General features: G+C 37.9%; 3 protein-coding genes across 7 annotated transcripts in view; all 3 read left to right on the top strand.

Annotated features, from left to right (window-relative positions):
- LOC124216852 (tenascin-like) overlaps positions 1 to 6652 on the top strand; it is a 10189-nt gene extending 3537 nt beyond the window's left edge. For both annotated transcript variants that reach the window (XM_046621898.1, XM_046621899.1), the window contains exons 3-6: positions 570 to 2206; positions 5625 to 5797; positions 5966 to 6124; positions 6321 to 6652. In XM_046621898.1, the coding sequence (XP_046477854.1) occupies positions 570 to 2206; positions 5625 to 5797; positions 5966 to 6124; positions 6321 to 6376 (2025 nt within the window). In that variant the 3' untranslated portion in view covers positions 6377 to 6652. The remainder of the gene's footprint in view (positions 1 to 569; positions 2207 to 5624; positions 5798 to 5965; positions 6125 to 6320) is intronic.
- Positions 6653 to 18470: 11818 nt separating this feature from the next.
- On the top strand, positions 18471 to 34482 carry LOC124216654 (vascular endothelial growth factor receptor 1-like). 2 transcript variants are annotated; one of them, XM_046621450.2, is made up of 23 exons: positions 18471 to 18617; positions 21082 to 21209; positions 21329 to 21515; positions 23124 to 23248; positions 23622 to 23775; positions 23997 to 24142; positions 24429 to 24609; positions 24779 to 24908; positions 26075 to 26280; positions 26372 to 26538; positions 26667 to 26808; positions 29191 to 29325; positions 29448 to 29615; positions 29704 to 29843; positions 30015 to 30174; positions 30260 to 30357; positions 30427 to 30577; positions 30722 to 30949; positions 31056 to 31224; positions 31480 to 31756; positions 31934 to 32265; positions 32355 to 32460; positions 32604 to 34482. In XM_046621450.2, the coding sequence occupies exons 1-23, from the start codon at positions 18560 to 18562 to the stop codon at positions 33255 to 33257; spliced, it is 4242 nt and encodes a 1413-aa protein (XP_046477406.1). In that variant the 5' UTR covers positions 18471 to 18559; the 3' UTR covers positions 33258 to 34482. The 2 variants fall into 2 exon arrangements, with proteins under 2 accessions (XP_046477406.1, XP_046477408.1); XM_046621452.2 differs by lacking the exons at positions 18471 to 18617; positions 21082 to 21209; positions 21329 to 21515; positions 23124 to 23248; positions 23997 to 24142 and having other exon boundaries at positions 23663 to 23775.
- Positions 34483 to 37557: 3075 nt separating this feature from the next.
- LOC124216677 (multiple epidermal growth factor-like domains protein 11) lies at positions 37558 to 42580 on the top strand. 3 transcript variants are annotated; one of them, XM_046621484.1, is made up of 6 exons: positions 37558 to 37709; positions 38344 to 38437; positions 38530 to 40922; positions 41786 to 41955; positions 42082 to 42222; positions 42416 to 42580. In XM_046621484.1, exons 1-6 carry the CDS (start codon positions 37603 to 37605, stop codon positions 42472 to 42474), a joined length of 2964 nt encoding a protein of 987 aa, XP_046477440.1. In that variant the 5' UTR covers positions 37558 to 37602; the 3' UTR covers positions 42475 to 42580. The 3 variants fall into 3 exon arrangements, with proteins under 3 accessions (XP_046477440.1, XP_046477439.1, XP_046477438.1); XM_046621483.1 differs by having other exon boundaries at positions 42082 to 42234; XM_046621482.1 differs by having other exon boundaries at positions 42082 to 42234; positions 42396 to 42580.
- The last annotated feature ends 29509 nt before the right edge of the window (positions 42581 to 72089 follow it).

Here is a 72089-nt window from a genome sequence, read left to right as displayed (position 1 = left end):
GTTTGCCAGTTTGAAAAAATATGAAACGATTTCATGGACATCCATTTTGCTCACCCCTCTCCTATATATTGCCCTACATTGACGTAAGATATTTATGCCACGTACACTTAAAATTTATAGAAAATGTAGGCAGCAAATATATAATAATTAACTTGCATTAGGTTTCCGGTTTTCAAACATACCCATTCACATATTTATAACATATATAAATTTATTTCAACATATGCTCATTTTGCACGAAAATTCAGATATTTCTTTATATTGAGCACGGAACGCGGTTATTATTACAAAATAAAGCTGACATGACAGGGACAAGTGAATCACGTTACAGTCGTCAACACTCCAGTGAATCGTGAAAAACATGGAATTGACGCGAACTACCACGATTACAAGCGGGTATATTTCGACATTTTTTTCACCATCTTTCACGTTTTCCAAAGAATACCATTCTTTAAAATGTTGTAGAAATTCATTAGCTTGGGATGACCATTGTGGGAAATTTGTGACAGAATCACCCGTAATATTCAGCAAATTTTACTTTGACCACAGATTTATGTGTTTTGTTTTAGACTTACACCGCGTACAGAACGGAGGAAGTTTGCTGTACGGGTTATACGAAAAACGACGGTCTCTGTATGCCGATATGTAATACAAAATGCACCAATGGTTATTGTGCAAGTCCGGACACCTGCAAATGCGATCGTGGCTACGAGCTGCTGGACAAGACATGTATTCCGATTTGCGAAAAGCCTTGCGTGCATGGAAAGTGCGTTCGTCCGAATATCTGCAATTGTGATTCCGGCTATGCATTGAAGACAGACGGATATACGTGCGAGCCAAAGTGTTCCTCTGGATGCGAAAATGGATGGTGTGAGAAGCCAAACATCTGCGCGTGCCATCTCGGCTACGATAGGACCAATGACAACGAGTGTGTACCAGTATGCAAAAACAATTGCATCAACGGACGATGCGTGCGCCCAGATGTCTGTGCTTGCAACAACGGCTATCAGCGGTCCCAGAATGATTCCTTCCTCTGTGAACCAAAGTGCAATAAGACCTGCGCTTTTGGGAAATGTACTTCACCTGAAACGTGCACCTGTAATGATGGCTATGAACTAAACGCGGACGGACACACGTGTGACCCAGTATGCTCTTCCGCTTGTGAACATGGATGGTGTCAAGCACCAAATATATGTGGATGTCATCCTGGTTACGAAAGAAACGAAGAAAATGAATGTTTGCCAGTGTGTAGTAAGGATTGTGTCAATGGGTACTGCATAAGTCCAAATATCTGCGCCTGCAACAGCGGTTTCGAGCTCTCGGAAAACGACACGTTTATCTGTGATCCCGAGTGCAGTGAGCCTTGCGTGTTTGGAACTTGCACTGCGCCTGAGATATGCACGTGCAATGAAGGCTATAAATTAGGTTCAAATATTTCCACGTGTGAACCTGTATGCCTATCGTCTTGTGACCACGGTTGGTGTCTTGAGCCAAACGTATGCGGATGCGATACTGACTACGAGAGAAGTGAAGATAACGAATGCCTTCCAGTGTGCAGGCAATCTTGCAAGAACGGGAAATGCATCGAGCCCGATATCTGCGCCTGCGACGATGGATTCGAAGTATTTCCGAACGATACTTTCACCTGCGAACCTAGATGCAGTGAGCCTTGCAAGTTTGGAGTTTGCACAGCCCCAGAGGTTTGCACCTGCCATAATGGTTACCGATTGGACGCAGATAATTACACGTGCGAACCAGTGTGTACCGCACCTTGTGAGAACGGATACTGTACTCAGCCTGACGTGTGCGGGTGTAACTTCGGCTACCGGATGTCTGACACGAAGAAGTGTGATCCGGTCTGCGAAAGACCATGCCTAAACGGAACGTGCGCTGGTCCCGATATCTGTGCCTGTGACGAAGGCTTTCAGCCATCCCAAGACGACGACTTCACTTGTGATCCTGTCTGCAACAACTGCGTCAACGGAACTTGCGTTGCACCGAACGAGTGTGCATGCGATGATGATTTTGTCAATGACAAATCGGACATCGGAACATGCATCCCTATTTGCGACCCGAAGTGCATTCACGGTGTGTGTGTTGTTGAGGGTTGCAACTGTTCTCACGGTTGGAAAGGAGATTCCTGTGATCAGCCGTTGTTATGCATCCTTAATGAGCCCCGTTCAGCCACTTCTACTGAGGTGATCAGGTGAGTACTATAGTCACAAGTGCCTTGTTCGTTCTATGTCTTCAAGGATTGATTGACTCCTGTTTCAAAAACTGGTAGATAGAGAAAATTAAAGTTCAATAAAGGATTTTCAAAGCTAATCAATTATACCCACTTTAGTTTTTTTGGTAATGACAAATTATTATGGATTGAAATAACTCGGATAAATGAAAGGATTTGAGCATTTCGAACGTCACGATATGCCCTTCCGTGGTTGACATCAGACATCTCTCGGTACGGCGTTCTGGATTTAGACCTGATCGGTTGAGGATCAGGTGGACTCTGCAGGATGAAAAATGAGCCGAATTGAAGTCTGATTAGTTAGGGCACGCTTCACCATCGCATGCTTGGTGTGTATCACTTGATATTCAAATTCCAGAAAGTACTTTGTTATCGCTCGTGGCATTTTTCGGTAGCAGAGCCGAAAGTATATCTGCGAAAGGAGCTAGAATCAAATTGTTCTTGCAGGATCCGGAAATCAAGGGTCGAGATTTTATTCATCGTGGAAATACAAATTCATGTCGATGCTTCAAGACGTTGCCTGCTCTTTTTGATTTCAAACCTATGCTCCTTGGGTGGGGGTGGAGCGTTAGTCGAATTAAATTTCATGTTGTTTAACGCAAAACTAAACCCAACTCTGGTAAGGGGAAACGCTATTATAGATCCTGCATTGGACGATTGGCTAAAAACCATTCGCGGTAGTGACCGTTGGCTCCGCTGCAAAGTATTCAGTTCCACATTTGGCGATCAGATGTTTTATGGCCGAGACTTTCCAAAAGTTCGACGGGGTTTTTCGTACCATAAAAAAATTCGGCGTGCAAATATGGGGACTCACGTCGTGGCTTACCTGGCTGCTGCACATTTGTCCCAACTCGACGAGTCTACAATTTTTTACCTCAATTATCTCACGTCCACTTAGTCAGTTTGATACCTTTGCAAAGTATCACGGATGAGCAAATTCCACAACGGTAGGTTAGTAAAATGGGACTCCCGTCTGACTCGGTGAACGCCGCGGACGGCCATGCTCTCGTAATTCGAGACACGAGACACCTTCGGTGGCGTCATCGACTTCATGAAGCATCAACTTGGTGTCATGTATGTGTCATTTTTGTGACTTTCCGGAGCTACCCCCCACCCTTATTCTAGTCCGGGGTTACCTGCTTCATTCTGCTTAGACTAGTAAGAGAGGGCCGAGTAACTTCCTCCTATCGTCTATTTTTTGGATTCCAATCCTGCTTCGAGTTTGCTTTAGAACTGCAGCTTTTCGATTCTATTCATTGTATTTCTGCTCTTTTATTTTTCGGGTAACGAGTCCTTGATCTACTCGATCGTTGTGACTTCCCTTCACTTCTACATGCAGATTTATATGAAAAAATTGTAAATATTCTTTGAAATTTTTTCTTGCTTTTGGTTGCTTGAAATTTGTCGTGCGTGGCTGGCAGCGATCGAAATCTTCAAATAACCAAATGGCTTCTGTCAATAAGCTGATCGTATCGGTCACAGGAAGACGTATATCACGGATGTCTACAGTAGCGTCGGTTGCGATGACGACGTTTTCTCCCGTATTGTTTCTTCAGATACTCTACTTACGTCGGGTGAAGTACAAACATGCGAAAGGCCAAAAAGTCGACAAGACGAATTCCCGAAAGTCAAATTACCAACAGTTGAAAACGTAGAGACCGGAAATACGAAAAGTCGTTTTGTAAACGACAAAAATGTATAAATAAATAGCTATCGAATTTTTTTTTTTCGAGTCAGCAAGAATACGACGGGCAAAATATTGAATTACAAAAATTACCGAACAGTCATTAAATCGACTTTTCAAATTTCAGACTCGTGCCTTTTTTGAGAATTTACGAATCCGAATTTATCTATAAGGACTGACCAAAGACTCGAAAGGATGAAATCCAGTGAGACAAAATAGATAAAATACCAAAAGGTTGCAAAACGTCAGAAGCACGTTGCTTTTTTCTAACGTCATTAGTGGCAGCTAATAAATGTTGTTACGCATGTGAAGTGACATCAGGGCGTGTACGTGAATGTGGAACACGATTTAATCGACTAGGGAACCCCCTTAAATAAATTGAACGTAGTCGACTTTTTGGTCTTTCGGGATTTTAACCACCATCCTTATCCTCCAGATTCCTTCACTGGATGACCTACTTGTCTTTTTCCTTCGTTGTTGATGCACCGTCGGTGATCAGCTCCTTGATTTTCCCATTACTTTACGCAGATGGTTTACTTTTTCCTTGAGGTTTCAGTCGCATAAGGAAACAAAATCACGATTGCAGAGCGGAACATACGCAGGAGACAATGAAGAAATTGTGTTGTCTTTTCAGAGTACATTTACAGAGTAAGCAGTGCGATAAAACCGCACATGGTCGCGCTACTATCATTATGATCTATTCGGTCGGGGCGATGCAATATAATGATCATTGAATCTTAAAAAATTCTACTCGAAATGATCATCGGTAAACTTCAATTCGAGGTTCAAATTTCTTTTCAATTGCTGTAAAATGAAAAATTAACAATATTCTAACGAACTTTGGAACGATCCATCGGGTTTCTCCAGAAGTTGTCACAACATAATTCTAAACGAGAAATTGTAGGTAATGCTTATATGACTTTCACAATGAGGCCAAAAAAAAATCATCTCCTGCATATATGGAAACAAAATCAAATACGTGCGACTTGAATCTGAAACCATGCTACCAGAAAGACGTAACCACGTCAATTTTCTGCCAGTGAGAAACATGTACTGTCAGACTACTTTAGACTACTTCATCTTTTCCACAAATCAAACAGAATTGAAGAATTGCACATTTACGATTGATGATTATGTTCCAAATTCTCATAATTTATATTTGACGGTTTCATTGGGAAAAGGCACGTGGCTCACAACTCCCTGGCAAGATATACTTTTGGAATTTCGGCTATTTATCCGAGCTTGTTTAGCTCAGGCTTACATTCTGATGGCAAAGAGCTTTCAAAACAAATGAACACTGACTACGATCTATTCTCGTTCTGCAAATAAATCCATGACATCTGTTTATCAAGACAATATGGCTCACATCATGGAAAAGATTAGGCTGTATTGCAAGATCATGGAAAACTCTGCATCCAAACTCTGCTACCCGTGTGACATTCAACAATCTGACGTAACAATGGACGGAAACCAGTTGTATTATCATGAGTTGTGGTAGCTGGCAAGTGCGATGTTCAAAGTATCCCGGCAGATACTGAGTTGTACGTTAAAAAAAATCGCGGTATCCGGTTCCGTTTTGTAATCTTCTGCCTGTTGACCTGTACGCTATACTTAGATTTACATTACACATTATCGCATTTTATTATTCATCTATCCAATAAGTGTAAGAGTGTTTTTCTTACTTTGATTGTGCAGCAATACTGACAATGAATTTCCTGAGTTTGGCTGGAACGATTACGTGACTAAAAACTTTACAATAAAATGGAACTGGCCCGTATGCAGCTCAGAATGTCTTGACCAACTCAACACAACAATCGTCAACTTTACGCAGTTTTCTGCTGATGCGATCCATCATTTTATCCCTATTGGTGAGTGAATTCTCAGAACTCCTCACCGCTGGATTCACTGCTGATCACATTGCGATTACATTTCATAATTTGCGGAACTGATTTTTCCGCATAATTTTTTTGGTAACAAGTAACTCCTGTTTATAATTGAATCAAACAAACAAAACCTAACGTCTTTTATATATTCAGATACCCCGTGCAACATGGTGACGGGACACATATTACTGGACTTCGCTAAAAAAAACGCAACGCTAATAATCACCGGATCAGGGATAGGGTTGTTCTTGATTATCATACTTGTTGGTTACATCGTGATGCGAAGGATGAAGAGGAGAAGTCATATAAATGGTGAGATATCCCTAGCTCTTGATCAGTTGGAATGTAGTTCGATATAGAAAAACTTTTGAGAAGGTTATCAGTGTTAAGTTCTGTGCAGGTAGCCTTAAAAATTTTAGAGCAAAGCATTTTTTCAAATTCTTAAAGGTACCACCTTACAATATTTTCTCATAATCTATCAATTTACTCCGAACTTTTGTGTGTTCAGGTGAACCATCACTACACCACTTTAAGACCTCCCAGAACAACGAATACTCGTTATAATCGTTACTTTAAAGTCTTTTATTTTTATACAAAGGTACTTCAAATATCTGTCTAAAAACCGTGTAAATGCTCAATTTTATTTATAATTATGAATACGCTCAAGTTGATAATGTTAGTAACTTACAATACGCAACACGCGGAGTTTTTCTTTCGAGAAGCAAATCCATCCCCACCCAGTTCTGTTTGTACGTTTCTTCAAATCTTTCTCTATATTTTTAAACCGATCTCGGTAAATCCACGAAATTAGCTGTTTCAAGTAAAATAAAGTAAGTTTTATTAGCCATGGAAATTGTGTTTTTTTTTAACGCTTGCAACAAAAGCTATCACACCATGCCTACCATGCACCTCATCTCCTGGCCAATCGGATGCGGCGGAAGCTTGAAGTTGGAGGTTCTTAATCAACAAGCCATCAAAATTGAGGCGCAATTTACGCAGCGGCGTAGCTCTTAGTGTATGTTTTGGAAACCGACGGGGGGTTAGGGTTAAAAAAACATCACTGACTGTTCTGTGCAAGTCGTGACACTTCTACGCCGCCAAAATTAGTAAGGGTAGGTCTTTTATTGGGCTGGTATTCTTAAGTTCAGAGTACGACGTGAATGCAGCGCAACTGTCGCGTCACTGTACGATCAATTAAGAAACGGAGAGTGTTCTGCTCAGTAGAAAAAGAAGCTTACATCCTTGTTCGACAAAAATTCAAAAAACCAAATTATTATCAGTCTTACTTATTATGTCCATAAGTTGGCAGTATGTTTGAATTTTCCCCTGTCATCAATGATGAACAATACACACTTGAATATGCTCATCAATCGACGACTCGATCCGAAATATAAGGTGCAATAGATTTGACTGAATCATTCCCGCAGTTTAATGGAAAATAAAATAACAAGGAGTTTGATCAAATGGAGGAACTATTAAAAGAATCAACAAAAATATAAAATAAAAGAATGGAATAATAATACGAAAGGAAAATTAAGCAAAAATAAAAGTCGTCGCCTTGAGTAGGCAGAAATCAACTTGCTTTCTAATGCTCGTACTAATATTGCAATTGTAGTTATGTAATGCTAGTGGGTGGAATTTACTTTCCGATATTCCGTAGATTGACTGTGTACCTCATTGGAAATCTAACGTATGATCATGAAGCAGAATTGAATCTATCTGGTAGAAGGATAGATATAGCGTGCAAAAGTTCCAGTACTTTTGATTTTTGGATATGTTTTGAAGTTTGGGGCCCCAATGAAAATTTATCTGCTATCTTGGAAAAATGGCGCTTAAACTCGATTTTTCCACGATATCTTCTTCACGGTGAGTCCTAGGATAAACATAATTACTTGAATCTTATAGAGGATGAAATTTGATAAAACTTTTGTAGAAATTTTTTTTCCGTACTTGTCATGAGTGCTGAGCTTGTAGCGATGCAAGGTTAAGAAAAATTATGATAATACCCGGGCGACTCTTTCTCAGCAGATTTTTTATCATTAGCGATTATTAATTACGGATTCACTGTTATTATACGAACTATTTATTATTCAGGCATGGTCAACTCATTTCCACATTACCACGTGGTAGGTCTTTTTTATGGTATCTCCAGTAGGCCTAACCCGCATCTGTTATGTCACGATTTTACTTTTTTGTCTATTGTTCGTTTATTTCGGTTATCGGTTAATTTGCAATTCGTTATCTTCACTCAACTCAGTCGTAAAAATCTTCTCAATATTGCAGAAACTTCCGGCCTTGTCTTCACTTTCTACCAGAATACCTTGCATGTTTTAACAGGATTTTCTAATACAAAGTCAACAAATAATGGATCAACACTTCAATTCCGTTTTTCAGCAAACTTGCACGATATGCAATGCTTGACGAACTGGATTCTCCGTAGTAAGATCTTCGTACAGTATTGTCACATTTAAAGTCAAATATACTGAGTTGCGTCGTGCTTTATCACTGATGAGGTCAAAGCTAAGGACCTGAGAACGACTTTCGACTACTTGGTGCAGTCTCACTCGTCCTTCACTTCTGTTTGAAACACATCTGCGTTTCAGGGTCGATCGTAATAATGAAATATTCGTAATCACCGAAAGGCCGATGTGGATTTGTTCCAGTCGAGTAAATGAATATTTTTGACAAAGTAATCATTATTTCCATCTTCTTGTAAGTTATTCACCGAATTTTCTTCTTGGGGTAACTTGAAAATGCATTGTAATCTATGTGAATATTGTAAGCGGGTGCAACTAGGTAAAAGATGGCATGTGTGTGAGTGCGCGTTTGCGTGTGTAGAGGAACGTGAGTGAACTATGCGCAGAGGCAAGCAGTAATCACTAAGCTGCGAGGCACGCAACATGACACGGGCATGAAGCTCCAAGTCTATTAAAACTACTATTCTATTATCTACAACCACATCAGTCGCATGGAATTATTATACAGTCTCCGTGTCTCCAAATATTCGAGTGCACGTAAGTGACGAGCTTACGTTTCATTGGCAACGAGGATAAATCAACCAACAGAAAAATATACCAACTGGAGGAATCGGAAAGCGACCGACGTCATTAGGCAAAGTCGAATAAAGCGAGAGCGAAGCGCAAATTTACGCGAGAAAAGCTGGGTGTAGTTGTATATGTACACGTATGAGTATGCAAAACAGGCAGATTAGACGTCGTGCAAATACACAGCCAGGTCCAGTTATTCGTAAGAAATCAGTACATGGATTTGATCGACCCATTTGCAAGTCATATTCAACTTCTAAGGAAAGAGAAATTCGTTGAACTTTTTCTCAAATTCACGCCGGGTACAATTTAGTCAAGGTACTAGCAGGAGACGATTTAAGAGCAGTTTTACGCAAATTGTGAGAGTTACAAGTAAGAATAGAATTGGGAGAAAATCGATCAATCGGAGGCGGATCCAGAATCAAAGTAAAGAATGATAGGATTCAACTTGAGTGAGGCTGCATCATCTTCTTTAACTCGAAGTGAAAGTCAAGCAAAGTTAGAAGTAACTGACAAAGCCATCACACGAGACAAATAGGAAATTGAAAATGAAGTAACAACCAAAAGAGATTCAGAGCTAGAGGACGATATAGGCATACAATAATCAAAAATACATTATTACGAAGACCTTCACACATGGAAGGAATACGTTATGAAATGGGAACTTCATTTTGTCGTCAAAAATATTCCCAAAAACCCGACAAACAGCATTGTTCCTGACAATGGCAGGAAATCGCATATTTAAATTAGCAATTGATCTCTGTGCACCAGACAAACCCAGCGAAAAATCATTTGATGCATTAACTGAGGTAACGATACCACATCATCATTGAAACAAGTGATGATATAGATCGATGCCTCATTGATATAGGACGGTAATGACGCAACAAACAGATGAGTGATGTCTAGGACAGGATGAGAGTCGATAATATTTGGCCTGGTCGATTTCAACGTTGTCACGTGTATCTCCAAATGTCGAAGTCTACATCTACTAAAACGCGAAAAAGGGCTGCACAGCCCCATTTTATACACAATTCTGAAGAAAAACACTCCAACAAATTTTAATTTGTCACAGAAATAAAGAAATGGCATGAATTCTACGCTTTGACTATTGGGATTTCGACCAGGACGACCTGAATTTCAATTTCAAGATTTTGAACAACGCAATATCCCAGAAATTTGATTCCAGCATAATGGACCCCGACCGATAGCCAGCATTCTTGAGCGAAGGAGAGCTAACATTTCTAAAGCCATGGATATCGCCCTCAAACCAAACGCAATCAAGATACAGAAGCAACCAATCAACAACTTGTTTGCACACGTGTCGACGCAGCCGCAGCGTGGTATGAAGAATACAACTCCACATGCAACCGACGCTCAGCCTTCATCTTAAAAAAATATCAAATCCTAATAAATACTGCTATTGCTCGGGGTTACAAAAACACATCACCAAAAATTACGTGGTAAAAGTGAATGCGGTAAGCAACTTCTGTGAGAAAAGGATCACTTGGAAAAAACCTGTATGAATAAAAACGGAAAAAAATCTATATCAAGTAACAATGTAAAGAAATTCAATTAGTATGAAAGGAAATGATAAGAGTATGCATTTAGCTAGAGATGGAGACAGTGACCAAGCTTCTCAAGCAGACTCAGATTGCTGCTGCAAACACAGTTGTGATACTAAAATTGAATTAATCAGTCATTCAGACGATGACGCAGATTTTTACTCAACAGATGAAAAAATCAAAGCAACAACTTATCATGTAACAAAATTAAAGCAGAAATAATGTTTGTGAACTTATAAGTAAATAAGCAAGTACGTAATGTAGAAATTGATACTGGAACATATGTCACTGCCATTTTAGAAAATGATTGACCCGAATTTTTCTCAAAATCTTCTCTCGAAAAAGTTTACTTTCTTACAGCAAGTTATGGTGGTAATACTATACTTCAGCCTCTAGGCAAGCTTAAATCTTTAAAAGCACATTTGAATAACAAGGAGAAATACTTTGATGCTTACGTAATTAAAAGTAAAGGCCCAGTGCTATTGGATAGGCAATGAAATAGTTGCTAGATTAGACAGAGCAGGTCTCAGAGTCAATTTAGAAGAATGCGATTTCTTTGAAATCAAAATAGGAATCTTAGGATTTGTTATTGATGATAACTTGATTTAAAACCAAGTGCATCTAAAATTGGAGCCACAGGCGGTGCACCAACTCCTAAGAATTTCAGAGAGTTAAAAGCGTTACTAGATTTCGCAAATTTCTACGAAATATTCGTAAAAAAACAGAGCTGAACACATACAGTCACTTTATGAACTATGCACAAGTATAAATTTTGTATGGATCAATGAATGCCAAAAGTCATTCGAATGGATTAATTGAATGTTAAATAACTTTTAAGAATATACTTACATTGTTCGATCCTAATCAACAATTAGTTTTAGCATGTGACGCTAGTACGTCACATCCTCGATTCCTATTGCCCCTAAATACTAGATATACCATTTATTGTTGTATTTTATATATCTACAAGGTTCCAAATATCGTTTCGTATTTCGTTTGAAGCCGTTCTTATATTTTCACGCCAAAATTTCATACGCATAATTCTTTATTGTAATTTTCGTTTCCGCTTTCGGAAGAGTTTGCTATTTTATTTTTTTCAATAGTTTACTTATTTTCTAACCCTAGGATACAATATTCTTACACATGCTTACATGCACGTGTGCACCGAATAGGATCCTGCCGGACAACGGATGATCTCCTTTTTGGCCTTATATATGTATAAATATTTTCACAAAATAAACAATATGCCCGAAAACATCTTACCATAGTTTCGAGGATGCAGGATCTGCTGCGTACGTGCACCTTAATAAAACCATCCATCAAACTGTATCTGTTTTGGGTAGGATGACAAAGGACCAAGGAGGAATCAGACACTTCAAAAAGATCCTTTTACTGAGTCACTTCAAAATAATCCTGCTCTCAGATCAGTTCTAAAAAATTTAATTATGCGACAGTTAATCATGTCTACGAGACGTTTTGAATACTTATTTAAAATCTTCTTAGAAAAGACGTTCTAAGTCTTGACTTCTTAGTGAGGCTTTTCTTAATTGAAAACTCAAAGTGCGCAAAAAAAATAATTTCATATTCGCAATTACCATCTTTATCTTTTAGTAATTAATGCATTCTAAAAGAGTTACGTTAGATTTTTATTTCTTAACATATATTCTGAATTAACTCTAATTATTTTAAATAAATCTTTTGTCTTTGTGTTGAATTTTAAATCAATTACAAGCCCTCAATTATCGTCCATCGTTTCAATGACATCGTATCAGAAAAGACTTTATCAAGTAGTTCAGTTCGCGTCCAGTCACCGCCGAGCACGCAAAGCAGCCCAGAAGTCGACTCATTAAGATCAACGACAAGTAAGTGGCACCCTTTTATTAAAAAAATCATTTCCTCTCGATACGAGCTTAACCAAAAAAGAAAAATTCAGCATTCATTTCAGGTAAATCGTATTTAGGAACTTTGTCTTAAAACGAGCGTTAAATTATAGTGGCGGGTTGGTTCTCATGTAAACAAACAATCGTCAAACACAATGCGTCACAAGTATCTACGGCTCATCAGAAATATTATCGCATCGTTATTCTAACGGTGAAGAACGTCCGTTAGAAATCGCGTCAATCATCATACCAAAATCTGAACGTCATTCGCGGTAATAAAATCAATAAAACTCATATTTGGTAACAAAAACATGTCGACTGTGTTACACCGTCGTTTACAAAGATGGGCACATTTTCTGTCAGGTTACGGCAAACGATATAGAAATAGTAAAATCAAAGTCAAACGGAAACTTTTATGGAAATATATACAGAAATGATTTTAGCGGAACGTCACCAAACTCTCCTACAACTTTGGCCGAAGATGTTCTTTGTAAATGGAATTCGGTCTGGTGCTACAGCAGTGTAGTGTGCGATATAAACTATTCGATGTGTATAAGTAGATATAAGGGGGGGTTCTGGCTTAATCTGCCTTACCGACCGAGTACTCAGTACTCAGTACTCGGTGCTCATTCGGTAAAGTAGATTAATCTAGGATCCCCGTGCCGAGTACTGAGTACCCGGTCAGTAAAGCAGATTTAGCCAGAATCTCTCTTATACTAAGAGAATATCTCGAAAGTTAACGCTCGGTCACCGCCGACTCGGCACCACTCACGTTTTTCGTCTATTTTTCGCAGGCTGGCCATCCCATATTTAATTTTAAACTGCGAAAGGCCGAAAAACGATTGCATCGACGACGAACATGAACATCAATCGCTTAAAAAATTTTATCACGAATGATTGCACGATTTCTAACCAAGTGTAACTGTTTTTTAGTAGCAATCGTTTGGAGGTATTTTTTTTTTTCCATATTAATTGCAAATTAAGCATTTTCTCCTACATGTTGCAGTTTTTACAATTTCCATCATTTGAAAAATCAATCCAATCGTTCTACACTTTTACAATCACACTGGGGCTATAATTTTCATTACTTTTATTTTACTTATTATTATTTTTTTGATTGCTTCAGTTTTTGAAACCTATCCAAATCGAGATTAGCAAAGCAAATTGAAGGCACAGAACAGTATTTTCTACATTTTAACCGCGTAGCTTCGCTTTTAATTGAGGAGCAACGAGGAAATAATTTTTTTACAGTTCCAAGAACGTTATCGCTGACGTTTTAAAAGAGAACTTTATGGATCGTTACGTAACTGGAGAGTCCCTAACGGAACGGGGAATAATCTTTCATAAGTTACCGTAAGCGATGTCTCAATCGACTCGGAAGTCGCACTATAAATCAGGTCTCAATCGATCATTTGCGGGTGCGATCTGTCAATGTTTTTCAAACGCTAATCGAAATTTGATTGTCTTCTCATAGGTATACAATCCTAAATATCCGGGCGAATTTCGCGACTGTTTTTTTTCGACTATAAAATACCCGTACATAAGTATAAATGTATACCGAAACAATCGATACCTTCAAAAATGTACGATATATGGAGGTCTTATTTTTTGCGGAATGATAAGGAAACCTTGAACCTTGTTCATTGTTCTCACGGTACGTCGATAGCCTCAAATCTGTAGCGAGCAGCTACAAAATAAAACGTCTGAAAGAATATAATTTTTGCTCTTTCTGCCGCTTTGATATCTGTATACTTTCACAATCGACAGGTCAATCAGCTATTTCCTTATCTTGCGGCGGCCCGACAAGACCACACACACTCAGATGGTAAAACGCATGTTCATTGGATTTACCAAGCTGGACCGAAGAACCGTAGCCATACTCTCAAAACGGTTTGTTGCTTATTACTCAAGAATTACGCAAACATAATTAATACGATCGTTATATTTTTACGAAGAATACGTGAAAAATTCAAATTAGTAGTTGCGTATGGATTATAAAAATTCAATGGTGAATAAATTTACCTGCATAAAAAGTATTTTAAAAAATAGCGAAACCACTGCCGATCAATCTGTGTACTTACAGACAGAACCAGTAATATGAACAATGTTTTTTGGCTTTGTAGTTTCTGAATAACACCAGACGTAATGCATCCGGAAACGTGTAGGTATATATGGGGAGTTCCATACGAAATGTGCAATTGATTGTCCACACCCCTTCCGATTTGTCTCAAACTTGGTCTAGTCTATTAATGGATTGTAAAAAAAATTCCCCCAGATAATAAAAATTGTACCTTATACAAGTTGCGAGTTACACCAAATCCAAAATTTGTAATTATTTTTTAGTTTTCGCAGTCGCATACATGAAAGAAACCTTTAAACCTTTAGATATAAAAAAACCTTCATATCTTTTTAACCAGTTGAGTCCCGTGATTTTTTTTTTACGAAAATTTGCGGAAAAAATAACCGCATTTTATGATGAAACTTTGAGCCGAAAAAAAGTTGGGGAACGAGCTTAGAATCACGTTTCTCAGATTTTTTTTACCTGGAACTCGAAATAGACTTTGTCCCACAAACCCATCGAAATGTACATAAAATTACACAACTTTTGTCCTCGCTAACTTTTTGGCCCGGACGTACAGTTTGGGAGCTACAGTGATGTGAAAAAAATAATTACAAATTTTGGATTTGGTGTAACTCGCAACTTGTAAAAGGTACAATTTTTATCATCTAGGGGAATTTTTTTTACAACCCATTAATTGACTCGACCAAGTTTGAGACAAATCGGAAGGGGTGTGGACAATCAATTGCACATTACGTATGGAACTCCCCATATACGAGAACACTTTTAGACTGTTAGATATTTGTAAACGTTGCCGGGTGTGATAAGGTCATATCAACCGAAGACTCGGCAGTTCACGTATTCATATTTAGTCGTAAGCATATCCTGAAGTTGTTAAGTGCGATAAAGATCCCGAAAACTCAGGCCTAAATTATTTTATGTACAATAACAGCGTGTGTTGAGACGAGAGTGTAAGAATTTTAGCAGCGTGATTAAAAAAATCTCTACTTTCATGGAATACAGACTTTACCGCAGGATTGTATTTTTATGTATGTTAAAATACAAGTTCAATTTTGCAACTCTTTAAAAATTCGTTCGACAATTTTCCTCACCTAACGTAATTAATTTAATTGCCGTTTTATAAATCAAGTATGCGTGACAAGAAATTGCGAAGTGAATTAACAACGAAAGAATGTGTGTGTGTAGAAAATTTATTCAAACCGTTCTTCGTTGTTTTCTAAATACGAAATGATTACCTCAAAGACATACACGTAGATACGCACCAATTGAAATGACTATACATTCATGATATGGCTTGGATTGTTATTTCGACAGCGGAAGTAGCATGAGCTTGAAAAGTTTCGTATGAGATCATCAGCTTCACCAAGGACTCAATTTTCCTGATCAAATTTAATCCGAATCGCTTACATCGTTATTCCGGAATTCAAGCCACAAAATCCAGTACGTGAATACACGCATTGAAATATGCTGGAAAGTGATTCGGTGAATGGCTGAATAAATTTCAAATTTCGCAATTTTTATTGAAATCCAACGTTTTCCACGACGGCAAATCTGATAAGTATTTCGCTTTGACGGTAGATGCTCGATGAAAAAGTAAATGTATTAACGTGAAATTGGAATGACGCGATTGAGGGGCGTCAGCTTGCAATTGAATCATAGAACAAAACGTGAGCCGACAAACTTTGAACTTTCTGAAATGATTATTTTTTCATGTGGAGTTATAAGCGCTGTCAATACCACTCGCATATTACGTTACAATCGACCAGATGTTGTTATCGAATCGGAAGAATGTCACATGATGCCAGTTATTGTATGGTTTAAACATTTTTATAATATGTATGAAGAGGCGTGAGAGGAAGGGATAGAGTGGAAAGGGGTTGGCAAAATATGATAAATCCTGAGTAGATATTTGGTCGGGGTCCATTCCAGGCTTTGGACAGTTTAATTAGGATGCTGATAAGGCAAATTGGCCAAACTTTTTATCTACCGGCAGTGTCAACTCTATGAAAATCCTACCAGTAAACCTTTTTGCAGTCCCATTTAGAAACGAATATTTGTAAAGAAAATAAAAACGATCGAAACCGATTTTCAAAGTAACACGCAAACTTCTCTATTGATGAAATAGTTTATCGACTTTTTCGGTAGTTGGCTCGAAATTTGGATTTCAGAGTCACTGCGGTTACTAATTCAGTATGCTATCGACTCGGCCCCGAGACTTGTTAGTTTCTAAGTAAAAATGAGGTTCATAAAGAACAGATAACACAGGCCGACGCGAATTTTGACTTTGATAAGAGGGTATGAAATTTCGATAGATTTATTGACAGTTGGATGAAAAATATATATATATATGCCCTGAAAAAGTTTGCTTTTCTATCCAGGAGAACGGTTGAAGCGTATTTTAGAAAATCCATAGTTGAAATTTTTATTTATTGATAGCTCGAAATAAATATATTTATATGTAATTTTTATCAACTTTTAATATCATATCAAATTAAAAAATAGTGGAAAAGAGTTTAAAAGTGAATCCCAATACTTTTTCTTTCATGTTCGAAAGTACTTTCTCTTGTTTGTAAGACTTTTTTGAAAATTAAACATTAGGCGAAATCAATATTAAAAATCTTTTACAAAGTATGAATAGTAGAGTGAGATTTTAATTCATTTATAAATGTATCAAAAATGAGCCGTCATTAGGTTTAAGATTCATTCATTCATCCATTCCACAATTCATTCATTCCATGTGTATATTGTTTAAAATAGTGTATATTGTTAAAACTGGCGGATATTGTTGAAATTATAAATAATTGTCAATAACTGTCTTCCGTCGAGGCACTATATTTTTTGATTTCACTTTTTATTGTTTCTTCGTTTTATATCGTCTCTCTTTAAAATTTGGCTTGGCTTTTCGAGTGTTTAATTATTAATTTGAAATGTTTGTCCTAGTAGTTTAGATTTACTTTATTATTCTCAGTTCGTCGATTTTCGATCAGTTACGATTTCGTTTCAGAGAGGGGAACCTCCGCACCTCCTTCCTCCTGGAGAGACGTAGACCAAGCAACCTTCCTTCTCAAATTTGTGACCAGGTGCCCCACTCCCTGGGTCTAACCTAATCCGCTCGTGCCGTGTTCATTGCGCGGTTATATTTGAATCATTACACACTAAGCCCCAAATGTAGTCCCCGTCATATTTTCGTTGTATTGGCCCTGATAACGTTGTTCGAAGTTCATAATATCTTGATGAAAACGTTCTCCTTGTTCTTCTGAGTACGCCTCCGTGTTGTTTTCAACTTTATCTAAATGAGTATGCAGCATATGTACTTTTAGAGACATTCTGCAACCCATGGTTATAAAGTTTTTTAACATATTTTCAACTAGATCTTGGTAATTTTCATCTTTGTTATTCCCTAAAAATCCAGAGACTACTGCTTTAAAACTATTCCAACCTTTTTTTTTTTGGCGGTATTTTTAAATGTACCAGAACTATTTAATATTTCCACGATAACAGAAAATAATGTATTATTATCAAAACTACTACAAGAGCAAACTTTATATGGAATATGGGTACTTTTCCTTTATTTTGGAGCATATTGAAAAGAAAAATCATAAAATAAATTTTAGGAAACGGACGAAAATTTTTCATGTAGAGTTGTGTAATAATTCTTGCACTCACAATCAACGGGAAATAGAGATTCAGCTAACGAATTATTAAATTCCGTACTACTTCTTTGTCAATTACTAAAAATTAACAAAAAAAAAATATCTTGATGTTTTATTATTTTTGCTCTCGCGCTTGATCTACTACACGCATACACACAAAAACCTGAATCTGTCTAACCCATACATAGGAAAAGAGAAGGTATTCAAAAATTTTATAAAAAAGTAAAAAGTCCGAGTAACAAAATTCAGGCCAAAATATTGAAAGTCATAATTTTCATTTTCATGGCAAGCCTGTCCGAGAATATTCTTCACTGACAAGGAAAATTTTCTAGCGAATGTTTGCTTGAGAAGTTATCGCTACGGTGGGGATTTATCAAAATCATGTCATTCGCTTATTCCTCTACGACGATCGTTGGGTTGTGCTGTCAGTTTCGAATCGAAATCACGCTGTCGACACATTGCCTCGGCAGAAAGCGAAATGACTCATGATTTTGTAATCTTGTGAAACGTAAACAGTGCATCAACATGGATTGGATCAGTTTGACGTGCGTTGTTGTTTTCATCGTCTTAGGACAGCGTGAAGGTAAATTCATAAACCACACTGCAAAAGCTGATATACATTTTTGTGATTCTTGTGTCTTGAATGCTTGTTACCTAACGTACGAAGGGAATTAGCAAGTACATCTGTTTAGTCGTCGTGCCGGACTGGCAACACTGGTGGGATAAAATATCTGACGTATTTAATAAAAAAAAGTCTCAATATATTGTAAAAAGACTGTCAAATTCTGAAAAAGATTATTTTCAGATATCAACGTGAGATTTCACGAAAGTGTCAAACTCGGAACGTTTTTAACGTTTCTAACCATATTCCAGGATAACTCTTACAATTTTTCTGCAATCTGCCATTTTGTTGGTAATGAAAATGTTGTTTTTTTTTTTTTTTCATCTCACGTTAATTTTTAGTCCAGGTGTCCCGTGAGGACAGTTTCGCAGGCATGAAACACCAAGTTTTTTTTATCGATTATGTACTGTTCAGTAAAAAAAAATCTTTATTGAAACGAAAAAACCACAAGATATCTTTTTTGTTAAGAATAATCTACAAAAAAGGTATCTTCGTAAAAATGTGGTTTCTTCGTAAAATATATATTTACACTGGCAATTATGATCTTATCTAAATTTTACGAAAACAAAACCTTAAATAAATACATAAAATCGACTTGCGCTACCTCTAAATCATGAGTAAGAAATTTTTCCGCGTGCAGGCATTATTTTATCGTAATTTCGAATCGTTTTTTCACTACCACTTTTTTTCCAAAAATATTATGATATTTTTGAATCACCTTAATAAATATACAATATAAAACAACAAAACGGAGTATTTTATTGATCCCCTCTTATCAAAATAAATCGATAGTTTGACGAACAAAATATTCGACTGATCAAGTTTAATTGAAATTTCGATCGTATTCTATAAATAAACCTACTTTTACAGTTATTAAAAAGGTTCATTACATCAAGATCATTTGAGATTCTTCTTCAGACTACCGAGTATTGATATCAATGTTTAATTTGATCATCATTTAGTATCGAATAATAGGTTTTCAATAATACTACGTTTTTAGAAAGAAACAAAAATAGCACAGAGGTTTCATTTTTTATTTTTCTGCTAATCCATTAGTAGAGTGGAAATATCTAGGATGAGGTGAGAAAAAATTCTTTCTTTTTTTCGAATAAATACTCTGATGATTGAGATCAATCCATCTGGATTTGTTGCAATAACATAAGCTGTGTTTCCAAATCCAAAGTCTGAGTTTTTGGTTTCGCATTGATCCATCATGCCGAAATTTTGAATAGTTGAATTTTTTGAGGTGAACGCACAATTATTGTTGGACGTAACGAAATTAGGAGCATGAACTTACATGATGAATAAACTACTTTCAAAATGTGAAATCTAATTACGAGTGCGCAGATGACGCCGGAATCTCACCACAAAATTTTTCATATCAGCTTATAATCACAGGACGTAAGATGACTCAAGTTTACTGTTTCGTTATTCCACATCATAAGTTTTCCCGTTCAATGTGGTCGAGAAACCACCGTGGATTTCCTTTCCGTATTACCATAAGTGATAAGACGTGCTATGACGCCAATACGAGCTGTGTGTTACTTGCATCATTTGGAGCGAAAAGACTTAGCTGAGCTTTTGGATAACTTTGTAGAAAATACAAATACAAACTGTGTGTCGCTCTCCTTGTCAAAGACACGCCGTGTGGTTTAACCTTTCCGACCAAAGAGAAAACCAACTAAACATCCGCCGGATATTATGTATGCCATTTTCTTCGTGACAAACGCGTTTTGGCCGTTCCGAATGTACAAAGTTTGCAAATAGCAACATCGGAAAGTTATGTTTATTGTGAGATTCCTGCATTGGCGTAGAATTTTTCGTCCATACTTGTTTCTCACAATAATTGAATTGTGTGATTTCCAGTTTTCAGTTTTTTTGATCAGTCGTTCAATAATCGGTTTGCATATTATATCTTATGTGAAACGTTATGATTGATTCGATGAAATCGGATTCCTCAAAAACTCTTTAAATCGATTTAAGTTTCACACAAGCATATGAGACATTTAGAATCAATTCACTCAATTTGGATGACGATTGCAGAGAAGTATAAGTATGAAAGACTTTTTGCACGTATACTACTATTACCTCGAAAACTATTATCACCTGTATTACCTTAAAAATGTAGCACTCGCGTTATTTATTGATGGTTGAAAAATATTTTGAACACATTTTCAGTCTGCGAATATGTTCTTGTTTCTTAATGCTCGGCGATAGTTGGAAACAAGGGCAAGCGATGTCAATTACTTAGAATTAGACATAAGTGATCACCTGATTAATGAAAAACACTTTTGAAGATACGTTATACATAGCGAAATGCTGATAATACACGTCGGTCCTGTGAATGTTAACTTTTTTACTGACGGAACTACCATGCTTATATTATACAAGTCTAATCATTCCGTATCTACGTGTACTCATGTAGGCGTTGCAGCACGGAAACCAACGATACGTTCCAACGCGAAAGATGGCATGATCCAAGAAGGAAATGAGCTGAGAATATTCTGTGAGGGTGACGGCAAGCTCCATTTTTCAGTAATGCACGTTCCATCGGCAAGTATCAATTCTAACCAACTTGCCTATACGCGCGCTGATATTTCGATAACGCTGTAGAAAAACTACAAGTATCTATCTGCCACTAATAACTTTACTCTTACCTTTACACCTTACAGGATGAAGATTCGTGCAATCATACTATAAATTACGGTCCGAATAACGCCTCCTTCGTTTGCCATAATGCAACTAGAAGCGACACGAGATGGTATGCCTGTGCGGAGGAGGGTATCGTAATCCGTAACACCGACCAAACTATCGAACACCCTGACGAAGACATCGCTTGGATTCATATCTACGTAAATTGTAAGCAAGATTTTTTCCGTTTAAATATTACACTTTTGCGCGCTTAGTTGATGAAACAAGTAAAACTGCACAGAAAGATTAACGTGTCCAATTTTTACATGTCGTGCTTGGAAACCAGTATGGCCAGCTATAATCTGAAATAACACATATTGCGGTATAATTTAACGACTTATGCTTGATCTAAAATTGCGTGTCTCTACCAGTCATGTGATCTGTTTTTTTTTTTCATGCGCTTATTTGCAAACTGCATATAGTTATAAATTTAATACCTTTGAGAATCCGAAACGCATATTCGTTTTACCGACGTAATTTCCATCGATTATTTGCAGAAAGTAGACACCCTATTTCGATCGCATCGAGAACTTCAAAGCGGAGAGTATCGATGCAAAATTCGTGAATGCCATCTATTTTTGGCCATCGTCACAAAGTTCTGTACTCGCTGATTTGAAATTTTCATTTCCCTAATTACTCGTTTCGTGACTAAAATCTGACTTTGAGCAAGTTTCGAACAGAAGTTTTTAATACTTGGTAAACTTTCAAACATATTTTCGGGTTTGGTGGAAGTGTGTTTTGTTGGGGGCTTGATGGGGTGTGAAAATAATCAAATAATGGAATAATTGAAGGTGAAAACTGATTAACGAAGACTCGTTTAATATGCGAGGGAACTCGTGGGCTATTTGAGAGATGCTTACAGATATTCATTACTGGCAGGGTTCTGTCTTATTTGAGGGGTCCAAGGGCCCAGCAATGTTCCCCACCTCGAGTGGGAGAGCCGCCTTCCAAGGCACCCAGAAGGGCTTCGTCTCGGGGTATTGCTGGCGCCGCGCCCACGTACTTAGCCCGGCGATTTGGCCAGGCCATCAGAGGATTGCAAGATTTACGATCCCTGAGGTTTCGATGCCCGATCGCTTCCTGGCAGGGTTGAAAATAACGCACTCCTTTTTTCTAATGCACCACAGTTTTTATTAGTTATCAATTTCTAATTTTTAATGCAAAACATATCCCTCAGCAGGTAAATTTTAATTTTCGATGGAAAATAACTCCCATTAACCCTTGGCCAGCACTGTGGAGTATCAAACGCTCTACTCTTGCTCGCACTTAATTCAATTTTCAATAGTAAATAATTTCCTATAATCATTCAATTTTCAAGAATAAATGATTACCAATAATCATACGATTTCAGTTTTAATGGGAAAAAATTTGCAAGAACCATGAAGTTTCAATTTCTAATATACATTACTTCCATTACAGAATGACCGGCTGATGCATTACTTTTTTATTCGAAATTTTACAACGCAGCTTCCCAGACTATTTGAGGAGCATTTCTCAGGTCCTTGGAACCCATTTCTAATGACATTTCCTACCCTGGCTTATTCTACTCAATTACAAATTTTTTTGCGGCCCAAGTGCCAAAGAAACGCGTCGATCGAATTGATTGTTTTAATAACTCTACTTAATTAGTCTTCACACAGATTAACACACCTCTGTATGGGCTGTAGCTATAACATCAAATTGTACGTAACAAAGATGGTCACAACGCGATAGCAGAATGGCCACAACTGCTACTCAGGTGGAAAAAAATTGATAAAGTTACCCTATTTATTCTAGCTACGGAACCGTTTGCCCAAATGGCCATAGGCAGAGAGTTACCAGAAACGAAAACAGACTCAGTAGTTTTTCCATGTCGGACAACGTCACCTCATTGGGAAGTGCTTCTTCATACAACAAACGAAGTAAGTAAATATGCATTCAAAATCAACAGTGCAATTTTCATTGTTGCACTGAAAGAAATCCGTAAACAAAATAACAGTATTCTGAAAGTACTTAGATAGTATATATTTTCTTAGTGTGCAAGCAAAATTAAGAACGTTGAAGCCAGAAAATAGTTGACATAACTATGAAACATAGAGTAACGAACTACACAAACCGTTAAAATTTACACCATTTTGAGTATCAAGGCTTGCGATATCACTTTTCTCAACGAAAACCTAGAAAACTAACAGTCAATTTGACATAAAATAGGCGGTATCAATATTTTGAAAATTTAAAATTACAAATTAATAATATGAGCGTAACAATTTTTAAACATTTGTATCAAATTCGAAGAACTTGACGGGACGCTTCGATCCAAAAATCGGGTTCATTGCGACGGAAGGTGTAAATTACCTGTTTGATCAGGAAATTAATTGTTCCGTAATCAACGAACCCAGGGCATTACGCGATATGAAGTCAGTTTCGTATCGTCTCACCAATGAGGAAGGTAAGCCAAACTTTTCATTATCTCAGACCTCATTATGTGGAGAGGTTGTGCTGAAATATATTAACGGTATTTCTAATAAAGCATTTCAAACATTCTTTGTCTCACACTCATTTACGATCAAATTGTATCCGTATAATTTGGACCACGGTATTTAAGGAGTAAACAAGTTAGGTTACTGCAAGTGGTTGGTTGTTGCAACAATAATTTTTTGTCGTATGCAGATGATATTTTGATTCCCAAACCAGAGATTGATAAAATCGCGTTACACCACATGGTCTGGGGAAGGGATCAAAATATAAATTGCACAATCACCGTACCTTCTTCTCAAAATTTTACACTTCAATGGAAAGCCCCAGAATCAGTCCATGTAAGTACTCAACAACGCTGTTACAGTAATGAACCCCATGCATATTTGTAAAATTCCGGCCGTATATTTATTCAGTGGAAGAATTCGAGGTTTATTGTAACTGAGGAACAATACGAATTATACTACCTAATATTGTACGCCGCTGACACAATATCTATAAAGAGAAATATATCTTCGTGATAATGGCACTCCATTTAATTTCAAGTGTAGCTGTACATGCACATAATTGTTGCATAGATTCATTCAGTGTGCTGATCAGAAAAATGTGATAACAATGACATTCCAGCATCAGCGGCTAATCACAACCCAGTTCACAACGGATACAGCAGATCCTATGTATATATCTCATATTTCCAAGCTGACAATTAAGAATGTGACGGAAAATGATGGCGGTAGCTACACTTGTTTCATACAAGAATTTTCCGATGATGATGAAGCAGCAGACACGTGTGATATTAAGTTTTGGGGTAAGCATCACAATCGTCAACGCTGGCTGTACATACTACAAAGTGAGACGGATATCGTATTGTCAGGTCTTTAGGTATGGTGTAGTGTTTCGATCGGTCTGCACAGAAGAGATCGTTTACATATTCTACAGAATAATGCATTAATGCATGCCTAATTTTTCAATCGCAGATCCGAACCACTTTTTTGTCGACGTAAGCATGGCTGAAGGTGACTCTATTCGATCAATTGTAGGAAAAGAGGGAGAGACTTACAGATGGAATATTAGAATTGACGCATATCCCGAATACTCGCTGCACTGGTGAGCGTTCATTCTATATAATTGAACAGTTCCGTACTTGGCTGCTCTAGTAAATCGAGAGAATCGATCAGAAAAATTATAGTTTTTGTCAAATTATATTGTGAGAGTAAATAAAAAGATATTACGGATAATTATTCCACGTCAAAGCGCGTACTTGTGGGGAAAACATTCCCATCGATATTTCCAAATTTCACAAGAGTTAGTGAATGTGTTGCCACCGAGAGATTTCCTCCATTTTTTTAAAAATTTTAATGTCAGTATTTTTGGAGTTACACCTGATCGGAAATTTGTAGAAAAAGAAAAAAAAATAAATAAGCACCTGAGCACTGAAAATCTATTTCCTTTCATTGTGAAGATATCTTTTTTTATTGGTATGAATAGTCGGATGGATTTTTTACCATAATCTGCATAAACACAAGTTTTTAAAAAAATATACAAACACTTTTTTCATTTAATATCCACTGATGAAGAAATAATGCGGTATTCGTCATAAATAGTGTTTGAAAACGGTCCATTTCGTACTGTCGCTTCTAGGTTTAAGGCACGCTAACTAATATTCGGGTTCCGCGTTTTTTTTCGCATGCACTCCGTTACCTCTTCATCATAAACGGTCTAGTTTTTATTGGAAATCGAACAAGGAACGAGCTGGTATTTTTAAAAAAATTTTAAATCGCGTAGATCAGGGTGAAATATCGATTTTAATATTTTTACCAATTGAAAAACATGTTCGATTCCAAGAAAAGCGTAGTTAATTACCAGGTTCTGGAGTGAAGTTTTATTGAACTTAAAAGGAGACCTCCGTCAGGACGCTCTAGGATAAATAGGTCCGGAGATATTAGCTGGTTTGAAGATCACCGTGCATGACTGTTGGGAAGGTTTTTTTTACAGACTTGGATCACGCGTAACTCCAAAAACACTCACGCTGGAATAATAAAAAAAAAAAAACAGAAATTAGAGAAGTTCTCTGAGGTCAAATACAATATATTCACGAACTTTGATAGAATTTTAAGAACTGACCGTTTCGAGAGTGTGTTCTTCGACTCATATGTAGAATATATGTCTATTACACGGGTCTTGTTCGTATGAACGTTGCTTAACATAATGCAGGATGAAAACTTTACGTAGTTAGATACTGAAACGGAAAATTTTGCGTTGCTTTTATACAGGTACAAGATCGATCATCAAGAACTTAAGGAAATCAATTTCAACAATGACAGCAAATACTCGGTCAGCGACACCTTCCGGACCGACGGGAGGCTAAACCACCTTTTTGAAATACATAACTCGGACGTGTACGATAATGGCGACTACCTCGTTCGCGTGGGAACGAAATATAACACGAGTGACCTGCATCTTAACTTGACAATTAATGGTAAGATATTTTCTATCGTACATTTTCAATCATGCAATTCAGTATGTTTGTTCATGTCACCGCTGTACTAATGATTTCTCATATTTCCTAGTACAACCGATTCCCAACATCACTCCTCACGTGGAGTACGTTGCACCGGGCCAGTCGATGAATTTTTTCTGCACAACAGTCAGTCATCCGTTAGCAAACGTGACATGGAGGTATATGGAACAGCCTAACTATCCATCATTAGATGGAAATAGATCTGTAACTCTTTCGGTAAGTACTTATAAATCTCCCTGGTTAATTTCAGGTTTCAGCGAGATTTATATCTACTCACAAATAATCGGATACTTGTTCGAATGCGTTTGAGGTACATAATACTTAAATACCTATTCCCTACTTAGGATTATAAGGAACTTTCAAACATCGATGCGGTAACCTTGAAGTCACAATTGAAGATAAAGATTAACGACACAGGACATCTAATATGCAGAAGCTGCAACTATATAAACTGTGTTGAAGTTTCCAAGTTGATCTACGTTTCTGGTATGTTCCTCCGTTTAACTATAGACAGATAGTATCATGATTTTGGTTTAATGCGACCATCTGGGATACAGACATTCACCAATTTCTTCGTTTTTCAATAGGAATTAAAAGTGCCGTGTAGTAATTTAGAATTTACTGCAGTTGAATTGGTGGAAACTATATCCAACGATAAAAAATTTTTGAAATAATGAGCGGAAAAAAAATTTTCTCGCAAGGCTTTTTATTATTTTCACAATTGATTGAAAAGAACAACTTTAACCGATTAAATATAACACTCTTCTTTCCCCTGTATAACCGCTTAGCGAAAATTGGAACACTTTTTGAATAATTTTCACACATTTTTATCATGATCGGCTACTTTGTACCACTTGCGAATGATGATCTAACGGAGATATTGGAAACGCTGTTTTAACGTGCAGTCGCTTCTTCCACGGTTCGCATCTCACAGTCAATGGCTTTAGGAGAAATGTTCAAGTGTTGATTGCGATTGCTGTTTTCACGTGACTTTGAGTCATTGTACCGAGACTTCTTTCGAATCGTAATGTTGTTCGATAAAACTGTGTCCAACTGATATTTGTTTTCCCAGTATTTCGCTTATTTCAAGAAATCGTATAATAATTTAATTCCCAAAAAAGGTAAATGACATCCTACTTACCCTAATCACATCTTGATTGGGAATTCAAGGTTATTTTTTGTTCGTGGAGAATGAATAAAAAATTTAATGACGAAGTTTGATTCCAGCTCTCGTATTTGATGAATATTCATTAGGGTGGGTCAAAAAAATCAAGTATTTTTTTTTTTGGATTCGACACACGAAAACTAGTTCCTAGCTACCTCTAGAAAGTACTTACCAAATCTAAGCTCTTAATATTAACGGGAAGATTATGCTCATCATAGTTTTCCATTTTCAATTTAGTCTTATATAAAAATGGCCATATCTTATCACCAATAGATTGTTAAATTAGTTGCATCGTCAATATTTATAGGAAATTGAACGCTCTACAAAAATGGTCTCTTATACTTTTTTCATTAATCTAACCATTTAAAAGATATTCAAGGTGAAAGGTTGAAGTATTTTAAGGAAAATAACTTTTTGTTTTGAATTTTCGAAAAATTCCCCAAACAAAAAATATTCAATTATAACTTTTTTGGAAAAAAGAAATTTGAATGACATTTTAAATAAACCCGTTGAAAAATATCAAATTACGATCCTCAATTGTGATAAAAGTTATAAAAAGAAAATATCGTTAAAAAATTGATTCGAAAGAAATATATTCTCAAACAAAAGATAAGACATAACTTGCAAACTGTCATTCTTTCGAAATAAACTCAGATTCTCATGAATATTGTAAAAATTCATAAATTGAATGGATAAATTGGAAATAATTATTTAAAAACTATTAAAATCAACAGGCATTGGGATTCTACTGCGAATATCTTCTAAATGGTTACAGTAATCGATTAACCACAAGAAACCTTTTTTGTAGAGCGTTCAATTTCCTATGAAAATATCTGAAACTCATTTGACAATAATTATTTTTTAGTAAGTTACAAAATTCAAAACAAAAAGTTATTTTCCTTAAAATACTTCAACCTTTCACCTTGAATATCTTTTAAATGGTTAGATTAATGAAAAAAGTATAAGAGACCATTTTTGTAGAGCGTTCAATTTCCTATAAATATTGACGATGCAACTAATTTAACAATCTATTGGTGATAAGATATGGCCATTTTTATATAAGACTAAATTGAAAATGGAAAACTATGATGAGCATAATCTTCCCGTTAATATTAAGAGCTTAGATTTGGTAGGTACTTTCTAGAGGTAGCTAGGAACTAGTTTTCGTGTGTCGAATCCAAAAAAAAAAATACTTGATTTTTTTGACCCACCCTAATATTCATGCATATGATTATTTGCGAATGTAAAGCAAAATAACTATTTAATTCACTGTAGCGTCGTTCATTTCATTTTGAAGCACAAAATGCGAGAATCACTCGACCGACTAATTTTCTCAAGACTTGAAATGTTTCAAATTGAATATGAGTGGAATCTGACTTCTGGAAAAAAAGATAGTATAAGTACATAAAAAACGGTCTAGAGAACAAACAAACAAGAGGATCAAAACCGTATATTGCTCGATGAATGTTCATTGATTAATGCTTCAGCAAATCTGGCCCCACTTTCAGAATAAAAAATATAATTTTGGTATTATAGAGTCTCGACCAGAAAATTTCGTCATGTAGCTCAGGACCCTAGTTTTGAATCCGAATTGGAAACATTTTAGCCGCTAAAATGATAAAATACTGAAGTGTGTTATTGTCGGAAAACAATAAAAATTTCATCATCAATTTTTCTTTAATTTTCATTTGTGGCTGTTTCAGATGTCAATGCGCGGTTTGCTATAAAACCTCTCGAATCCGTCGTTGAAGGTGATAACATCAATATCACGTGTGGTGCTTCAGTTTATCTTAATTTTAGTAGCGATGAGATTCTTAAATGGAACGTTAATCGTTCGGGTAAATATGACTTTGTTTGATTTTTCATCATAATATTTAGTCAAGCCTGCTTCTTCGAATGAAGTCAGTAACAGTACGAATATCAACATGAATCCGTGAAGTACATAAACATATTTTTGTAGATCTTGAAACAGGAAGAATGAGAGTTTTGAAAGAGAAAACAAAATTTACGCATCTTTCAATACTTCAAATAAGCAGAGTGACTCAATCGGACGATGGGATTTACATTTGTGATGTTCTCGACAAGAGTAAGGGCATCAAACCCCAGGCGTATAACTTGTCGGTGGCGGGTATGTAAAGTTACTTTGATCATAGCTTGAAAAGAATTTATACTCGAATTGACTTAAATGAAATATTTCTGTTTTTTGACTGTTTCAGCTGGGCGTAAACCAAAAATATACGAATGGAATATGAATACTTCTCAGTTAGTAATTGACACGGATAAAAAACGAAAAGACGGTGTGACTCTCAAATGCTTGAGTGACGGAATGCCAAAACCAGAAACCACCTGGTTGAAGGTAACGTATTGCCAAGTGCATTTCAAACTTGTCGATTCGTAGACATTTCACGTTGAAGTTTTGCAAAATATTATTTCGTGAAAACGTGCTCTATTGGACTCTACTAAAGTATTACGATAGTCTTTGTAAACCACCATGCGGAGTGTATGATCTTTTTATGTCAAAATATAGAATAACAAACCACTGCCAGAAGCCCATAGTTACCACATTTCGAAAAGCAAATCTGAGTTCCGCATATATTCGTTTATCGAGCAAGATAGTGGACTATACACGTGTCAAATGGTGAATCGTTTTGGGATTGATCAAAGATCCGTGGATATTGTAGTTCGAGGTAAACTTATGCAATACCTATTACGAATAGGGTGTATTTAATCTTCGATGATTATTTCGACCTATAACGATTGTGGCATTTTCAGGGCAAAGTTACACACTTTGGATTAGTTTGATCTGCGTGCTTTTCATAATCATTGCCGTAATTGTTATTTATTTGGTAATTGAAGTGACTCGTCGGAGGGTAAGTATTAAGAAGTCAAATCACGCCACTGTTGCGTGGATAAATATTAATCTTGTGCATATTTCATAGCGCTTGAAAAGAGAGCTCCACGCGGCAGGATTGACCCATTTTGCGGAAGGGGCGATCGAATGCCTGAACCCCGATTTGAACATCGATGATCAAGCCGAGTTATTACCTTACGATAAGAAATGGGAATTTCCCTGGGAACGCTTGAAACTCGGTACGTATTCGATTGGCTCAACTGGAGCGGCACATATACGGTTTACTGGCGAATATGGTGTGGCGAACGCCATGACCACAACCACATTGTAAGAAAGCAATTCCACGTGGCATGTACTCGTGATATCTTATCACTAATTAACAGGTAAGCAACTGGGAAGTGGTGCATTCGGTGTGGTTATGAAAGCCGAGGCACAAGGAATTTGTGCCGAAGGAGAAGTGACCACCGTTGCTGTGAAAATGGTTCGACGATCTGCAGATCCAAGTTACATGAAAGCCCTTGCCAGCGAACTCAAGATCATGGCGCACCTCGGCCAACATTTGAACGTCGTTAACCTTCTTGGAGCTTGCACTAAAAACATTATCACCAAGCGTGAGTCCTCCAATTTTTACTTCAGAAGTACTGTAATTCCACCGGAAATGAATTAATTCATAAAAATTATTATCAATACTAAAGACTAGTTAACGGTTTTCCGTAGGTGAACTATACGTAATTGTGGAGTACTGCCGCTTCGGAAATTTGCATAACTATTTGCAGCGTCACAGAGATAGTTTTATTAACCAGATTGATCCTTCTACTAAAAAAATCGATGCAAGCATCGGTATAGAACTTTTAGCTAGACGTGATAGTGTCATTGAACAGAAAAGGTATGCATTATACTACGTTCATAATCCTGCGATTGTTGATTTGTTGAGTGAACTACCATGTCAGAATGTAAAGCATCAAGTCATCTTGTGTAGCCTTTATTTAATTCCATACAGTCTGGACTGTAACGGCACACCTGCATAAAAGTAAAATATACCTCAAATGTCCGTTGCTATTCACAAGACATGATTAACTTCATTTCATCCGTTTATTCGAAATTACCTTGGAATATTTTTTCATTGATTACGCGGTTCAAGACGGCTGTCAAGAACATTTTCTCGCAGTGTCAGCATCAGATCAACTGAAACCAATAGTGGAGCCGAACTGATAGACTACCATGAAAACACGGATTTCGCAGACATAAACATGTCTCCAGACGGCGGTATTTTGAGTAACAATTCTGTACAGCCCGGGTGGCGATCCAATTATCGAGGTGATTACAAGGATCAGAACTTGAAACCGATTTGCACCCACGACTTACTCTGTTGGGCGTGGCAGGTTTCACGGGGCATGGAATATCTCAGTCGTAGAAACGTGAGTAAATCTTATGAAACCAACGGATTTTCTTTTTCCTTCCAGAAGTTTTTCTAGCACACGATTAGATACCATCCATGCGGTGAAATGGCAATCGAGCTGTTGACCGTTTCTACGTCTTCATAATGTACTAACGGTCACCATCTTGGCATTTGTACATTACGTTACTTGTTTTAGGTTTTACACGGTGATTTAGCGGCAAGAAATATTCTGCTCACAGACGATAATTTAGTAAAAATCTGCGACTTTGGATTAGCTAAAAATATGTACAAGGATGATAATTATCAAAAGAAAGGAGACAGTCCTCTGCCGATTAAATGGATGGCCATTGAATCGATCAGAGATAGATTATTTTCAACGCAATCGGATATCTGGTCCTTTGGGATAGTTTTATGGGAGTTTTTTACGCTAGCACAGACGCCGTATCCCGGGATGGATGCTGAAAAACAGTATCACAGACTTATCGAAGGGTATCGCATGGATAAACCAGAATATGCAACCAGCGAGATGTGAGTTTGGTGAAAGTACGATTGAGCACAAAAAATTGAGCATTTCTTCTTGCTCCCATTTGACTCGTCATTATTCGTACATTTTTCAGATACGATTTTATGCAAGAATGCTGGAACGCCAAGCCGTCTTTGCGTCCTACGTTTTCCGAGCTCGTGAACAAGCTTGGTGATCTGTTGAATGAAAGTATTAGAATGGTAAGTTTCGAACTAATGAATTATTGGGATGAGTAGACTGTCATGTGCAGAGTCTGATGATCGATAACGAGTTGTTGTCATGCAGTTCCAACAAGCTGAAGTAAGTCGAGAAAACCCAGGGTGACTTTTTTCATGTGTTTCAGCATTACAGCGAGCAGGACGATGTTTATATTGAGATGAACAAAAGAAATCTGAAAGATGGCCAAAGCGATTACCTGACTATGATGTCTCCGTCAAATCGAGACGGTCACGATTTAGCTGTTCAAATGATGGAGCCACCGCCAAGTTCGGATTATCTGCCCATGAGCCCAATGAAGACCACCAAAGAACCTGACATTTTCAGTCCGCGTACAAAAGACAGTGAATCTCACTTTGATTTTCCTCCTACCAGCAACACGGCTCCGATTAATTCGAATTCGGAAGATTCTACTGAGTCGACTCCAACCCAGTTAAGCGAGAATTCGAGGGAAGAGAAGACGGGAGAAGATCCACAAGAAAAGAGAGCTGAATCAGGGAAGAAAGAACTGGAAAATAGTATAATCGCAACGGACGCGAATTACTGTAATGTCGTCAACAATGGACCTGTATCGATCCCGAAGAATCACTTCCAAGATGAAGTGAAAGACTCTTATACAAATTTAATGCAATCAAACATAGGAAATAATTACATCAACTTCTCAGCTGAATTAACCAATCCAGACCATCGCGTTAATATATCACAACAAAAAAATAATGAAGCGAAAAATGTGTTCGACAGTTTTAGTAACCCAAGCTATATAACTATACCTCAGCCGTGAGGAGGTGAGCAATTTGCACGGTGAACTACAAAAGTATTTCTAATATACATTTTATCGCCAAATTCTTATATATATATTTTATATTTTACTTTTTTTATTATAAGTTGGTATAAAAAATCGAAACAGCAATCTTTAAAGGATTTTATTGTATATCATATTTTCTTAAAGAATAGCTAAGTACATGAAATTGTATTAACATTCATTCAATCATTCACTCTTCCATACATAAATTATGTATGAAAAAGTGTATGATATTAATATTGTGAATGTAAATTATCTTTCATCGTTAAAATTATCACTCTCTTCTTTATTTGAATATTCTTGTATAATCTCTCTTTTATTTTGATTATGTTTTGTTAAATTTATGACTTATTAATATCTTGAATCATCTTCCCGATAATGCCTCAACTTCTGGTTACCATAACGGGAGATCTTTTGTCGATGCAATGTTGATAACGGCGAAACGTTCGTTGAAAGCGTAGATCCATGTGGTTTGTAGTCGAAGATAACTCGAAAAAGTTTATGGTTTACTTGTCAGTGACATCATTATGAAGGAACGAAATCTTCGTCAAGATACTTTATATTAGAATTTTTTAAAATTATTATCAAGGTTTAATTTCAAAATAAAAATAGACACAGACAGGTGAAAATCTACGAAGACGGACACCACGTGATGGACACTGAGACTCAATTCCAACCGAGTACTGGTTTTGATTTGAGGCTCGCTTATTTGATTTGTTATATTTTTTTCGTTTTTTTATGGTTTCTTTTATAATAATTATTACAAATATCAATCAATAGTAATTGTACGTTGTATACATGTACACTTGAACATGTATTGTCACCGTTTAAGTAATTATCACAAATTAAATCATAGTCATTGTTCGCTACATTTACTTTAAATTTGATCACCTCCAGGTTTTCCTCTCAGCATTTGAAAGTTGGTCACACACATCCCTTCGCACTCTTACATTCATTCATGTAAACTAGCTTACAATCTTCTAGTTCATCTTCTTCTGAATCATAACAATCTTGTCAACTTATGTGATAAAGTTAAATCTAAATCACAAAATATGTTTATCGTTATATTCTGCGTCGAGATCAAAATTGATGATTATATGAATTCATTATGACTAGTACTAGTTAGACATATTTTTATGTATATTAAAAACTGAAAAAACAATGTTTATAAATTGCTGCTAAAATTGATTGAGAATACCAGGAAGTTTGATACTTGCATTAATTTTAATCTACTGTATGAAACTTTGATATCATTTAAATTTTCTGAATCGCATAACAAAGAATGAGTTTTTGCCAATCACCTACTCAATTTTATATAGTCCGTGATATAAATGAAGGGACTTATTACTCACTTTATCAGTTACATTGGGTGGTAATGCTACCTTCGACGAAATTAAATCGTTTCAATAGTAATAATACAAGGCTGGTTTTGGATGAGGATCCCCACTACTGACACTAACCGATATTTTGCCCGAACTGAAACCCTTTGCCTCGATGACATTACCCCCATCGACCCTAGCTGTACCGATCCGAAGGTCAAAATCGCGCTGCTTTACTAATAATGTTTTCTATCGACGCGACGCTCAAAACCACGCTGCCTTACCAACAATTTTATCAACCGCGGATCAAAATCACGCTGCCTTACCAACAATCTGCTGAAATTTTTTCACTAATCAAAAGTCAAAATCATGCTGTTTTACCAACATTCTAATTTTCATTCCCTACCTACGGTCAAGGTGTAGCGGAGACGCAAACCCTTCTCTCTCTTCAACGTTTCTCGTGCGAGCATCCTGCCGATCTGAGAAATGTTCTGATTAACCTTAGGCGGCTTCGTGATATCAAATACCCTAAATTAGTCAATTTATAGTTCCGACAACTGTTTTCGTTAATCTGGATGCCGGCATGATATCAAAAACTCTACATTCTTTTCCCAAAATCGTGTCATTTCTCACCTCACGATTAGTACTGAGTAAATCCAAAGGGGTTAGCCTTACTTGTATGAACAAAAAATTCTTCGTCCCAGAATCTATTTGAATGATTCTTTATAGACTAATTGGACCCTTAGGATTACGAAAAACAATAGAAAATGGCCAACAGTTGAGGAAGTACAAGAATAGTTCGGTAAAAATTTTTTCTCTATTCATTTCAAAACAGGTTACGTAAAATATAGACAATACAATCCATGCATCGTACATCGCATCCTGCAAAGGCGTGTTGCACGTGCGCACAGGCCGAAGATAAAACTATATCTCAAGATTGTGATAAAAATATCTTATATAACATACTTCATACTATGTTAAAGATAATGTTTACTGCACACATATTTCCACGTAGAGTAATTAGATATTTTACGTAATGTTTATTAAAATTCCTGTAGCCCTCTTTGTCCTTCACTTCAATTCTGTTTGTCAATCTGTTAAATCACTACACGCTGACAACCGAATACTTTTCCTAGAATCAAGGTACATTGAAATTTGGGATTTTTCTTCCCCACCTTTCCGAGAGCCTAACGCAAATTCAATGTATTTCGGCCGTAACCTTTGATTCGTTGTTCACAAGATAAACCTTGCTTTGTTTGCTAGTTCTGCTGACGATTCGGACTCTCAGAAATGCAAAACGGGCATCTAGAACAGCAAAGGACCAACAGCTGAAGGAAGACTAAGAAAGTTCCTCGTTGTTTCGCTGTTGCTCTGGGTCCGTTGCTCGTAACGTATTCGGGCTGCGCCGAATCGATTTTTATCGCAAAAATCCGTCGGTATAGTGCATTATAGATTTAATACCAGCATTTTTCAAAATCGTCGAAACTTTTATCAAAAATCCAAAGGGGTTAGCTTTACTTTTTTATTGGGCAATAATTTTCAGCAATCAGATCCATTCCAAATAATATTGATGATGGCAACAACAACAGTGACAACAACTACAATTATTATTCTTATTATGATTTTTATACTGGGTGCTTATGTTAACCTTGGACAAACTTCTAGAGTGCTTAAGGGCTGCCTAGGCAAGCATTTTGAGGCAAAACACCCATGGTCGGCAACTGATCCTAACGGCTGTCGAGAGCTTTGAAGGATTTGGTACCGCGCGCTTGTTCGTAGTGTAATGAATCAGATGTGACTACTTTCGACACAATGTTCACTCAGCCGTAGATAACAGTATGAAATTCTTGTATGAAGTCAACAAAACAATAAACATGGCAATAAAATAATAACAAAACAATTTTCGGTGCTTATGAAGAAAATTTGAAAAAGTTATGGAAAACGAAACGCCCAAATGCACAGTGTATTAAAAAATCATTTGATTTCGATAAAACCTTATGTTACACGATTTTCTGGGTCACTGATTACGAATCTGAAGTCAACATTCGAAAATTCAAAATGGCGGAACCGATATGGCGAATTGACAAACAGAACAGCAAAGAAAAGTGTTGAAAAAGTTCTCTAAAATTTTTTGGTGTGTATTAAGTTAGTCTAAAAATTGGCATCTGGATTATCATGGTAGACTAGCAGAAAATGCTTTTGTCGTGGAAAAGTACGAATCTCGACCTGGTGTTTACATGTACTATTTTTGGAATAAGTAAATAAATGAATATTACATGTTTTCAGAATTAGAAATATTTCAGGGCCCAAGTGGACCCAAAAATTCTGCAGTTGTTACCAAAATAGTAGTTTAATAAATACAAAGCTGGAGAAAAAAAAATGTGGAACGCTGGGGGTCCCAGCATAAATTGCAGGGTTATAGATCTAAACAGACTTTGACCAGTTATTCTAGAGAGCGAACGGAAACTCGCTGATGACTAAAGACACAGTATAAAGATTACCAATGAGTTGTTGTCTGCGCACTGGCTACGAACACTTGCCCTAGATATTAGAGCGGATATCCGTTGAGCTCTACTTTTTTCATAATTTTTTTTTTTCAGATGTATTTCTGTTTCGGATCTTAGATCAGGTATCGGCTGTCCACACAATGGGCTTGAATAAGATCTCAGTACTTATGGCTGACGAAGAATCAGCCAAGACTGCTATTGAACACAAATCGATCATGTAGATCGGCATGATGACCCGAAAGAAACACTAGTTTTTTACGATAGTAGCTAAAAAATGTTATAAAGTTTTCAATTTTTCTGTTGACTCAATTTTTTGCAGTGTGATTACTCATGCGGGTATTTGAGAATATGCGCTAAAGCCTGCGTCCGGCTTTTTTGATACTGGCATCTCCGCGACAGGACAGATAAGGCCAGATCAAATGAAGCCCTGTCAGTCTCAATGCTCATCTTCAGTTGGAAGTAATTCTCGAAGCTGTTGAGTGAAATGAAAGAACTGCGATGGCAGTACGGGTTATTTTTTGTATACTAGCAATGCTAGTTGCTCTTATTCCGCAGGTGTATTCATTAAGCGGGGGCAATAATGCAGTGTGTCGTACTTCGGAAAGGTAAGATGTATTACCATATCAAATATGACTCTGTAATTGTCAAAGATTAGCTTCTCACTCTCCCGTAGTTGCCGTACATGAATTCAGAACTGGCAAAATGGTGGGCTTTAAGCAAGTTCATCGTCCGCGAAATACGCTTGATCTTATATTCGGTTCATTTGGTTCAAAAGAAAAATTCAATTTCAGCATTCGAGAAGATGTTTCAAAAAAAGAAATCATTTCTTAGTCGAGAAAATCAATTCAACCTATGGGCAAAAGTGAAAAAATGAATAATGGTGATAAAATTTCCGAATAAATCATAGCAAGTGTGACGAGTACCGTAAAATCAATGAGAGAATTTTCGAAAATTGAGGAAACTTGTTTTGAAGATATCAAAGTTTCAAAACACTTGGTATGTATTCTCATTGGGAGAAGCTTCTTCGATTACGGCACAAGTTCTGACAATGAGTTGAGTTTACTTGCAAATGATCTCTTTCAAAATTCATGAAACTTCAACGTCAACTTGTTCTTATTAAGATTCATTAAGGAGTGGGTTTTTGAAAATTTTTTCACCATATTTGCTTGAAGCGAGAAACCTTCTGTGACTGCGTTGCACACGGTTCATAATATTGTAATCACGTTGTTCTTTTCACAGTCGATGGGCGACTCGTTCGGTTTCATACAGTGAGTCCTACAGAGGATGTTTTTTATGGACTTGTACGAAGTATCGAACGAAGTGGAAAACTGAGGTGAGACCAGCTTCCAATTATGGCAATGTTTCTGATTAACCTAACCTTTCCAAAAAATTCTAGTCAACTATGTATTTCTTTGTCTATCGCAGTGGTATCGGGCATGGAGTTCAAGGGAAACGTGCTGCTCAGGTTATTCGCAAAGGTGGGGTGATTGTAAGCCGATCTGTTACACAACTTGTGAGAATGGCTACTGTGCAAAACCGTACACATGTGCGTGTAATTATGGCTATCAGTTAGTTGACAACAAGTGTATTCCGGTGTGCAATAAGCCTTGCGTACATGGAAAGTGCGTCAGGCCAAATACTTGCATCTGTGATTTTGGCTACAAATTGAAGACCGACGGACACACATGCGAGCCGGAGTGTCCCTCTGGTTGTGAAAATGGATGGTGCGAGAAACCGAACGTCTGTGCATGTCATTCCGACTATCAAAGGAACAACGAAAACAAGTGTGAACCAGTGTGTAAAGAAGGTTGCGTTAACGGATACTGTGTAAGCCCCGAGGTCTGCTCCTGCAACAGTGGCTTCCAGGTATCTCGGAACAACACCTTTGTCTGCGAACCAACATGCAGTAAGCCTTGCATATTTGGAAAATGCACAGCACCCGAAATATGCACCTGTGATGGTGGCTACGAATCGAGATTGGACGATAACGTGTGTGAACCTGTTTGTTCTTCTGGATGTGAACACGGATGGTGTGAAAGACCGAACATATGTGCCTGTCATTTGGGATACGAGATAACTGATATGAATACGTGTAAGCCCACTTGTAAAAAAGGTTGCGTCAACGGATACTGTGTAATCCCCGAGGTCTGTGCCTGCAACGAGGGTTTTGAGCTATCCCAGAACGATTCTTCCGTATGTGAGCCTAAGTGCAGTGAGCCCTGTATATTCGGGTACTGTTCAGCTCCTGACACGTGTACTTGCAACAATGGCTACATACCTACTTTGAATAAATTTGTATGCGAACCAGCATGCGAATCTTCTTGTGATCACGGTTGGTGTGAGGCACCAAATCTCTGTGGCTGTAATGTTGGTTATGAACGAAATGAGAACAACGAGTGCCTTCCAGTGTGCCAACGGCCGTGTAAAAATGGAAAATGTGTAGCACCTGACATCTGTGCTTGTGAGCCTGGTTTTCGGTTGTCCCAGGATGATCAATTCGCCTGCGAGCCCAAGTGTAATGAAGCATGCATATTCGGGCGCTGTACTGCACCTGACACGTGTACTTGCAACGATGGATACGGATTAGGTTTGAGCAAATTCGTTTGTGAACCGATATGTACGACATCTTGTGATCACGGTTGGTGCCTCGAGCCAAACGTCTGTGGATGTGACTCTGGATATGAGAGAAGTGAAGATAACGAATGTCTTCCGGTGTGCAAGAGTTTGTGCGTGAACGGAAAGTGTGTGGAACCAGATACCTGCGTCTGCAATGACGGCTTCGAAGAATCCCGAAATGACACCTTCGTCTGCGAGCCAAGATGCAGTGAGCCCTGCATATTTGGAAATTGCACAGCCCCTGAGACTTGCACTTGTTTTGAGGACTATCGATTAGGAGCCGACAATTACACTTGCGAACCAATTTGTTACGAACCATGTGAAAATGGGTACTGTGTTGAGCCAAACGTCTGCGGGTGTAACCCTGGGTACATTAAGACCAGTGCTAACAAGTGCGATCCGATCTGCGAGAGGCCTTGCGTCAACGGAAAATGCACTGCTCCCGATAACTGCACTTGCAACGAAGGCTTCCATCGCTCCCAAAATGACGATGACTTCACCTGCGATCCTATCTGCAATGAGACCTGCATTTTCGGAAGCTGTAAAGCCCCCAACACGTGTTCCTGCGACGAAGGCTACAAGCTTACCCCCCAGTCAATATACGTTTGCAAACCAATATGTCCCAGCGATTGCGATCACGGCAAGTGCGTGGCACCAAACTCTTGCGATTGCGACACTGGTTATATCGGGTACCTGGAACTTGTGTCAAATACGTCAATGTGTAAGCCTTGGTGCGATGATATTTGCACTAACGGGACATGCACCGCACCCTACACGTGCACCTGCGACCCTGGCTTTGAGTATAACTCGAATACAACAGACTGCGACCCGGTATGTAACGATCCTTGTGTTAACGGATTCTGCGAGAGTCCGGGAACCTGTAGTTGCCTCGAGGGGTATACCGATTCCACGGAAAGTTCGAGTATCTGTGAACCAATCTGCGAAAGCTGCGTGCATGGAACCTGTGTGGCGCCTAACGAATGCGTTTGCAATGACGGATTTGAAAGTAGTAAGTCGGAAAATGGAACATGCGAACCCACTTGCAAGCCTGGGTGCGTTCACGGATTATGCACTGTCCAAGGATGCAACTGCTCGTATGGCTGGGATGGAGATTTCTGTAACAAACCATCACTGTGTATTATCAATGAATTCACTCAGGTTTCTACCACTTCCTACCCTGTAGCTTCGACTGAAGCAGTCAGGTGAGCATCATGTTTATAACAAACAGTTAATACACTTCCGAACAATGGAAAAAAATCAAGCCCATAGAAGAAAAGTTTCTCAATTTCACAGCTGCAGTTTCATTAAAAATTTCATCCAAATTAAAGTATGACGTTGAAACTAGTTCCGAAAATCTCCGAGACCGGTGATTTTTGCCCAAAATCTATTCAACCAAGATTTCTTTTTCCATAATAACGGGAACAACCAAAAATTCATGAACTGGTCCTTCGTGGTATGTTCGATGTTTTTTCTGTGTTGTTTATTTTGATTTCACGTATCTATAAATCTTTGTGGAATACGATAGCGCCTGGCCAGATGGATAATATTAACTTCGCGCAATTATCGGCTGAAGTGTAGAACCCATACTATGATTTCAATTTTTGATGAGTTTACTGCTTTGGACAGATTATTTTACACTTTTCTTTGCGTAGCAGTTCACCTGAAACGTGTGAAACATTTTTATGACAACTCTATTTTATTCACTCAAAATAACACTTAAAAGAGTTGCTAGTGATTGCCACCAGACAAAAGTTACGAATTTTTTGTTCCTCGGTACGTCAGAATACTCTGACATACTAAAGCGATGCCTGAGACATCTAAAAATCCCAACTTTCATTACAATTTCATTAGTATTCTGCATTTTTAGCGTCGTGTGATTCATTAAAAAATATCGAAATCAAATTTGAAATCAGTGGCACAGCGTTTTAAATTCATAACTTCATTGCAGAAGATGAGAAGAAATACGTGTTAACCTATGCTACTTTGGCATATCGTACATTCTGTTACCATATTACATCGATTACGCAATGCTGAGTAAAATTATCATGTTACCGTTGTGATACAGTGTTATGACCGATCTTTGGAATTATGATTGGACCGATTATACAACCGAAAATGCTCCAGTAGAATGGCAGGGGCCCACATGTCGCTCCGAATGCATTGACCAACTCAATCGGACGTTTATCAACTTGACCTTATCTACTGCTGATGCGACGTATCATTACATTCCTATTGGTTTGTGAAGTATTCGAATACTAGTTCACTAATAATTTTGTTGTACTCAAGCTTTAGTCTTTAGCGATTGTTAATCTGTTTTCTTTTCGATTAATCAATTTGTACCCAAATCACCTATATTTTCAGACTCACCGTGTAACCTCATCGCAGAAGAGTCAATCTTTGTCGATAAATATACCATCATGATTGGAGCCGGGTCAGGAGTAACGTTGCTCATTATTGTCGTCACCGTTGTCTACGTTGTGGGAAGAAAACGGAAAGCGAAAAGTATGGCAATGCGTAAGTTCACCAATAGTCTATAAATTATACTTCTAAAAATTCACGAAAATCTGAAGAGATAAGCTCATCATTATTTCACAAGTCACGTACGAAACTCTCGCCGAATATTTCAAACGTTGAAAACTAATTATCCACAATTTTTCATCACCAATCGAAAACAGTCGATTTTCTTTGCTTTCAGATGAATCATTGGAATGCATCGGCGGCGTTTACGTTGAAGAAAATCCAATTTATCTGTGATGAAGGAATTCTCTTACAAATGAGTGCTTACTGATTATGAATATATTTTGCTGAGATTTTTGTAGAATTCACTATGAAATATGATACACAAACTGTACTGTGAAAAGTTGATCACCTATCGAAAGTTGTTATAAATAAGTGCCAACGATTTCATAGCAGTGTTCGTGACAAACTGAAGAAAGGTGATTAGTATTATTAGAACGGCTTATGGCTGACACGGGAAATGTCTAATATAAACGAATCAATGAGAATGAGAACGGAAATGGCTTACATTCGTGAAGCAGTTTTACTCTAACTGATTCTATGAGTGGACAAAAATTTTATGAACCGGTACTTTAATCGTTACTTCACGCATCATTCTCTTTATTTACTGATAGGCCTCATTATTTACTGATTGCAACCCTTGGGTGACAGCTTAAATCCGGTATCTCACCAATAATACTTTAATTACTCGAAAGCCATATTCAGACGCTTTTTTTCCCTCCAAGACTTATTCATAGAATCTTTATCGACAAGTTGTGGCTTGCACCCCGTAATCACTGTACACTTCTCCGTATCCCGTGTGTGCAATAATATGATATAAGCTGTACTATTTTTGCATTTCCTTCACGTTGTTGGCGCATTTCATTATTTACGCAGTATCCACCGCGTTGCGATAGCTACTTTATCGCCGAACTTCCGGAGTAGGATTGGAACAATTACACAACAATATGTGATCGACGGGAAGCGAGATGTTCGTATACGGTGGATATTTCCAGTAAAACTAAATGACATATTCGTCGATTAGACCTTGTGATGGTTGGTGAACGATTTGGCCGTTAAAAAAGGTTTTGTAAGCTAAGTGTACCAGTTTTTAGACTACAATAAAGGATATTCAAATCATTAGACGCGCATCTGAGAACTTTCATTTCTATACTTTATCAAGAGCATTGAAATTGAAACATTTTTATACTTTTTGAAAAATGAACCTTATTTTTTGATGACTTTCACTCTGTGAATCAATTGGAAGAATTTGATCATTTCAAAATCCAAGTGGATCAAAAACATGTTTCAGATCACCATGTCTTGAAGATATTGAATATTTTCAACATTCTAAAAAAAGTGAATGCGTTTCAGCCTGGTCCGAAAAATAACTTTACAAATTGAAGAATACGGATTAAAGTATCGGATCTGAATTGTTGAATTTTGACGGCATATCCAAGTTTAAAAATGGATTAATACTCCGCATGTGTAGTATTGCCTTTTCAATTTCGGAGAAAATAAATGTATAATTAAGATAACTCCTTTTCCAATCATTATCTGAAATACCGTATTTCTCTATCGTATTCTAAAACAAGGTCTTTACCAATTGCATATTTGGAGATAGCATGTGATGTGATGGGTCGCTTTGTAGACTACGTCCGGTTTATTTTTTATAATGTCAACTACTGGCGGTTGAGATAAGACCTCATCTACTACAAACTTGTCAATCTGTGTATTCATCTTTGTGATACAAAGTATGGATATTCGAAGAGTACTTATTGAGACGAAAATCGTACCAGATATGACGGAAAAAATTATTTCCAAGGTTGCAATAATTTTAAGAGAAACTAGATTCCAATCTGTGAAACTAAAGTGAGATAAGCATTATATAGCTCAGAGTATGTCACGCTGTTCGCAAAAACTACATGATTACCACATAAAAGTTTTATAATTCTCGATTATAAACTCAGCATTTATTTACTGCAATATGAAAAAAAAAAAAATATATATATATATATATATATATATAAACTTATCACGTATATTGTATGTATACACAATATTCTAACCACAAGTCTTTTATTCGACACTTTTTTTAATGTGGATTGAAAAGAGTAAAATTTAAATAACTATTTGTTTTTAGGTATTTTAGTACAATTGTTACCGATTCACAAATTTTCCCAAACTTCCTTTTTTGATTCCTCAATGAGTTGTGAACTGGTTATATCTTGCTATGTATAAGTCCGGTGTGGCACTGAAATAAAATTTTTTTTAAATTTATGTTGTAATCGCAGTGACAATAAGGTGGGTTGAAAGGGGAGGGGAAGCTTGAAAAGCTCAGAATACACGTGCAAACACCGAACATAGAAGGAGAATTTAAAGACGATATATTAGTTGCATTATCTGCCAACGATATTCGAATAGCAATTACTAGATCGAAAAGAGGGAAAAAAATTTGGTTTCTTCACCATGGAGGTACACTTGGAGGATACTGAATGCACGAAGTATTTAGGTGTCGGTACCGTAGAAAGTTGTTTGCTTGGGACGGGTGAAGCAGGGACGTACTCTGCACGCTGACTTGAACAAAGGACCGTAATTAAGTCGGTATTGTAATTATCTACTGAAAGTACTTCTGACATAGTGGTGGTCCGAAAAACGGTGGTGATCGCAATAATTTGAATTAGATGAATAATAATCACAAGGTTTAGTGATCAAATTCTGTGTACTAGTGAATTACGGAATTTCGCATGAATACCAAATTACCCGATAGGCGCCACTGTAAGCCACCTTTGATCGGGTTTCTTTCTTGTTCCGCGCTGGATTCGTGTTAAGTTAGTTGTACTACAAGTATTACACCTACGTGTTTGTTATAACTACTATTATTACAAACTATTGAAATTGTTCACGAATCAATTACAGATTTTCTACGCGGCAGTGAAGTAAGAGTACAATTTCTGTACAGAACAGTGGAGTCACCATAGGTTCCGTGTGGATTCAACAGTTAATTCACAGTCTTGTAAAATTGTTGCAAAAATATTTGGCTGGTTTTCAAATTATTCAAATTCATGTGAACGTTATTCATTTGCAAATTTTTTACAAATTGTTCTAGATATGCTAACTGTCCGGTTAATCGGACTATACGGATTTAATGTTTCATTACGGATCCAACTTCGGATAGCTTGGATCAGCGTGTAAGCATTAGCTGACAGTCATTGCGTAACAGTTCCGAGCCAATTTCGATGTAACCACCACAAATCGAAAGACGAAAATTTTCTAGACGAGACAATAAGTTACGCAATACTATCGACACCGTCAACGGTCTAATTACACCCAATTAACGTATATCTATTATCCGTTATACTCGACTCGCCCTCATATGAGGTGCCTTGGTTTCAAATTCAAGTTAACTCTCAGGTATTATTACCTACGGTATAAATATGAAACTTGCGCGAAATGAATGTGTTGTGTAGTTGATGTGAGGCTGCTTCCGTTGTTATTAACACTAGTTGGTCATACTTCAGTAGAATCGAATAACGGCCACACAAGGTGAAATTTACCCCAGCTCCAAAAAAGACATATCCTGCTTTCAACACGGAGTTCGAAATTTAAAAAAAAAATGTCTAGGTATTGTTTAAGAATCGCAGAAAAAGCTCTCTCAGTTTTCCCGACCAAAATTGATTATTTAGATATTGTGAAACATCGGCAAAGTTAAGGTACTAAAGAACTCTACGAAGAGTTTGAAAAATGTGCGGGGTGATATTCACCCGAAGTGACCAATTAGGGTTGAAAGAAGAATCTCTGCTAACGCTTCAGCGTTGCTACAGGCTCCGCCTCCACGTGATTCTCCAATCTTTGAAATTTCTTGTGCTAATTTTTTATGTTCTCCGCTCTTTGCCCTCGGGGGAACGCAACCTGAAGTATAATTTCGTTATCGATGGTTTGAATCAGTTTGAAGAAGACCGATAAAGGATATTAACCAGCAATCAACCGATCCAACATTCCTTTCGATCACTGGAAAGAAGAAGAATGGAGAGACTTTCCACGAGCGGATACTTTTCGGAACTAATTATCCGGGGGTTCTTGATATTTGTGCCCGAGAAAGATCGAATTCGCATGATAAAAGCTCAGGTCTCATGGGTAAACTGATGGCAGTTTTCGACGGCGAAATTTCTACTACAACGAACTCCGTTTTAATCCCCAGAGAGATGGGCCGCGAAGGTGGGGAAGCACCAGCAATGGACTATGAATTTCGTTACCAGCATGGGGTTGATCTGCTCCGAGAGTACTTAAGGGAGCCGTTACATGCCTCGGCAATCAAACTGTAATTCGGTGAAAAAATAAAAAAATAAAAGAAAAAGGAAAAAAAAACATACTGCAGATTGCAGCCATCCGTGAAAATCATCCATAACACCGATGCCACGCGTGGATGGGAAGATTACCTTCGAGTACACAAACTGTTCGTTACAATTGTGATTAAAATGACACATTCATAGATCATTTAGCACAACGTATCGTTATACCCTGCATGATATTGCGATCAGTGTAATTTATCCAATATTTTCCAATGCCGATTTTTTTCTTTTTCGAATTGATCAATCAATATAATGCGAACTATTTTCTGCTCGACTTACATTTTTCCATCAATACACGATGTTTTTTAGTTTGATTAACTACATGCATTTCATTTCGTAATATAATTCTGAGTTTTGTGAAAAAAATTTCGTCTACCTACTCGTAAAGAAGTATCCGGTGATAAATCGTGAGCCACCATTGAATTCATTCTCAGCTCCGGGTAGTTCTTTTATGATGTGTACCTAAGTATATAAAGGTGTATATATTCTTCTGTGTCTTCGTAAAGCGATGATCCGGGCTGACAGAGCTAACACCTAGTCAGTTAAATTTAGTGCTGAGGTGACAAACGTTGAAAGTACGTATAAGGGTACAACGGGGGCAGAAAATGTTAGAAAGAAAGGTAGAGACATAATAATAATAATAATGATAACAATAATAATGATAGTGATAATGATAATAATGAAAAGTGAACGAACATCTTTGTCAGCATTCTCTCGGATATTTTTCTCGCCTCTACTCGAGCGAACAACGCTCGAATCGTGTAAACGCTATGATTAAAAGCGGACACGAAATTAAATACAGAAATCTCAGCCCTGGTATGAAAAGGATGTAAAGAATATAAGTATGGAGATAAGAGACAAAGAGGTATGTTGGACATTACGAGAACACCTTAGAGTATAAAAGGAAAGCAATGAAAGAATAAAAAGGCGAGACAGCGGAACGGGAAGAAGCGTAAAACGAGAAGGATGCAATAAAAAGAATGGTAATCTCGAGCCCGCAGACAGACGTAAACGAGCCCCGATAATGTACACCCGACATCAAACGACTTTAATAACGCCGAGGGAAGCAGGAGGGGGGTTACACGGTTGAAATTTTTCTTAAAGAACAAAAGAATAAGTTGCGAGTTGCATACAGCTTAACGAATTAACAACAATTCTACAATTTCTGATTATTCTCGCATCTGCAGGCGCGATGAACATCAATTATTTCAATACTCTCAAAAATGTATGGAATTTTCCATGTCAGCTCTAACAATGATTTTCCCTTACCAGTTTTGATTCGCTTCACGATTATTTTATACGATTTTTAAATCTCGAGAGAGCACTGATGATTTTTTTCTGAATCTTACCTCTAACCGTTTATTTTTATGGTTATCCGGAACCATCTCAAATTAGACCTTTTTTAAAAATCTCTATGGTACTCGAAAATTTGATTTTTTGTTCCGATCATTTTGATATTCATGTAATGACAGAACAATGTTGTTTTCAATTTTTTTTTCTTTTTTTAGTACTTTCAACATTCTAAAAAAAAAAAAAAAAAAAAAAAACACCACGTTTCAGCGTTCTGAAAATATCTAAAAAATTACCAAAAAATTTGTGTCCTTATGTCAAAAGATTGAGAATGGCAGACAGAACATTCGGTAATTTTTTCAGCGTTTTACAAACTTTGAAACATGGTATTTTGTTTTTTCAAAACATTTGGATTGCTAAGGAAATAGAAAAAACGGTCGTTCCATCATGGGGTGAACGTCTAAATGATCGAAATTGAATGATTTTTGAGAATTTTTCGAGATTTTTAAAATTATTGACGTGGATCTGAATAACTATGAGCATCTAACGATTGGAAGAAAAAATCTGCAAAAATCCGGGACTGTTTTGAAATCGGAGAATCATTGTAAATCATTGATCGAGTTGACACGGAAGCCCCCCAAATAGGGATCATTATCACCACAGTAAAAAATTCTTAAACCCAGAATAATCAGCGTTTTTTTTCTGGGCAAATCGTTCATTTATTCAACCTGCAGGATAGATGGAATGGTCGAATGTGCACGTGGAAAAGTTGATTGTCGCTTCGCTCGGTTGGTTTCATTGTCTTACGGTTCTTTGGTCAGCTTCGAATTATTCATCCGGCATCCTAGGGTTGGGACTGTTATCTCAGGCGGACCGGCACGCGAAATTCGCCCTTTTTATCTCTCTTCGTATACGGCACGAGAAGCGAAAAAGAAAGAAAAATATTCTGGAAAAGAGCAAAGGGCAGAAAAGAGGACAGGGGAAGGTGAAAAGGGAACAAAAATACCTCGGCACTCTTTTACGTCGGGAAATATACTCATCTTGATGCTTTGTTCAGCTCAGGAAAGCTCAAACTAAGATCTTTGCGACTCACAATCTGCATCGCAGACCGTGGTTAGTATAATAAATAGTTGAATTTAAGTGATGATGCGTTACGAGAGTTTCGGATTATTTGAACTTCTCAAAAACGTAAAAATCATTTCAAATAATATTAGATTTAATACCCTAGATTCCATTCAATCTTCTAACCACTAGTGGATGTATTTGTTTATTCATACTCTTGACATTTTTTTTCCAGCTCTTTGAGGTTATTTTACAAAATTCTCGTACTAGCTTTCTGTATTGAAATTATTGAACACGATCACGTTAATCAATCAATCGAAATTACGTTTTCTCGATCACTCCACAATAATATCCGAAACATAATATCATTGTTAAATAATTTTCAAGTGGCGAAAAAATATAATCAATTGAATTATCATCATAGGAAATATATTTCACTGAATAAAATATGGTTTTATACATATAAAGCCGTGAATAGATTTTTCCATTGAAAATTGTATTCAATCGGATGAGAATTTCTATCGAATAAAAAAACTCGAATCGTTGCGGGTCTGATGTGCTATTTAATTGTTGTGGTCGAGCAGTACAAAATTCACTTGAACCAATTAAAAACCAAGTAGCATAATTATTTGGAATGTTGGGTATTGCTGATGACAAAATTTTTCAGATAATCGAGATCAAACTACTCAAATACAAAACTATGATTCGACTTTATACTCGACTGATGCTTGAACGAATTTTTGGACTTTGTTCTTGACAAAAAAAAAAAAAGAAAAAAACTCATTGACAGTAAAGTTCTCACTGCAAACAATAATTACGGGCACGCATGCAGTGCCGGTTCGGACATATTATTCTAAAACCGAGATACTCACGATGGCCGATCTGCAATACTGCAGCTCAAAGCGTTACCCTGTGCCGGGCATACTGAATATTTATCAAACACGGACTAGCCAGGGATGAATATTAACACGAGAATTGAAATTAGGTAGTTACGCGTATATCCACGGGCAAATCACTGTGCAGCTAGCAGGGGGTAGAATTTCTGCATCTGGCATGTATATGGGACATATGTTTGTGTTAAATCAACCTGCACGCTTCCATACCTAGATATACCTGAATTTCCCACACAGTGGCATGTACATTAACTGCAGTGCATCGTAAGGAACTATTTTGCATGTGCAGGATCAAATCGCTACGTCTAATTGAACGGTCGCGCCTTGCCTTTGGCAACTGCATTAATTACGCGGAAGTAAAAGCAGACGAAGTCACTCTCAGTCAATTCAAACTAATCCAAAGGGATTCACTGTCAACCTCTAATTCCTCAGAGATATGGGACGAATTGGTTGTGCATCGCCTGGACTTTATCTTCATTCGGTTTAACGTGGACGCAGGTACCAAGGATGATTTTTTAGTTTACTACTGTATCGGTGAGAAACGATTCCAATAAACTTTACAATTGCTATGTAGAATTTACAACTTTCTTCCTAAGCTTGTAATTGTTTCATTTGATTTTTTTTTTTTTTAGGAAAAAGGACAAGTCGAACCGAAGAAGTGTATTTTATCATCGAGAAATAGTATAAGTATGCCAAATTTTTCAAATGAATCAACGGAGAAAAATCTATCTCCATTCCTTCTGTGTTTTCAATTAGCTATTGAACAGCGGTAAGTGTGTGGATGACAGGAAATCTTTTTTTATTTTATGATTCAAAGTTCAAGTAGTAGCTCATTTTTCGAAGTATTTATAGAATGATGTTCATTCCGCTAAATGTGATGCATAGGAAAACAACGTAAAAATAACATCGTCAACAAGACCTAATCTGATTCTGTCGATTGTTATTCCCAGTATTTACGTCGGTTCTTTTTTTCCGTCGGTATAATTTCGTACGAATAATTATTCTTGCTGAATGCGATCTTATTAGGGAAATTGAAAAGGCGCACACCGCTTGAATCGAGCCTCTCCACGTTAATTGTTCCGATGATAAAGTGAGAGAGTCTGAAGCTCTGGCAGATTGGAAAAAATAAAGAAGACAATCAGTTGGAACTCAGCTGATTGCTCGTTTTACTCCCGTGAGATTGCTGAATAGATACCATTTTATAATGTCGCAAAAGTTTTACTAAGGCGCAGTAATATGTTCGTGGACCGTAAATTCATGCTTTGTGATTAGATCATGGAATGCTTTACGGCTATAGTTTTTCTCCCAAACTTTTTCATCAGACATATTTCATTATTCGGTGATAGAAATGATTAAATTCTAATACAAAACGCTCCACCAATTTATACAGGAATACTCTGCTAAGTAGAAACTGTAAAAAAAATGCTGAAAGAAGAGGGAGACAAAAATAAAAACTGCGCAAAGTATATTTCTGTGAAATTTCTGAGAGGATTTTTTTCGAGGCATGCCTATATTCTACAAGTATACCTGTGAAACCCTACCGTGAATATAATTCAAGAGATTGAACGCGCAACAAGGAGCACATTTTTTTGCCTTGAAAGTGAACAACCACTTGAACTAAAAAAGACAAAGAAAGTTACAAGACTTCTTAATCCCGTGAGCTTTGTTTTGTAATTCATTCAAACTCCGGAACGGTGCGAAATCCGCCGCGACGCCGTCGCCCTTCCTTTTCTAATTAGCGTAATTGTTCGAGGTTTTCAGGGCATGGCTCGACGCTACAGTCACAGAGCATGAGAAAACTTGAATGAAATAAATGAGTGGTGAGCTGATGGAAGAAATAGATAAAATACTGTGTGAAACGAATATAAGGGTAAAATTCCACGTCATCGAATCAGAGATGTCAGTTTTTTTTCTAATTAATGTAATCACTGTGATTCAAGTTTCTACTCATCTAAGGGCTCGTCCAAGATTCTTGGAAAACGCGTGGAACCTGCATCGCGCAATTTCGCACTTATGCGATCATCGTAATTGGCCGAAAAAAGACTGTTCAATTAAATGATAACAAAACAAGGAACGACAGTTCTTGAATTATACAACGGGCAGATGCGATAGGAAATCTCAGTTGTACCATAAATTAGACAGGATCCCTGATCCTTGAACGAAGAGAGAACAAGAGCGCAAACGACAGAGAGAAGAAGACGGGGAGTCCGGCAATCAGCCCCGGGGGATTTGAAAAAGGTACCAGCAACTGTTTATATCTCTGTGTATTAAATTATAGTTACCAATTTATAGCTCGTTATCTGTTGTCCTTTTATGGTTCCACGATTGGAGTTTTTCGACATCAATGCAGATATAATTCGGACATATGTTTGAGTTTTAAGCAATTTCTTTAGAGCGATTGTTTATAAGGGTGCCCATCATAAAACGTAAGCTATGGTAGTCTACTGAAAACAATGACTCTTACAAATAGATCTAACAAGTAGGTATGTGAACAAATATAATTATCCACGTTCTTAAATATTGGAATCGAAAGTCAGATGTCAGCTAAAGTTAGTGCAAGCTTGGAATTTGTCAACAGTATAGTGAAATATGATACGAAAATTTCAGTTTCTCCTGTTTCACCAAATTTTTCTGATGAATGATTTCTCATATAGATAATCGCGCCGGGTGGATGTGTGGTAGGTACATGAATACTGAAAATTTAGGCATACAGGGTGTTTCCAACTAAATGACTCGCGATGATGGGTTGCACACCACCAAGGGGTGAAAATATCGGTAAAACAGGGCTACCAAGTCATAATCACTTTAGTCAGGTCAGGGAACATAATCACTTTAACGTAATTCCAGAACGCTTCATGGAATGGACGCTTCAGCATAGATTGTAAACAACGAAAAAACTGCTTTGTCAAATCCCAACAATTTGGCGACACGGGCAGATTCAACTCTCTCCCGAGTACTTTTGAACGAGTTACCTACCGATAACTCGCACCGGTATGTATTTCCCTCGGTGGTAGGTAACTCAACATACTGTGGCGTTTACTTGGAAACACCCTGTTTGACTGATGCAACATTCCTAAACTGAAAGAGAAAATTTAATCCAATCCAACGGTTACAAGTATAGCTCTGATTGAAATTGCCCGAGAATTTGAACTCTGCCACAACGAATCTGTCAGGAATTAATATTTTTTCAAAGTCAAATTCAAAGAGCACTTTTTCACCGAGAGTTTGGAAACGAATTTATAAGGATTCCCTATTGGAATATAAAAAAAAAAACGAATATATCCTTTTAGACGACCCTACTGCGAGCACCAGAGTGACATCGCCTCTTACCCCCGACTTTTCGAAATACGGTTTTAGCATCCATTCTTGTATTAACAACGTTGGGAGATAACCCGGAGGTTCCTTCGGCATCAGGCACCCCTCATAGGTCGCTCGCTTTCGTTACAGCGGCTCTTTCAACGCTGAACTTCCGAAAACAGAAGTAATTGGGTTAGAGAGTGGTTCATGGGAGAGTGTCGTGCGCCTGGAGAGTAGGCAGCAGGGTTGCCGGGTGCGCCGAAGGGGGAAAAGCTGCGTTTCCAGGGGCGTTTGGCACGTGACGCGTCACACTCGGCGGCGATCCCCGACCACGATAATCGTGGTGGTGTTCGTGGCGACACGGTGGTGCTGCTGTGGCAGTCGCGGGTGAATTTCGTGATTGCAGGGACTACGGCGGTGTGCATTAATGCGCGCCATGCCACTCCCGCCGACCTTCGCCCTCCTCGTTCCTTTCGCTTGGATCAACCACTCGGCGTCCTGCACCGAGCCTAACCAGATCCACTTGCCTAGAAACACTCCCGTTTTCCTCCTTTGGATTGCACAGCTCGTTTCACAAAGCAAGGAAACCGCGTGTACAGTCACATTCGTTAGGCTTCAACCTTTTTGCCCAAGTTTCATTAGCTCAACAGACCGAAAGATTGATTAGATGAAACGGAGGTCTGGCTTATGACATTCACTGCACTTCGTAAAAATTCGAACACCCCTTTCGACTCAAATTCACTCCACTAGAGTTCGTGAAGTTTTGTAAGTTTTCATTGGGAGTGACTCTTTGTGACACTGGAGAATTCCGCAATATTTTAAAGAACTTCATGAAACTTTACAGAATTTTACAGGTTTCGATGTATTTTTTCAAGACTGTGCAACGATTTTTTAAAATCAGAATTCTGATATCCATTGTCTTTGGATTTTGAGCATGATTAACTTCTCTGAAAGATCCGATCCATTAACCGTCGACCGTTTACGTTTGGTAAAATAATCAAGTTCCTTAAACACGCAATATATTAACTCCGGTCAAATTCATGAGAAATTTTTTCGGTTCATCAATGACTCTTGTGATGAACTAATTTTCCGATTGATTTTTTGCTTCATTAACAGTAATAACGCTGCAATAATGTTACTATGAGACCAATTTCGAAGTATGCATGATACGTATTTTTTTTTTTTTCAATTCTAAACCAAAGTGCCGAAAATTATTGAAACAACAACAACAACAATAATGTCTGCATTTTTCATCATATCCGAGAAAGTGTTTCACAGAAGGTGATTCCTTTCCTCAGCGGGGCAATAAAGTTAATAATCTCAAACCACCGTTATGCGTCTGCAGCCTACAGAAGATATTCAATGGAAGCACCCGCATTCGCACAAAGGACAGGGAAAACTACAAAAAACCTTGCCCAGGTGTAGCCGGACTACATTCAAACCTCAGCTTGTCAGTTCTGCGTCTGAATGATATGACCCGTCTTATATTTTTTGCAGAGTGTCGCTCAGGTTCTCCTTGATTCGCTGGGGATATCAACCTGAGTCCTTACCATTTATTATATATCACATTATTTATTTAGCTTTATTTATAGTCATGCCTAAGACTCTACCCCAAAAAATGGTACGACTGAAGTTATATCAACGTGGAAAATGTATAAAATAATTGAACTAGAAGTCGGACTGAAATAGAGCTTCATTCTGGGAAGAATTGCTGCAATTTCGTTCTTCCAATTTCAAGCCATCAACCCAATCATCCAGCCTCAACCAACGAGAACATAAAAAAATGCTGTCCGCTTATCGTCATTCGGTTAAGATAACTACAGCACTTATCCAATTATCCCAGTTTGAACTGACTGATAACAGTAGTTTTTGCGCATCATTTTTGTCGTGCTTCAAGGTCAACGGACTCTGGAATGTTGCAAGGGATGAAAGGAAATACGAAGTGACATCGAGCAGTCGAGGCATTAACGTTCGAGTTGTTTAATCAGGTACACGTCCGAAAGTGGTTATCGACGGAACAGCTTATTATGACGATACTCGAGCTCCTGCTTGAGTGCCTCTAAGTGGAATTAGTACGATGTAATATACGAGTTTCTGGATAGTGCATAATGGTTGGATTTAACGAAAGTGGAACGAAGATCGATCAGCTTTGGTAAGATGGGAATATTCGTGTGATTCGTTTTAGTGAGTGACTGATGAATTTCTGTTGGACTATCACGAAATCATCGCGAGCGCTTTTAGTGGGTTGTTGAAATTTTGATAAACGATTGGGATAAAACGAACCTGAAACGATTATGTTGCAATAAGCGACTGATGTAGTACTGTGAAATCGTTACAAGATACCATTTATAAAACCATGAAGGATATTCGAATGACGTGAAGTTAAAATTTATATTATGATTTCTGATTAGTAAGCCTACATCGAAGTCACCCTTGACCTTTACCTTTATCTGGTATAACATTGCTGGGAAAATTTATTGCTGTAACGAAGTAATTTAATATTTTTATATGATTTTTTTTGGACATTCACTTAAGTGTCTTTTACTAGATAAAAAGGGTCGCAACAATAACTTTTCAGGTAGTAAAAAATTTAAGAAACTTTTTCAACTTTCGATATTAGGAGCTAAAAAATTAACTGGATATAGTCAAGATATAGTACTCTTAAGAAAAATTAAGGTTTATTATCTCAGCCGAAAAAAGGTATTTATTTTTAAAAATGAAACCGAAAGTTTTTGGCCCAAAAAAGTACTCTATTTTTTCAAAGATGTGCATTTATTTGTTAAAAGAAAAGTTTATCTGACACGTAAATCGTTTGAAAAAGTAGTTTTTATAATAAATAACAATGGAAACTTGAACATGTAGATTATACATCTCAAATAGCAAATAAATAAATACACAGAACTACACAAAAAAGTTCGGATAGCTTAAAATACTAGATAATAGCTTTGTCTGATAATAAACCTTGAAAAACAGTCAAAATAATTCAGGAGCAAAACACAGTTTGGTGACACAGCTGGCATCTTGGAGTTGCTGACGACTCTCGTCTACTTTTCAACACTGCTACAGTTGGACTCACCCGAATGACGCTTGAGGGAAGCGGTACATGTCATCAGTCAACAAATGGCGCTATAAGTCCCATATTTTCAAACTTTCAAGTTACCAAAATCTCGATTAGAAGCCCTTAAACCAAGAACGATCCCAAGGTGACAGCCAAAGGTCAAGATTCACGACATTTAAAAACTTTGTAATGTACTAACGCACGTCATGTGTAGAAAATATATAATACTTGTTCATCAAACCTGTGAACACAGTTAAAATTCGCAATGATGTTTTGTCGTCGAGATGAAATTCGATTCGATAACTGCATTCGGAGTGTCCCTGGGAAAACAACCGAGGGTACAAATATTAGTTTAGTGCTTGTCGGAAGGAAATCCCTCTGCAATCAGTTCCAATTCAATATTATTTACGTTGTCGTGCGACAAATCGTTTTAAGTGCTATTGTGAGCAAACGAGCTAACGCTGCCCGCGTGTGCGCAGTCATGAAGATCAAACGAATCGAATTCAATCATCGTACGTAATGTTGTCACTATTCATATTTGCTGCTGTAGCATAATCAGCTTTCAATCAATTCTTTTCAGAAACGGATTCCAACGTTTGCTGGTGGGATTATAATTCTATACAAATTGCTCTATACTTTCAAACACTGACATTGTTATAAGATTCAGACCATTTTCTGCTGTCCGTATCACATGTATTTTCTTTTACCTTTCACCCGCAAAGCTGTGACATGCGCTTAGGAAGACACCCTCCATCCCATCTTATCGGGCTTAACAGGACTTAGCCAGGACGCTTTTTCACCGTATGATTACTCTTCGCCGTATTACGTGTCATATCCCTCGTACCACACTGGGACAATGGTCCCAACCTGAATAATGAAATGTCGTCACTGTATACCGAGGCTTAAAATATCTTATCCCTACCAACACGCGCATAATATGAGGTATACAGAATTTTGATTTCACGCTGAAATAGTTTTCACCAAATAACGCAGCTTTATCTGGTAATGAAAAATGCATGGCAGGGTAAAAAATCGACCCAATTATATTTGCTGAATTTATTACTACGACGTGTATTTATGGACGGAATGATTCGCAGAGTGATGAACGAGTAAGACTTGTTTTTCTTGCATCCGAGATGGCTTGCCTCGGATTTCCGTTGCGTCTCTTCGTTTGCAAAGCGATTAATTATACTCGACGACAGTGACGTTAATTAGGATAAAACGTAACACGCCTTGGTTCCTTGGTGATATCGCGACACCTCCGAGCTCGTCTTGATATTTTCCGCTGAGGTATAGGCTGCACCACTACAACAAGATATTAATAAGTGAACAGATACCTCATACTTGGAGCCCCGAATCTTCCATCGGCTATACAATGTATCGCTCACATTTGTTGCGTCAGACTTAGTAAGTAAACCGAGAGAGGCATCTGCTGTCATGTGCGAGATATCTTGGAACTACGTACAGAAATGTCTAACAGTTTAAATGAATGACAAACAATCATTTAATCGATTATTTTTTCAACATCTCAAACGCACATTATCCTTCGAAATTTCGTCGGACTTTTAACTATTTCAATATCGTTATGAAGATTCAATCAATTGTCTGTGACCACGATAATTGCAACTCAGTTATTTGAACATTTATAACAACGTAGCTCAAGATTTCTTCATACCATGATGAAATACGAAGAAAATATTCTAAGACGAATCGTACGTTCTCTGTTCTTTCAACAACACGTTACCATTCAAATTTATGCAATTGAAAGCTTTAAAATATGGTAGTTCTGGAACGGGATCAGTAAATTATCCAATTTTAATTGTAAAATATTTAGATTATTTCGCAATGAAATGAATGTGAGCAGATCGCATCGATTCGTACATCGAATGTTTACTCATTCGTGTCTGAATCTGATTAGATATCAAAATAAGTCGTGATTCTTTTTCTTTATATATATATGTATACTTGACTCTCGAAAAGCAGCTAAAAAATTAATGAAATGTAATCAGGGCAATTAAAAATGAAGCGAAAATACTATCGTCAACTGTTAAAAACTGATTTGAACCCCAGTGTAACATGAAAATACAACGACATACCATGAAAACTATATTCACAAATCATCTATCACCTTTACGGTAACTGAATAATTTTTAACGGTGTTTACTTTCTACAGACAAGAAGTTATTTTTGACTTCCTGAAAATGTTGTGCAAATAATCTGGCAAGTCACAAATATTTTGTCAAATTGATTGAAATACTAACTTTGCACATCTACAATTTTCCAATAAGTCGTAGCTCCTTCTAATATATTCATGCGGATAATAACTACGGGCTTGTTTTTACCATCCTGTAATGTAAAAATAGACTTACGACTAATAGAAAATAAAAACGCAGTAAAAATACTCTGATGAGTATTTAAAATCAACCTTATTGAAAACAAAAAAAAAATATTATCTATAAAAATTTATGTACATATTCATGTTAATACAGAGGAAGAATTGTTGAGTTGAAATCAGCAAATAAAAATATTTTTCTTGCTGTACCTATAGATAGAGATTTGAGTTGAATTATGTGGGAGGTGTGTGAGAGTAACGGACCCTGTATTGTCAGTCTGAAGTTTCTTGGATTAGCCACTGGAGTCAGGCGCTACAATCGGGCAGAAACGAAGCGAACTGGTGGTAACGTGCTGGGTTTCAGATTTTTCAGTCGTTCTCTAGACATGCTGACGACTAGAAGTGCTCGAGACGGTTAAGTAGATTCGGTTTCCAAGCAATAGCGATACGAGGGGGAACTCCGTCGATTTGAAGTTGAATACGAGTATACGCGGATGCATATCAGAGGCGCTTGGTTCTCTGCGGTGTGGACACCGAGGTGTTCGTGAGACTGCGTAGGGATCACGGCGTCTGATCATGAGCAGATTGCACATATCGAATCAACCATTGTTCCGGATTGTTGTCATCGTTGAAAGAAAGCTTTAACCACTCCCGTGGCTAAATGTAGAGAAGTTTTTGGGTTTGAGGTGGGTGTGCGTATGTGTGCTGGAGGCCCTGACATCACAATTGATAAGTTAGTAGTGGCGGCGTGGACGTAAAAATGTCCATGCGACCGCGTTGGGACTTCGACGTGGGGCACAATATGTACTTACGCTACATTTCGAATTTGTGGCTCCTTGATCACGAATCAAGGCGTCTCGATGCATTGCGGTGTATTATGACAATGGTGTGTGATACGTGTGTACGCCAGATTGTAAAGAAGTATGAACTTCAGAGTGAAAGAGTATTTGGACAAGATTGAAAGACATTTGTGAATGTAACCACGGCTCTCTTATACTATGAGCCCGTTGAATCAATGACGTAAGAGGTCGTTGGTAATCTGACTCCGGAACGGAGGCGTCATTGGCTATCGTGTCCCGGTCGTGTCCGGGATAAATGTAATAAGATGGATGGATGGGGTGGGCAGAATGGATTTATATATTATCGTGAACGCGTTGTCATGACTTTACCAACCAATAGTTTCACTTTGGCTCTTTAAAATTATGCGATTGCCCGTAGGTAACGCCTTGATATATTTATTCATCCGAAATGATTGTTTACATACAATTTTGCGCACACGAAAATATTAATATTTCTAAGGTGTAAGTATAGTCGTTATTCTTTGATTTTTCAGAATCTGTACCATTTCTTTATTTCTATGTCAAGAGACAATGTATTTGAGTGTTTTTGTTCAGAATTGTGTACAGAATGGAGCTGTTAATTCCTTTTTCGTGTTTGAGATACTTGGACTTCGATATTTAAAGATTTGTACGTCAACATCGAAATCAACCAAAAGCGGTCCCTTTAGCATTGATGGTTATCATCAGATATTGTGTTTACATAAATTGATTTTACGGTATTTTATTCATACTTGCAATTAAAATGATTTACAATGCCAATGCGATCAAGATATCTGCCTAGTTTCCGGATAATGATTTAACAGGCACGTCTCAGGTCGATTACGGATCACTTTCCCGGTCAAGACCACAATTGCGAACGCATCGTTTTGACGAGAACGATGGATGGAGAACATTGAAATCTTATCACCAAGTCCATAATCACTTTACGTGGTTGAGGGATGGAATGCTTTGTTATGATGACTTCATTAGATGGAGATTCCAGATGGTGAGAACATACATCTTATAACATTACATTGTTAATGACTGCGCGGAATCCATTTTGATAATTGATAATGAAACCTGCAAAGCTAGACGTGAACTAAGAACTATAGAACCTTGTCAAAACTCATGAACGTGAAGAAACTGTGAACAAATGACTTTTCGACCGTTTAACTTTGACTTATAATCATGAACTATGGTGACCGATACTGTATACCTCATAAAATATTGTATAATCATTTCATCCAGGCACGTAAAACATCATTCGACTTTCCCTGGCGGTGTGGCACCATCGGTAACCAGTTCACAATTTCCAAGCCAGTTCCGCAGCTTGTTCCAACTTCCGGGACACTTATAATTGGTTTCCGGAGCAGAGGAGTGTAGCCCGGGGAACTCCTAGTACGACACCCGTAAATATCCGGAGCATTAATTAGTCTTGTAAGTTGGCCGTCTGGAGGGCACTGCGGCGGTTTTGCCCAGCAGCGGGTGGGCCAGTCAGAATCCCACGACCGACGTCGGATCCTTTATACGTGTTTAGCTCTTGAGCCTTTCGACACGCTTCGTGGAGTTTCGGTCCTATCGGAGCCAACTTCCTCATTACTTCACCCTCTCCACCGACCGCATCTGCATCATCTTACTCACCCCGCGAAACTGGCCTCCTACAGCACTTTGCTAACGGAGCTTGCAGAAAATTAATGACACCGATAATTTTTTGCTACACGAAACGCAATGCTCCCTTTCCTGTTTCAGGCTGCTTCCGTCGACTTTCGAGGAGAAAATCGTGGCTCATCGCCCGAGAATCCGAGTTCAACAGAGAAAGAAACTAACTGCCGAGCGATGGTTATTGGATTACCAAAACTACAATGCTGTGATGGGTTGTCGGTGACGCAATCCTCCTCGCATATTACGGATCGACGGAGCTCAGCGTTGAAGCAGTGCCGTTAATTAACACCTGCGTCGATGTATGTCGCCCATCTATTCGCGCACGTGGATAGATTTACCTGTGTGGTGGTACCAGGCCAGCAGTGATCACCTGCACGGTGTGTGTGCCTGAGGGTGGGCAGGTACTTTGTCGGTAAATGCTTGACGCTAAGAGCTATTATTGGACATCCCATAGCATCCCGCAGTTCACAGTCGACTGGCATAAGTCCCCCGCTTTAACAACCTGCGTAAACCTCCGTTAAACGTTACCCAACGAACATTCGTGATGTTGCCAGAGAGCCGCTACTGAGCCGATAACACTTATAAGCTATCCGGTGTATTTAATTTTTACGGGATTCCGAACCACGAATTAATCACGTCGCGCTAATCGCTGCTTGTTACAAACTCCAGACATCCCCGCAGGAATACATCACGGTAATTAAACTGCCATGCAACTCCAACCGTTATCACTAATCAATTGGTGTGTGGATACAACGGATTTTCAGAATAATTTCACCTTTCGGAATGGTTAACTGTTCAGAAAAATTTTAAGGGTGTTAGTGATTTCTTAAGAATACGATAGGATTCGTCAGAGTCACGAAAAATTTCGCAAAGAGCATTGAACGAATTCAGTAGTTTGAAGAATAAGACGTATGTCACCTCCAAAAGTTGCCTGGCAATCAAAGATCTTAATACTCTGGCTATTATTTACGAATACGAATTTAAATGGTTTCATCGGTGCACTGAGCCGCAAAAAATGGGGATCTTGAAAAATTTAATTCCTTCTATTGGACTCAAAAGATTTTGTGACTGGGAATCTTGTGAAAAATTTTCAGAAAATGCGCCAGTTTTCCGTGATTTTCAACGATTTCGAATTACTTCTAAGGGTTTCACGGATTTAAATTTCATTTAAAGAATTCACAGATTTTCGAACATTATTCGTTACACCTGTGTATCAGATTCCAAAGATGCTGATAACTCGTCACACGTTTTACAATATCACCAGTAAAAGTTTTTTAATCATGTCTGTATCTGGTTTGGTAAACAATCATAACACTTCGTTTGATGCTGCTAAAAAAAATCCTAAAATCGGAGTTTATGACAACGAATAAAAAATGTATCTTAAAAGCTGTAACTTGTGCACTGTTGTATATCTACAAAGTTGGTTTCATATATACAAAAGAATCGTCCAAACAGGAATGTTGCTAAAAACCGATTAATGAAGTATCGAAGCTGACAAATTATCACACTCGTAAATCATAGACTAGGGCTATTATCGATTGAAGGTCCTAAAAATCAAGTTGAGTAAATCGTCGTGTAACATACTTCGACGGTTAAAGGATACCAGGCCAGAACCGACAAGACGATTACGGCAGGTAAATTCGTGCTTAAAGCCTTTGAGGATGACAGATAAATTGGCCTTTGAAGACGAAAGATAAATTCGGTTTCAAATTCCACGAAATAATTAAATTAAACTAAACTGCTAGAGGACTACGGTCCCGTAAATTTTTGGTCGAGCAAGAAGCGAATGGATCTTTCTTCACCACCTATTCATTCAAGCCCCGGTTCTTATCGCGGCGCTACTGCCGACTTAGCCCACACCCCAGCCTGGGTTCTCTGTCGCACACTAAATTAGCGTAAAATTAATTGGAAACGCAGCTCACGATGTATGGCAACGCCTAAAGCTCGGTAAGCAGTCTTTACACACAAGTTGGCACCAGGAATGTTTACGCTGCCATCAGTGCTGGGCGATGCCCGCTGAAAGATGTCGGGATTGGAAGATGATGATCACGATCAGTAAACAGCGTGGCAGCTGATAATGGGATCTGGTAATAATTTTCGATCCTGTGAAACGAGCCTGGATACCAACTGGATCAGCGTTGCAAAACGATCAGGAAACAGGGGTTTCCTTAATCAGTTTTTCACCTCTTCTCCCGGCCGGGTGGAGGGGACCTGGTAAAGTGATTAATTCGCAATGGCACGTGAGAGACTGTAGATCCGCGCTACGTCGTCCCGAACAAATCGGAATTTCATCTCAAGTGTCGCGAGTAGATTAACGGATTAAGCTGCCCCACTTAATCAGGCTAAGTTTAATGGATGATTGTACCGGCCGCCAGCCACTAAACTCCATCGACTCTATTCACGATTAGCCACTTACTAGATCGCTGTGATTGCTTGATTGGATTACTGCGTTTGGCTAGCCTGCGGCGTCGTCCAGCACCTCGACTCTCATCGATCCCCAGACCCGATTAATTCACGATTAGAGAATGGCTGCTTGCTGTGATCCACGGGGGTTGGGTAACCGCTAAGGTTTACCAATGCCGGTCACCTGCCCTTGTCATTGTTACAGTGAATAAAAAAACCCCATGAAGTTTCTACGGTGAAGTGATACATCATGCTCGATTTTCTGGAACCAGAGGCCTTGTATTCCCATATGGTATCCCTGGGTTTCCAACAGAATATCTCGCTACGTCTCTGAAAGCTGAACGGAGACCGATAGGTTTTGGCTCACTGTATAAATTCCCACGAGAAGCTTTTCGTTCCTAGAATCATTTTCATGTAACGTCTTACAGGAACTCACGGATTTTAAAGTACCCTTGATACAGTTGTTGAATCTTGTACAGAACATATAGCCTCAAGTTAGTTCTCTCGCTCTCCCTCTCCCGGTCTCTCTCCGAGCTCATCTTTAACCAACTCCACGAATTTCTTTAATCTCAAGGATTGCTGAACTCTTTCCAGGCGGGATTCAGAAACGGACATAGTACCCAGACAGCTCTTCTTCGCATTCCTGATGACGTGAGGTATGTAATCGACAAAAAAAACATCTCTGTGCTACTTCTCTTTGACTTCACTAAAACCGTCAACGCAGTACCTCACGAAGTACTATTGATGTACCTCAGAGGGTTGCATTGCTTAGAGCACATGATCTCTTGAATCTTTTCTTACCTTCGAGGCTGGCCACAAGCTCTTAGCTGCCAGGATGGCTGATTCAGCATCTGGTAGTATGTCGCAGAGAAGGGTGCTTGGCCTAGTGCTGTTTCCGATCTTCGTTAATGACTTGCCAGGAGTGCTAAGTGTATCTAAACATATGATTTTCGATAATGTTCTTTAGATTTGTACTATTCGTCCTTTCCTGCACACCTCACCAAGGGGATTGAGGTAATCTTAAACTGGGCCACCACTAACGGTCTTCAGCTTAATGTCACCGAGACCAAAGCGATGTGATTCTGGATAGTGAGGACTACCTCAAGTGGATTTACTCAATATCTGTACCCAAAATTATATTTAGTGACACTCAGGTCGGGTACGAATTTGTGGTTAGAAACCTGAGTGTCATGATTACGCCAAGACTTGACTGGGGCATGCACGTCAAGCAAGTCGTACGAAGAGTCTGAGCTGTTCTTCACTCTCTGAAACACCACAAACATGGGCTGACACGGACCATGAGAAAGAAACCTGATTGACAGTTTGGTCTTTCCATATTTTGATTATGTCTATTTACGACGATCTCTTCCAAGGCTAAAATTTAAATTTACAGCGCACCGCAACGCCTGTGTCAGATTTGTCTGTGGTAATATTGGACATCGTGATGAGGTCACCCAGGCCGATTGGATTTTAGTTGGCTCTCCGTTGTCAAAGCACACAAATATATTATTGGCTTCCCCGCCTTTTGTTCAATTGCTTACAATAACCTCGCTTTCATCGAAATTCACAGGCCTTAACATCGACATAAATGTGAGATCTTGGAATCACCTACCCCCACGTTCTCTTGTCTGTCCGACCCCATGAACTGAAGTCATAAAAAATATTTTCCTTTCATTGCCACGAGTCTTGTGAACTCACTGCCTCCTCCCACTTTCGAACCTGATAAACTCGCTACTTTCAAAAGCTCGTTATTCAACACGCTCATGTTCAGGACCGAGTAGAATGGGAGCAATGTTTGCTGGCCGAGCACTAACTTAGTCTTTCTGCTAATGAGGTAACCCGCGCCTACTTTTACACCTCTCATTAACATCATGTTGTTTCATTCTAGTCCTATTATTTTATTTTTATTTAGTTTTGTAGGTACTTTCCTTATTCTGTTTTCATTTTATTACATTCTCATGTACCATATTCATAGTACTTACCTGTAAATATCACAAGTTCCAGATGGGGTTATACTTCCATGCCAAAATAAACGAATCTAATCTGATCTTATTTCTCCCTAGAAGACCTCTGAACCTATACTTATCTCTCTCTACTTGTAAAAATTAACTAAAATAGTCATACCCTCGATCAGGTACCATCAAAAGACTTTGACTAACGAGAATTGATCACATAATACTACGTGTATCAAAAAACACTTACTTTTTCTACCTTGAAACATCTTCGGGCATGGAGTGATGTGTCCCTTCTTACCAAGCCTAACGGTAATTTCCTCCCTTCACCTGCCTATAGCACATGGAATTGTGCTTCAGTCTACAGCGACGTAAGATATAGCGAAGGAATGGCGGGTATTTCGCGAACAAAAGGTGCCCGACGGTTAGATTTGCACAGCACTGGAATACATGCATATGCAACGCAGAAGCAGTGGCTTCGCTCGAGGCTCAACTTGACCTCAATAGAGTTTGCATAGGCATGCGTTTGATCGCCTGGCGAGAAACTGTTCAAACACGTCCCTGAACGTAGCAAGTCAATCTGAAGGTATACGAAACGGGACACACTTGCACTTTGCCATTCTGAACAGAGTTCTAACTGGGCGCTAATAAATCCATGATCGGGGTGGATGAGATCGTAGAAGGGAAGCTAGACTCTGACCGACCCTGTCGAACGTAAACGATGCGATCCAACAAGAAAGGTATCCCAGGTCAATCTCTCCGACTTGATTTCTTTTGCCATGTGTTATAGTAGACTAAAAACTAATCAAAACGTATTTTTTATTTGCTATCGAACACTTTAAGGAGATGAAGCCACCCTCCAAGGTGAGGTATGTCAAGGGGCGATTTAGCAGTTTCACCCGCAAGATCGTAATATGTTTTAACCAATTCAACTGGAAAAGTTTTCTCATAACGAGAAATGAAAAATGCAATTTTCTCAATCACAAAAATAAAAAAGTAAAAACCGCCAAATCGCCCCTTGACATGCATTTCTTTGAAGGATAGTTTCACACCCTCAAATAGTTTAATAGTAGATAAAAAAAAAAAAATACGCGTCGATTAGTTTTTAGTCTACTGTAACATATAACAGAAAAAAATCAAATCGGAGAAATCAACCTGGAATACTTTCCTCTTAAGAAGCGAGGATTCATTGCTCGAAAATTTAACATGAAATGCAACCCATCCGCAGGTGAGTCTAAGGAATACGTATTAGACATTCGTGTTCGAAACTTGGGTACAATAGTGATTTGCTACCGAAGAACTGCCACGGGTGGTTTTTACCGTACTACAGGGGGAAGGAGGGATAGAAAATGTTGATGTTATTAAAGTAAAGTAATCTTCTCGATTACCGAAGTCTTCCGTATCATATGAATGATTGAACAAAAATCTCTTGCGTGAATGTTTGGATGGTGCAAGGTATCATGTTGATGCGCTATCAAAATATTCAGAGGTCCGGATATAAATTCTTAATTATCTAAACTCAGATTTATAACTGAATTAGTAGTCTAATAGTAGTACTAAATGAAATATTCTAGAAGTAGTACAATTTTTCTGTCATCATAAAGTGCACGAAGTCTTGGGGTACTGATGAAAGGTATATAGTTTTGATGATAGAACGGACAAGTTACTTGACGAAAGGAAAACAGTCCTGAACGATAGGTTAAATGAAAATAATTATTGATCGGGTCAGCATCTGATTTCAAGTTAATCGACACAGTTTTCAAAGTAAATTGGAACTGTGCATAAAAACTAGTTTTGGAATCGTTTGTAAATTAACAACGCATGATATATAGTTGTCTAAAATTTGATCATAAAACTGTGTTCTCGTATCTAAATCGATGAATATAATCGAACATGCAACTACGTCGAAAAAGTCAGTTAGGAGATAAATGTCTTGATTTAAGAAAGAGTTTCCTCGTGGAAAAGATACTTCTGATTGTGTAAATATACATGTGTGTAACAATGGACGGTAGTTTTAAGATATCTCGCGCAGAGTTTCCTCGAAGCTGCACGTTATCCGATATAAATTTCGAAAATTCTCGAGATTCCTGGGAGCAGCGTGGAATTTGAGAAATGCGAGATGGTGGCGAAGGAGCGGCCGCCCGTCGAGACCTGTGGCGTCTTTATTACGAGATTTGTGGGGCGAACTCGGGGCTTCCCGTCTCTTGGTTATGGAGATAAATAAGAATCCAAGTATTCACGAATCTGCGTCTCAAACCCGAAGCCGACGAGTGGCGGACAATGGGCTCGTCCTCTCATCCAACGAGCTAAGCAAGTTTTCCTATTTAACTTGAAATGCATTCAGCCCCGAACCGGCTTCGGCAATAACTCACTGTACACAGTGCTCGACGATTTCGTCAGACCCATTTCAGGAGAGCAGCTGCAGCTGAGAGAATTTAAACGACTCACGGGACTGAATTTATCATGGCTCTCGTTTAATTCGTGTCTTGCAGAGAGAAATGATTGGCACGAGAATCAGTTACTTCGTCTCAAAGCTAATTCATAGGTGTATCTGTGATCTGAAAAATTGACGTTTGTAGGCTAATTTGCAAAACAGAAGAATTTTAGCTTCAGGTCAAAGGTTGATCACCTTCGGAGTACACTCGTGAAAAAAATTTTGTCATAATGATCGAAATTTGGTCCTGGCAACGGAATTTCAGGATTAATATACATTCGACCAAACATTATCTGCGCAAAAACAAAAAATTTACTTGATTTTATGGCGCCCAGAAAATAAAACATTTTGTAGATGTAGTTGATAGCGGTTTTGAATTAATAACTCTCATGATTTCATAAATTTGATTAATCTTTATCCACCGATTGATTTAGTGAACTGTGTGAAGCGATTTAGTTGAATCTACCAGAGGGTGTTCAATGTTTGGATAATGCCATGACAAAAGTATTATTTCATTAAATTGACTAAATTAAAATTGACATTTCGTATCTATAAATATGTTTTATTCAATTATATTCCTTTGTGATTTTTAAATAACTGCTTCATCAATTTTGGTACTCACAACAAAATGTTGTATTCACACTATAAAATGTTCTACAAAATGCGTCTACAAATTGATATTTTTGAATAAGCAAAAAGTTTTCTCTTAAAGCACGCAGGTCCCAGAAATTCCATTCAATTTTCCAAGTTTAATCAAACCTATCGTAAAGCTTTATAAAGGGTCCGGTCCAACGTTTGAAATCGTTTTAAATCTTTCAAAATCCTGAAAATTCCACTAAATATTGAAGATATTGAAATCTTGGGTGTCTACATAATGATTTGGAGTCGTCGATAGCTCTCGTTTCGAATTATACGTATGCTCGAATACAACTGATGATAAAGTACCTACACAGGATAAATGACAGAATGAAGCAGAATATCAATGAAAATATTTCGATTCGAATTAATTAGCAAGTGTCTTTTGAACGCGTTAAATTAGTGACGGGAGAGATGCACCCTCAGGATGAAGTGACACAGCGAGTGACGTTACGACGTTAATTACTTGATGGGTCTATAAGCGTGGCTCAGTAATCACCAGTCGTCATTCCACCGGCATCGCGAGGACAGTCGTCTCTCCTCCACGTCTGTTGTACGCTAATTGTAAGTTACTTGGAATGCGAGGTGATCTTTATTTTTTCGAGCTTGCCATACCACTGTTTGAAATAAGTTATGTCCATCCACAATTTCTCTGAAACTTTATTCTTGGACAAAGATATCCGAGCACTGTCAAAACATTCACGGTGTCAATAAAAGTTGACATCGGTTAGTGTAAAACTTAAAAATCATCGGTGTAAATCTTTCGATTCGTAACACCAAGTGGTGTGGATTTATATATGTAGAATATTTTGAGTGTTACATTTAATACCGCATTTTTAGCAGTGAATGTTTGCATGCGATAGAAAGAGGTACAATTAATCTTATTCGTGCGGCATTATTCAAGACACGAGATCATGCCGGAATATTATCTTCTGTGTGAACTAATCACGTGTCTTCAAATTCAATATCATGGGAATTCTTCGTTCAGCAGATGGCAAGACAACAATCAGACTGGGTCCGATGCATAGATGAAGTACTGCAACTTACTCGACTGTCTTTAGCACTCATCGTAGGGAGAAGGTTATCGAGAGAATGAGGTTTCCTCGAATACATTCTGGATATCTACGGCTCGAAAACTTGGATGGAAATTTCGTTCGTATTTGAATATGCATGAGAATCTTACCACGACAATTTGCCACGAGCCTGAAATTGACACTGAATCTCGTTATTACGGTAATCCAGTGCATATACGTTAGGGTGGTCCTCGTTTAGGGTAAGTGGCAAATTTATTCGCTTCCGACCATCAAATCGAGTTCAAATAATTCAAAATCCAATTTCTTAATTTTTTCAGATTTTTATCTCAACTCCAACTCCCTCCTCGAAGAGGGTGAATTTTCCTCATTTGGAAGAAACCTTTTTTTCTGACGTCTATCTTTAAAATCTAGTGCTTATAAAATTATGCCTGAATTATGGGGACTTTTTTGGATGAATATAACCGTATTAGCTTCGGTAACATTTTCACACCTTAGTTGTATCACGCTTTTCATTTCGACACTAATCAGACCCCATACGTCCCATGTATCTTCAAAGTGCATAAGTACTTGGTAGACGAGAACCTAAGTTGAAAATTAACACCTTTTCACTTATCTTATCACCAGATTTTGGTGTGTTGAGAATTAAATAAATTAATGCATTTCTCAGCCACAATCATTTTCTTCAGAATACACGACGAAAGATCAATTGGTTGTGAACCAGAGCTAAGACATCGACTTTTTTTTATCATGCATCGCTTTAAAAGGATGAAAAATCTCGTATACCTATATTTCAAATCTCACTCTACGATGCCTGTTCTCGAATGGACTATGGAAAATTTCACTGAATTTCAGTGAATTCTTGAAAGGCGGTCTGCTGCACAAAATATTTTCTTATGGAGTGAAATCGAACGTTTTTACTTAGAAACATTTGAAATGAAAAATCGTCATCTGAAAAGCTTGTTTATTATGTAAATTTTTTATTCTTACGTTCTCTTTTCTTTTTTTTTTTTTTTTTTTTTTTTTTGTAATTCACACAATTTCAGAATGCAATAATTTGAAAGTTATTTCATGTAAGTCTATCTTACGATCCAATTACAGGAAGGTATCGATTGTAAAATTTCATACGTTTGTCAAAGGTGTAGATTCTGTATGAGAAAATTGAAGATGCTTTGAATATAAACTTTACGTTCAAACTTAGTACCGTAAACGGATGATACTCGGTATTTTATTAACCAGGGCTGATTGAGATCGCTTCGCAATTCACCGCAACGCGCTAAATCATTTACTGTAATACTCGCATCGTACGGTTACCTCAAAAATGTGTGAAGCCGTATCTACACAAAAAGGCGAATGAATAATAAGTATACAATTTTCGTGTGTGATTACTCGTTTTTTTTGTGAAAATAAAAGGAAAAAAAAAAGACGTGAATTCGATGGACAGGCTTACAAGACAATATTAAGAGAACGATAATAAATACGAGTTTGACTCTCTGTTGAATAAATTAAATATAAATAACATGTAAATGGAATATAAATAAAATATACGTAAAATGGTCGACAAAATTGTGAAGGTAAAATAGTATAGATAAAATAGTTCGGATAAACAGATTGATAAATGGTAAAAACAAAAGTCTACACATAAAAAAAAAGATCAAAAGTTATTCATTCACACATCCAAACATTCACACAATTTAAAAAGACGCCTTCAATACACAAGACGTTAAAATGAACTGTTCCCTTGTCTTTGTCGTCGAATACCGTTGCACCAGATGAATCACTTGCCAATCCGGGGATTATACTCTTCGCCACTCTCGTTTGATGGATGCTTAGAAATCTTGTGTCCACCTTCAGATTGCGTCGTTTATTCACGTTGAGATGGGAGATGAGAACAGCAGGGATCGTAATGACGTCGAAAATTCAGTGAACTGGTACTGTGTATTTGGATCTTTAGGAAATCTTAAAATCGACTTGGTTTTCGACTTCTGCGGAGTATTATAACTGTCGGGCCGTACGGGTTGGTGTCTTTCCGCAGAGTCTTCGAAACGTTCAACCGTTTCTCCCGCCAGACGCCTGGATCGGGATGGCTGTGTCCAGCAAAACTTCGCGGGCATTTCGAATTTAGAATATCGTTACACGTGAAACAAAAAACGACAGTTCTTACAATGCGAATGATATGAACACATATTTTTTCCCGAGTTATGACCTTATGAATTCCTTAGCGAATTGAAATTTGAAAAAATTCGCTTAACCCATGTTACATTTCTTCAAACTACTCGAGAAGTACCCAGACGAACACGTCCAGCCTCTCGTACGTCATTAGAATATCCTGCCAGCTACCCAATGAATTCCTTAAACTGCGTAAATCTTCAATCACTTTCACAAGTTATTTTGGGGAGAGCATAAGTTAAACTCTATGACTAGAACATTGTTCGATAGGTCGTTTTACGACATTTCAAACGACCTCCCAGAAGCAGGTGCTAAGTTTATCAGCTCTTGAATTATTTATGAATGTATAACGCAAAGTATTATTTTTCCCTTAATTGACCTATGAATGTTTACAAAGCTGAAATATTTGTGCGTCGTTCGAACTCAGAACATCACCGTTTCTCCTCGCCGAAAACTGGTGTGGAAAACAATTACACGGCCAACA

Source organism: Neodiprion pinetum, chromosome 4 (genome assembly GCF_021155775.2).
Source record: "Neodiprion pinetum isolate iyNeoPine1 chromosome 4, iyNeoPine1.2, whole genome shotgun sequence".
Classification (NCBI taxonomy): Eukaryota; Metazoa; Arthropoda; class Insecta; order Hymenoptera; family Diprionidae; genus Neodiprion; species Neodiprion pinetum.
The sequence above is the reverse complement of the archived record's forward strand: the minus strand, read 5'-3'. Positions and strand labels throughout refer to the sequence as shown.

Bases quoted from the DNA above. Each gene is read 5' to 3' on its own strand.
- LOC124216654 (XM_046621450.2), top strand. From the start codon at position 18,560: ATGGATTGGATCAGTTTGACGTGCGTTGTTGTTTTCATCGTCTTAGGA. The intron at 23,249-23,621 runs GTAAGTAAATAT...TCAAATTCGAAG, and splicing joins TTCTTCATACAACAAACGAA to AACTTGACGGGACGCTTCGA. The intron at 29,326-29,447 runs GTAAATATGACT...ATATTTTTGTAG, and splicing joins ATGGAACGTTAATCGTTCGG to ATCTTGAAACAGGAAGAATG.
- LOC124216677 (XM_046621482.1), top strand. From the start codon at position 37,603: ATGGCAGTACGGGTTATTTTTTGTATACTAGCAATGCTAGTTGCTCTT. The intron at 41,956-42,081 runs GTTTGTGAAGTA...CTATATTTTCAG, and splicing joins GTATCATTACATTCCTATTG to ACTCACCGTGTAACCTCATC. The intron at 42,235-42,395 runs GTAAGTTCACCA...AATCGAAAACAG, and splicing joins AGCGAAAAGTATGGCAATGC to TCGATTTTCTTTGCTTTCAG.